The sequence below is a fragment of the Hippichthys cyanospilos genome, chromosome 5 (genome assembly GCF_059441005.1).
Source record: "Hippichthys cyanospilos isolate Australia breed blue-spotted pipefish chromosome 5, RoL_Hcya_1.0, whole genome shotgun sequence".
Classification (NCBI taxonomy): domain Eukaryota; kingdom Metazoa; phylum Chordata; class Actinopteri; order Syngnathiformes; family Syngnathidae; genus Hippichthys; species Hippichthys cyanospilos.
Window position 1 is genome coordinate 799,841 of NC_142373.1, and position 60,948 is coordinate 860,788.

At 38.8% G+C, this 60,948-nt stretch overlaps 4 protein-coding genes across 8 annotated transcripts in view; 3 read left to right on the forward strand and 1 right to left on the reverse strand.

Annotated features, from left to right (window-relative positions):
- LOC148423094 (fibroblast growth factor 14) overlaps window positions 1–4,415 on the reverse strand; it is a 126,285-nt gene extending 121,870 nt beyond the window's left edge. Inside the window, exon 1 of the mRNA XM_088415115.1 lies at window positions 3,767–4,415. Coding sequence (XP_088271241.1) covers window positions 3,767–3,857 — 91 coding nt within the window. The 5' untranslated portion in view covers window positions 3,858–4,415. The remainder of the gene's footprint in view (window positions 1–3,766) is intronic.
- A 10,419-nt stretch (window positions 4,416–14,834) lies between these two features.
- LOC148423096 (cell division cycle protein 16 homolog) lies at window positions 14,835–26,194 on the forward strand. Of its 2 annotated transcripts, none has more exons than XM_088416067.1 (18): window positions 14,835–15,030; window positions 15,191–15,245; window positions 16,188–16,285; window positions 17,156–17,194; window positions 18,521–18,658; window positions 19,256–19,415; window positions 20,759–20,853; window positions 21,338–21,471; window positions 21,541–21,620; window positions 21,726–21,775; window positions 21,849–21,922; window positions 22,004–22,129; window positions 22,849–23,001; window positions 23,125–23,188; window positions 24,895–24,956; window positions 25,037–25,172; window positions 25,369–25,459; window positions 25,527–26,194. In XM_088416067.1, exons 1-18 carry the CDS (start codon window positions 14,983–14,985, stop codon window positions 25,778–25,780), a joined length of 1,857 nt encoding a protein of 618 aa, XP_088272193.1. In that variant the 5' UTR covers window positions 14,835–14,982; the 3' UTR covers window positions 25,781–26,194. The 2 variants fall into 2 exon arrangements, with proteins under 2 accessions (XP_088272193.1, XP_088272194.1); XM_088416068.1 differs by having other exon boundaries at window positions 16,191–16,285.
- An 817-nt stretch (window positions 26,195–27,011) lies between these two features.
- LOC148423097 (regulator of nonsense transcripts 3A-like) lies at window positions 27,012–36,347 on the forward strand. 2 transcript variants are annotated; one of them, XM_088415359.1, is made up of 10 exons: window positions 27,012–27,195; window positions 27,993–28,099; window positions 28,175–28,281; window positions 28,799–28,897; window positions 29,057–29,167; window positions 30,474–30,529; window positions 30,600–30,758; window positions 30,838–30,971; window positions 33,666–33,960; window positions 35,326–36,347. In XM_088415359.1, the coding sequence occupies exons 1-10, from the start codon at window positions 27,064–27,066 to the stop codon at window positions 35,521–35,523; spliced, it is 1,398 nt and encodes a 465-aa protein (XP_088271485.1). In that variant the 5' UTR covers window positions 27,012–27,063; the 3' UTR covers window positions 35,524–36,347. The 2 variants fall into 2 exon arrangements, with proteins under 2 accessions (XP_088271485.1, XP_088271486.1); XM_088415360.1 differs by having other exon boundaries at window positions 33,666–33,948.
- Window positions 36,348–36,461: 114 nt separating this feature from the next.
- On the forward strand, window positions 36,462–47,542 carry LOC148423098 (putative bifunctional dTTP/UTP pyrophosphatase/methyltransferase protein). Of its 3 annotated transcripts, none has more exons than XR_015865655.1 (16): window positions 36,462–36,708; window positions 37,309–37,422; window positions 37,497–37,628; window positions 37,752–37,799; window positions 38,834–38,898; window positions 38,975–39,039; window positions 39,993–40,098; window positions 40,288–40,510; window positions 40,600–40,746; window positions 42,463–42,619; window positions 42,732–42,931; window positions 43,005–43,137; window positions 43,429–43,569; window positions 43,918–44,088; window positions 44,197–44,319; window positions 45,248–45,270. XR_015865655.1 is itself a non-coding variant. In XM_088415357.1 (16 exons), exons 2-15 carry the CDS (start codon window positions 37,330–37,332, stop codon window positions 45,451–45,453), a joined length of 1,839 nt encoding a protein of 612 aa, XP_088271483.1. In that variant the 5' UTR covers window positions 36,473–36,708; window positions 37,309–37,329; the 3' UTR covers window positions 45,454–45,474; window positions 45,861–46,080. The 3 variants fall into 3 exon arrangements, 2 of the variants coding, with proteins under 2 accessions (XP_088271484.1, XP_088271483.1); XM_088415357.1 differs by lacking the exon at window positions 43,918–44,088 and adding an exon at window positions 45,861–46,080 and having other exon boundaries at window positions 36,473–36,708; window positions 45,248–45,474; XM_088415358.1 differs by lacking the exons at window positions 43,918–44,088; window positions 45,248–45,270 and adding an exon at window positions 45,861–47,542 and having other exon boundaries at window positions 36,467–36,708.
- Window positions 47,543–60,948: the final 13,406 nt, after the last annotated feature.

A 60,948-nucleotide genomic window follows, 5' to 3' on the forward strand; every position in this document is an offset into this window, starting at 1 on the left:
CCTCTGAAAAGTTAAAAATATAGATTATTATATTTGTGGGGGTGGCACGGTGGAAGACTGGTTAGCATGACTGCTTCACAGCTCTGAGGTCCCGGGTTCATCTCCGGCCCTCCTGTTTGGAGTTTGCACACGCCACAGAGGAGGATGGACGGATGGATGGATGGATGGATTTGGGTAGATATATTTGTGGGTGTTTTTTTTTTTTTTTTCATTTTTGTATGATGTATTTCAACTTTGAGTTGCATCGAAAAGCAAAAAACAAAACAACAACAACAAAAAAGACCAAGCAACTCTTCAATAATTCAACAATATTGAAAATTGGGGCACTCATAAGTCAAGACACTAGTGTACTCCACCCAATCAAACTTGAAATGATCTCCCTGGCTCGAAAGTGAATCACCCGACTTGAAATTGGGCTTGAACGAGGGCCTAATTCTCATCACGTATGCCCAGCTTGACAGCCTTGTCAGCTTTGTCTCTGTCTGTTCTTGCAGTTTAGGTGGAGTTGCTATAAATACAGCCATGGAGCTGGAGTACCATATCTAGGCCTTTGCAGATGAGGCCTCAAGAGCAGCTGCCTCATCCCTGTGACAAGAAAAACACACGCCTGGTTTGAACTGCTGTGTGATTTGTTTGACAGGTAACATGCTCAACTAGTTATCTTATAGCCATGAAGAGACGTTCTGACACTGCCTTGCTACTTCATTAAAGGCCAGGTTGCTGATTCTGCAGGAATCGCAGCCCTCTTTTTCGCAATAATGAGCTACCGTGGCTTGTGTGGTCAGCACATGGCTTAAATGGGGGTCCTCTCATGAGCTTGTGTCTGAGCTATCACAATCAGTCGCTTTTCATTGCCACTGTGCCTTTCACATCAGTGACGTTTAGATTGTTTTAACTGTTATTATTAATTTAATCATGACATGATCTTAAATCAGGCAGTCACCGAACTTCATTGGACCAAATCGCATGGCAAATGTCAACAAATGTCACCTAAGTATTAGTTTTTACCAAATGACTTCAAATGCCACCTAGCTAAATTCACAAAGAGGAATTGAGGTGTACAAGTAAAATATTGTCAGTTGTAGGGTACAAATAATGTCTAAACTAAGACATATTGTAAATCCCAAAATTGATGAATTTGCGTTTTTGAGACATACGCTTCAATTGTTTTGTGCACATGTTTCCGATGCTTGATCCTAAGGCTAACTTTTTCATCTCAATCTTTTAGAACTATAGTATACATCTCAATAGGCACATAGGCTATTTGAAACAACATTTTCAAATGATCTTTTCTCCAGGGCACGTTCAAGTGAAAGTGGTGCGCTTGTAGAGACAGCCTCACAATAAGGAAAAGATGTGACTTATAGGGCAACAACCAAAGTATTCTATGCATATCTAAATCCTGCATTAGACTTAATTACCCAAATGACATCACGTGTGTTCCTTTTTTCTGTTGAATGAAATTAATTTCTACTGTAAAACGTAGCTAAACCATTGTAAAGTAATTGAAGGTAAACAATGTAGACCCAGCCTTTTTTATCCAGGCACATTTTAAGAAACATGTAAAAACTTAAGTAGAGGCAGCGTCACATAAGAATAACCTAAAGAAAAAAAGAAAGAAAAAGAATTCATTAAAGAATTCCTTACTTCAAAAGCTTGCTAAGTGAGGATGTGGAGCTAAATTAAGGCACACATTATTACACAAAGGGCGGTGGAAGAGCGGTTAGCATGTCCGCATCATAGTTCAGAGTCCGAGTTCGAATCCTGCTTGCTCTGACCCCCTTGTGTGTGGGGTTCGCATGTTCTCCCTGTGCCCGCGTGGCTTCTCTCCGGGCACTCTAGATTCCTCCCACATTACAAAGACATGCAGGGTAGATGGGTGCGTGAATGGTTGTTCTTCCCTGTGTGCCCTGCAATTGGCTGTCAAACGATTCAGGGTGTCCCCCACATACTGCCCATACACAGCTGGGAGAGGCACCAACAAGTCATTCACCCAAGTGTGGATAAGCGTCTATAGAAAATGGATGGATGGATATTATTACACAGTTCGGAGACACAATAAAAGCATAAACATGGGTAAAGTGATGCCAAACCCTTACATTTCTGACATTGTTTCAAATGGCAAGTCGTGCTAATATTGCTAGTAGTTACAGTATCACGACAGACGAAAGTGTGTCTTAACCGTCCAAGTTTAAAAATACACATATGCACATATAGAAACAGAAACAAAGATAATTCACTTATTTTTCATATTGTTGATTTAATTTGTTAATGGCAAGTTCAAAACTAGCGAAAAAATGCTATTTCGTGTTTTGGAATCGTAGTTTGTTGTAACTAGAATTACTTCTATGCACGTGGCAATTATTCATAGAAATCTGCAATCCAAGGTTGGGCTTTGTCCCATATCCCCTGTGAATCGTCGACATCAAGTGTATATTGTACGCACGAGACTACACTCACACACATTCCTTAGTTTTGTTTCATTAAATATGTTGTAGATTTAAAAGCCAGCTATATAATGTTATTGTTCGGGGACACACAAAGAAACATGTAATTGGATGGAAAATTCTTAAAATTATGTGCCTGTGTTGCTAATAGTTTACTTAATCCTGAAACAAACCTTTTTTGTGTTCACCTGAGTAATAAATTGTTTAGGCTGTATTATTACGAAATGGTACAAAAATACATTATCGTCAATGACTATAGGTGCAACTGCACTGTCTGGTGACATCCACTCAATTTAAAGTGCCTTGGTCAGATAATGCTGAGTTTAGAGTGATACTGTCAAAGAAACATTCATTTAATAATATATTTTGGGTTTGCGGCACACTGCACTGCATCATACTGAGAGATGTTTGTCATGTTTGTTTGTACTTGCAACGCATTAGACTATGTCAGAGTGTACCTAATGTCATCTTTGCCAGTATTCAACTGTTTCTCCTGCAGTGTCAAAGTGTCTCTACATGCAGTCAGATGTTGATGTGTGGTGCAGTTGCACTGTACTGCTGAGCTCATCATCTTCCATTCGCCAGGCTGCATGGAGTAACAAGTAGCCCCACACAACACATACACACACCACAAACACCACCAGATGCACAATTATTAAGAACATCTACACATTCAGCCTGTTGAAATAAGCATTGCATTGTTGCATTAAGACATAACCCCCCCACCCCCTTTCAAAAAAAGCACTGCATTGCTTTGCCAGTGCAGTGCTGCCGGTGGGGGCCCGTTTAATCGAGAAGTGATGTTGCAGTGGAGGGCTACTGCTGCTGCTGCAGTACGAACCAGAATGGCATCATGAAGTGCAGTGGTGGGCAACGTGTGGCACATGGACCATGTAGGGGGCTTATGAGAGCAGTTAACCTGACCAGCTAGAAAAAGACATCCATGGAAGGAAAAAGCATTCAACTTGTAAATGATCAAACATTACATTTGTTTGCCTCATTAATTTAGTTAAGCATTTAGAGCACTTCATACAAACTGAAACAAGGCCACTCAACCACTCAGTGCGTAACAACTATGTATTAACTGTGTAATAAATGCTAGTTGGGAAAAGTTGCAGGTGATGTGGTGCAGCTTGTTACTTGCCCCCAAAAAAACTGATAGCAGAAGTTGTTCCTCTTCCCTTGTGCCTGAGTGTGTGTGCCTCTGCATTACTGCATAAATAGCATTGCAGGGTCTATCACAAATTACACAGCGGAGGAGCAATAAAGTGAAAAAGCACACTTAGTGTTATGATAGGGATAACAAAGATGCAGCTTACCACTTGGATTCTTGTTTTTCTTGAGACTCTTGCCACAAAGACACTGCAGCATATGCGTTCCTTTGCTGAAAATGTTCCAAAGAAACCACATTGATTGATTTGGGCGAATCCAGTGGTTCAAACACCCGTAAAGAGATGAGATCCTTGCGGTTGCATAATAATAGCAATAGTAAGAATGACAACACAGTTCTCCACGCAAAGCCTGCCAATTGTATCATATAGGAAGAAGGGTAAAAAACATATATCCTGTCTCTGCGTGGTTTCTTGTGTTTCTCTCACGTGGCTTTATTCGTAACAATGCTACGGTTTCTTCTTCTCGTTTTTCTTCTTGTGGCGTCCTCAAGTAGAAAAGGTACTCTTTTAATTGCATGTGTCGCACCGGGGAGGAGACGCCAGCACGCACACACACAAGCGCGCGCACACGCACGCACACACGACACACACTCACACACACACACTACACGACACACACACAACTAAAACAATAAAAGACGGCGGACTTCTTCGTGGAGGAGACAACCATCGCCGCGTTTACTTCATCACTCTGACGCGAAGCCGAAGAGGAGAAGGTGGAGGGGGAGGAGGCGGAGGGTGGATCGACACCGCGTCACACGCCAGGGGAGGATGCATCCTATGAAGACCCCCTGCACAAGTCCAAATTCGCCCCCCCCGGTCACACGGTACCCCTAGCAGTTTGCATGTCTTCGCAAGTCCCGCACCGCTGCGCCTCGATGCGTGTGGATCCCCGCGTGTCTGTATCAATGACACCATATATCCCCCTCCCCTTAAAAAAAAGTGCACCCATATCAAACCCCCAGCCTGTGTTTCAAACAGAGGAGGAGGGGTCACACTGGAAAGTCTGGCTTTCCATTACGTAAACACGTGGTTTGTGCCCATTCACGTCAGTGAAGCTGCTAAGAATTGGGATCCGATACGCAACACTGTCATACGTGTCCCATTCCGAAATCTAGTGCACAGTTAAAACTGATATTTGCTCCAGCGTGAGCCATTTAGGTTTTTAAGACTTTGTTGTATTGGCTATGCAGTTTTCTCTCCCCCATAAAGCCTTTATAACAATTTTTTTGCTATTGGATAATGGAAATTAGTTGTGTTCCCAGCGCCAAAACAAAACCGAAAAAAAGCAAAGGGAGTAACTATGTTCTTCAGTTAAAAGGTAACGACGATTTTTTTTTTGTCAAACAAAAGGAACTCTGGCATTAAACCACTTTTTCAATAAACGTCAACAAAATTTTAAAAAAATCATCTATTATAAAAATGTACTTATGTTGAAAAGTAAATAAATGAATTACAGTACAAAATAAGTCTGTGTTTGACACAGTTGCGATCATGTTTTGTCCGCCTTATAGCCCTCCAAGATTTCAATCAAGGTCGGCAATTTCTGTAAAAACTGAAGATTAAAACCCCTATTTTGACAAACTCAGGAGAGCATCTTATAGATAGGAATGTACATTGTCAGAAAAATACTCTTTAAAAGTACAATCAGATTTGTGAACAACCTACTTAAGTAGGCCTGGAGTATCAAAGTACTTGTATTTATACATTGTTTCCTTCCCACCTCTGTAGCCAGTATAAAACCTTGATAAAACCACCATTTTAATATTCCTATACATGCAAATGAAGCCGGTTGTTACGCATCATCTTTACAGTTTTAATTGAGAAGACAGTAAAGTAATACACAATTATTAAAAAAAAAAGACTATATGATTGTAAATGTGTTATTGCAGTGGACTAATGAAAGTTTAAGTTCTGAGCACAAAGTGGCAAATGTGTAAATAAATACACATATGTTTTGACTGAGTATAATTTCATGACTTATCATGCTGAACCCAAGTAATGACTTTAGTGGACTTACTTGGAATTTGGCCCCACTAACTTTAAACTATAAGATTAAGACTCAGGTCTTATTTATAACTAGCACATATACTGTACGTGACCTACGCCCACCTTTAATTACTTTGAATGTTATTCCCCTGAAGCTGAACCTTCCTTTGAAATACATGTTGCAAAAAAGCAGAAGAAAAAGTAAAACCCTTGCAGAGTTAATCTGGTGTACGACCTAAGGGAGATGAGCAGGGGGGTATAGACATCTACAGAGTAATTAATATGTTGTATTCTGCAACGTGTCAGTTTCTTTGAAGATGTTTTTAATGATAGCACCCTTAAGGATCAACGGCATGCTGTTTGTGTACTGTCATATCACCAATAGAGTTGGGAATATTTATGATCCGACAGGGGCAGTGAGAGTCTGATGGCAGCGAGGCGAGGCAAAGTGTGCGGCACATGCTAAGTAGTAAAATCCATATACATTAGTCATCTTTACACAGCAATGTGTCATTTCTGTAGGGTAGCCAAGCGTCATGATACATTTTAGTAAGATGTATGGACTCTCCACACAGATAGATGGATAGATGCTGTTGTTCGATTGTTGTGTTCATCCATCTCTGAGGACTAAAGGGCTATTGTGGTTCGCTCGTGGCTGTTTGTGCTGCCTGATGACATTCCTCAAAGGGATTCAAGGTTTTTCCATTGCAGCTGAAGACGAAGATGCAGTTCCCTTGTGTTAACTTTTCTTGGAACGTTAATTTGGAAAGATAATCGGCGCAAGGCTGTGGTAAGGGCTAGCAACTGACACCAAAGGACGTCATACAACCAGTTTTTTTTTTTTTTTTTTTGGGGGGGGGGGGGGGGGGTAGTAGTAGTGGGGCATTCTTTCACGTACTACCAGGTAGAACCGTGTTACATGTGACAGTGAGGCTCTCCCTCTACATTGGCGGCAGAAGACAGTTTGACTACCAGGGATTGAAGGAGGACCTATTGATGGTTTAAGTAAGATGGTTACTGCTTGCTATCAGTCGATTTTTACGTGTAAGACCCCGGGAGCAGTTTTTCGGTTAGATCCCTTGGTGTTGTTTTTGATGTGACTTCCCATGTACATTACTCTCAAGAAAAACACGGGACAATGTAGCCAAGCGTTGATTGCCTTTTCCCTAAGGAAATACATTGATCCCTTTAGGTCAGGCAAGTCCAAACTCGGTCCTCGAGGGCGAGTATCCTGCATATTCTTTCCCCAACATACCTGATTTAAATGATGTACTCATCAGCAACCTCAGCAGAAGTACGATGACGATCCTGATCATTTAAATCAGGTGTGTTGGGGAAACAAACACGGAGCATATGCTTGATACAGACCCTTGAGGACTGAATTTTGACACCTCAGCTATAGGTGAAACAAAAAGCACTTTTTAAAAATATTTGACGTGTCGTAGTGTGCCTTGCATCAAAATAATTCAATTCTCTTTGCTTCCCACTAGATTTTGCTAAATCTTACACAATGCACCTTTAAAGAGACAATACGTACGATTTAGACTATTTTCATTAAAAAAGAATTAAGAGTATAAATTTCAAAAACGTTCAAATAAATGTGTTCTTAATGATCAACAATATGTTTTAAATATAATCGTATGTCTAGTTAGCATGAAATTATATTACATGGGGGGTGGCACCCCTCCAGAGGCTCCCATGTCTGTTATAGCTATAGACAACGGTAAATGCAGCACCTCCCGCTGTTTGTAATGAAACACTGTCAGACAGTATTTCCTGTTGCCTCCATTACTCCACGAGAAAGAAATTTTGCAGGCCACAAGCTCCACGGCTTTCAGTTTTGGTTGTTGTGTAATAAATTTCCTTCCAAAAATTCACTTAAACTCTGGAGCGACTAAAATAGAGTTGGCATCATGTGGAATCCTCATATCTCCAACACTCATCTTTTTGCATGGTCTGAATTTGTTCAACCATTAGCATTGCATGCTGAAGGAGATTAAACCATTTTCAAATCTTTAGATCAATAACAATAGACAATAAACAATAAAAGTGTAGTTTTTTTTTAATCCAAAATTGTGACTTTCGAGAACCAATGCAAGTTAATGTGGGTTTTTTTCTTCTTCTTCTTCTTGCATTTTTGTTTGTCTTGTACTACAGAGCTAATCCAAAAAGTATGATGAAGGTAATCTGATCAACATTGTTATTTCAAAAGATATTGTCACACTTTACTCAATCTTATTCAAGAGTCGCCTAGGTAAATCCTCCTCGTCTGCTCTAACTTTTAGCTTTCTACCACATCCTTGACCACATCCATGAATCTCTTCTTTGGCCTTCCTTTTGCGCTTCCTATTTGATGGCCCCATTTCAAGAATCCTACCACAGATCCAGATTATCTGGATTCTCGAGCTTTGTTTCCAAACCTTCCAGTCTATTTAATCCCATTTCAATCATCTAATTCTTCATCCTATCGTCCTTCAATTCTGCCACCTCTAGCTCTGATGCCTGTCCTCTGGTCACAGGTCACACTGTCTCATAACCATACGAAATGGCTTGGCCATGAATCGTTCGATGAAACTTTCCTTTCACATTTATTGCATTTTGTAAAACAGCTACTAGAAGGGTGTCAGAATTGTGCCTTTTGAAGTTTAGGTCTGCCATATTAAAGTGACAGAAAATGCTTAACAAATCCAGATGATAGAAAGGCCACCCTGATCATAGAGCCAAAGTGAGCCACTGTGAACATCACCCTTCTGCAAAGATGCGTAATTCTACATGTTCTAGAGCAACCATTCAAAAATATGAAGAAACAGAAGTAAAGAAACATCACAACTGATAGTAAGAGAAACACTGTTTACATTTTTCATGTTGTTTATCCAAAATGATTAAATGGTTAAAAACGTCCCTTCATTAAATCCTTCAATAACAACGGCCTGTTTTTTCTTGCATGCGTATTATTATATAGTTAAAAAGGAGTCGCTGTGGAATCAGAACAAACAGACATACTTTTGACCTCGGCCTCTATGCATCCTTCTCATCGATCCACCAACGGCAATGCAAGTATCATTGCACCCTTGGGAATATTGTCTGACCATCTTGTCAGGGATCATTACAAAACATGTTTTTGATTGCCCCAGGCCGCAGCCAGCAGGAAGTGGCCCTTTGTGTGCCATAACGGCCTTTACTTCAGACAGGAAAACTAGAGATAAATGGACGGGTTCAAGTTTTTACGATGGCTTCGCTTTGTTCTTTGTTTTTTTCTTTTGAATTAAAGGTTTGTTAATTTTTCACACACTTGCTTTCAATACTATTTCAAGCGCTATTAGATAAGCTTGGATCTGCATTCATCTTAGTCAAAACTTTTCAATCCCAGTTATCCAGCAAACCTGCAACCAGGCTATTTTGTTTCAGTGACAAAATTACCAACACGAAGGATCGTAAAACTATCTCTAAAATGGAAACTACAAGGCAATTATCGTCCATTTGTTGAATAAGACTCAAAACTAGGTTTTCTGACTTTCATCCATCCATCTATCCATCCAGTGTTGTCACAAGGGTTGTGGGCATAGTGGAGTCTATTCCAGCTGTTTTCGGGCAGCAGGTGGGATACACCCTGAACTGGTTGCCAGCCAATTGCAGGGCACACAAAGATGAACAAACAGTCACACGAGATCAAGCAAGCTACACGGTGCAGCTTGGCTGTGTAGCCTACACCAGAGTCAGACCAGGGAACCTTTAGCAGAAAATCAAATATATCTACTCACTTTTTTAACAAACAAAAGCTGAAGGAGAGGAAAACGTCAACCAAATCATTGAAGTCTTCATAAGGAGGGGAGGAATGTATTTTGTATTCAAATTAGTCTTTTGGGGGACAGTTGTTTTGGTGAGTGCAAGTATTTTATTTATTTATTAATTCGATCACACTGGCTGGGTCCCCTGGGCGATGGTGTCTGTTGTGAGACCTGAAACAGCCAATGAACCCAGGTGCCAATAATGATGTGTCTTAAGCGGTACCAAAAGTGTATTGTAGAACAATATTTTTTTTCATGTTTTAATATTTTTTATTTTATTCCGTTCATATTCAATTAATGACTATCACATATAGTGGTGTGTTTCAATTGCTGATGCAGGCTTATTGATGTTTAAATGCTCTGAAAAACAGCCTGTGTTGTACACGATTAAAGTGATGCAAGGCCCAGTACGCATGCGTTTGTATATGATTTCTTCATCCATGGTGTCATAAATGATGGTATTATGAGAGGTATTCATTTGAGTAGAAAATCACTGAAGGCCTAAGTGTGAATGCCGGACCACCAAATATAATAAAGTCTTATTGTTTATAATACAACAGACCAAAGCCGAATGTCTGGTAATGGTAATGACCCAGAGGGCGACCCCCGCTCATTGTGAATCTCTCCTGGGCAGTCAAAAGATTTTATCGTGTTGAGCAGCGGCATGACAAAACTAACTAATGATACGAATGTAAATTCTAGTCAAGTGTTCCACTTTCTGTCACTGAAAAAATCGCAGGCTATTTCGCACAAGCTTGGCAAATGGTCACGTCTGCTTGTAAGTTGCAGTGCTTATCGGGGCATTGGTTGTAAAAATAAGAATGTTTGTCTGTTGATTATGGACGCTGGACTATTCGATTCAGTCTTCATGTTTTTAATGCTTCAAGAAACCTCCTTGCGGGCCGGATCAGGCCTGTGGGCCACATGTTTGACAACTCTGATTTAGCGAGTTCAGTTAAAAAGCACATTTTTTGGAATATGAAAGGAAACCGGAGTGCCCGAAGAAACCCACGCAAGCATGGGGAGAACACCCAAACTCCAAACAGGAAGGCTCGAGACAGAAGCAAACACACGGCCTTCACACTGTAAGGCGGACATGCTAACCGGCCTTCCACCATGCTAGCTATCAATTTATTATTATTATTATTATTATTATTATTATTATTATTATTATTATTATTATTATTGTTATTATTATTATTAATATTATTATACATGTTAATATATATTGTCTATTTCATTTAAACGACAAAGCAAAGATCTAGTTTTGTCATCAAGTGATGTCCCTGCCTCCATACATCCATTCATCCAATGTATGTGCTGCTCATCCAATCACGGGTCATGGGGAGCTGGAACCAACCCACTTGACAGACAGAAGGCAGAGTAAACCCTGACCTGGTTGCCAGTCAGTTTCAGGGCACATAACAAGGTGGACAGCCTTTCACACTCACATTCACACTAATACCAATTTAGATCTGAAGTTGCTGAACCCTTGCTCTTTGCATACCATTGTCAGGTCCCAGTGGACAAAATGTATTTTAAGGGATGACAAAAAATATATATATATACATTAGTACAATTAAGAATTCAATGCATTTAAGAAGTCATTTTTTCATCACTCCTAGTTATTTTACCTTTTATTGGTTTATTCTGTCTTGCTTTGACACCGACATGCTCTCTGCTCTTTACATATAGTAGTCATTTGATTACTTGGACATGTTTACAAGGGCTGCAACCCGGAAGTACAGCCATGGGCAGCCATGCGATTGATTGGGCTCTGCAGTGCCAACAAGATAATCAATATTTAAGCTACTTGCTACAGCCTCATTCACCCATGATTTGCCTGAGTAGCAAACCTCCATATTGTGCACATTATCTTCATCCCAAAGCTGAGACTCAGCATTTTATATTGGAATTGAAAGCAACAAGTTGGGGTACTACTGTAAAAAATTCCTTCTGAAAAATTATTTCAAATTATAACATAGCACCCAAACCCTCATACATGAAGTAAATGTAGTGCAATTCATCCATCCATTTTCTTAACTGCTTGTCCTCATCAGAGTCTTGGGTTCGCTGGTGCTTATCCCAGCTGTCTTTTAGGCTTTCCTTTCATGAAACCTAAAGTGAAGGTTGAAACTTGTAAGCATCGCTGTAGCGGTACTTTGGTACTGTGCTAATTTGTTACCCTTGTAAGTCATTCCGCCATTATATAACAGCAGCGCCAGTCTGTTTTGTTTCATTATTTATAGACTTTTATAGAAGCAACCTATCGGAGTATTAAGAAAATATGGGCCAAACTTCCTGCATTCAGTGAAAAGTGCTTCGTGTATGTGCCAAACTCCCGTTGAAACAGTCACTTTTGGGGGTTGCAGGGGTGGGCACATAAAGCTTATTTCCGAGTCAAAGAATCCATCCCGGTGGAGTACGGCAGTATTAATGGAGAGTGCATTGCCTCAGAGTCTTTTTCTATTCTGCCATCCATTAGTTGACTTTAAAAACTACATTTGATGAATCAGGTAGGAAGGCTTTTCAGATTGTGTTAAAGTCAGCCTGGCCTTTGCAGTTAGTTAAAAAGACATGTTTTTGGGGGGAGGGGTGGGGTCTATGACTATACTTTGGTTTCTGACAAAATATACAAAAATGGAATCATGTGATTACAGATGTTTTGCCAATTATGAAAGAAAATCGTGTTCATTAAGATGGCTCCAATATATGATTCAATTCTGAAAAGGTCAATGTTGCCCTTGTAATGATTGCACTCTTCTGACAGTAACAATGGAAACAGAGGTATGAGCTTTGAACTGTACCAAGGAACATACATTTCCTCATGGATGTACCTAACCCTATTCACAAGTTTTAGGGGAAGATTTTCAGAAATCTTGCTGATGCCTGCCTCTTCTTTGCTGGTTCTTCTCCACAAAGGCGACCTATTCAGAAATGTAAGCCATTTAAATGATTTATGTGATGAAATGACTTAAATCGGCGCATGCAACAAGCGCTTTGCCTTCAGTATCATACTCATCTGCAAATGTCGTTGTGAAGTAATAAAGTTGACAACCTGTCTAATATTTACCTTATGCACAGTGTTTGGAAATAACTGATTTAATGGCTGGTATTGCTGTTCGTACTTTTCCCCCTGAAAAAAAGGTCACTTTTTGAATACTGCTTATTTTAATAGAAGATAAAGAATTTGAGAACCAGCAAGATGTTATAAAACACACACACACATACACAAACAAATATGAGGTGTAGATTGCAGCAAGCAGCATGGTAAGCAGTGTGTGATGCTGCTCCCTCTAAACAGGATGCTCTCATGGGACATGTTGCCTTAGTCACTTTCCATCACATGGACAAAAAAAAAAAAAAAAACACCCTTATGGCGACCTTGGGGAAATGCACTGACTCCTCCTGCTAGTGATGATCTCACTTGCATTTTCCCCCTGAGGGACCATTGAAGAAAGTATGAGCACTAGCACTGCTATTTGTCTCAACCTGAGCAGACCACTGACGTTTGATACGCAGTTCAAACAGTAAAAATAAGAATAGCAATGAGTGAAGAATATAGTAAAAATATTGTTGGCCTACTGTCGATTCAACTCTTTACTGTGATGGAGTGAATCAGGTCTTCGATCCAGCGGAGGCTTTCGTGGAAGAGCGTAGTCCCAGGGGAGGATGAAATAAGGATGCGCCTTAGAGGCCCATCGCATCACCCTGCCTTTCTGAATAGGACACCATAACAGGCTTCATTAACGTAATGCTATTAGAATAGTGCTGGCTTTGAAATTGAACATATTTAGGGAACGCACAATAACAGTGGAAAACTACTAAACACGCTATTTAAAATTTTCTACGGTTAAAAACCTCAGAAAGCTGCATTTCAAAACATCCATTAAGAAAAAAAAAAAAAACGTTTTTTTTTTTTTTTTTTTTAAATTGCCGGACAGATTTTTGCAGGACATGACTCTCATAGTGCTGTGCAGATGAAAGAGCCAATATTGTCAGTTTTTCAATCCCAATCCGAAGCTGCCAAACTGGGGGCAATCAGTATGCATTGAGGAAGCACTAAGAACAGCAGATTGGCAATAGAAATATTTGAGACAAGGAAGCATATCTTTAATCTTTCCTACTAGAACAGTTAATATAATGGTTTGACATTTTTCCTGGCTAGTGTTTGGTCATTTCATTTGAGAATGTCATCCTTAATGTAGCAGTTTTCATTGTGCTTTGCTTGCCATATGTTTGTAATTGTCTGGACATTGCATTTATAACCGTTATTTTAAACAAGCAGTGGTCAAAAATTATGATGTTTTCGTTTCAGAACATATATTACGTAATTTTTCAGTTATTACGTGATGGGCCTGTTACATTTTTAAAGAAAAAAGGACTCATTTATTACTTGTTGATATGGGCTGTTAGTCTGTTTTGCTCTTCTGCTTCAAAAGATGACTACTTTGAATAACCTGATTGGAAACGATTGTATTTGTTTTTTTTGTTTTTTGTTTTTTTTCCATGGTAACTATATTAATATTTCTTCGCTATGAGAATGACTCAGGTATTGATGTTTTGGAAGAACACTAAATTAGATGAACGTATGTACTGTACGTGTAATGTAAATGCAATAATGTTAGAGCTGCCCATGACAAGGCAGTATTGCGGATGTTACCACTAGAAGGCGGTGTTGTGACAGTGTACATGTTCATTCATACGTGAATTCAATGGGATTCATTCAACAAATACTGAATGCTGACTTTTTCATAACAACAATACCAAATACTATATATATATATATATATATATATATATATATATATATATATATATATATATATATATATATATATACATATACACACACACACACATAGTTATTTGGATAAACGTATCTTATCAATTCGAATAGAATAGAATAGAATAGAATAGAATAGAATAGAATAGAATAGAATAGAATAGAATAGAGTATATGGGTGTAAGACTGGTTAGCAAGTCTGCCTCACAGTTCAAAGGTCCTGGGTTCAATTCCAACCCTCAGACTTTCTGAGTGAAGGTGACCGTCGTGAGGATAAGTGGCTACAGAAAATGAATGGATGGATAATATACAGTACAATATAATATAATATAATATAATATAATATAATATAATATAATATAATATAATATAATATAATATAATATAATATAATATAATATAATATAATATAATATAATATAATATAATATGTGTGGAAGACTGGTTAGCAGGTCTGCTTCACAGTTAAAAAGTAAAATACAAGCATACAAACTTTATTCTACAACACATCTGGAAAATTCAGACACATATTATTGAGTAATACAACTATAAGTGAAAAACGTGAAAACTTGTTCAATCCTGGAGGAACCTTTGTTACAAACTTTTTTTTTGTTTCCTTCCGGCGCAGTTTAACGATGCACCAAAAGCGCAAATTGCAAGGAAGCCGCGGATTTAATTTCAAGCAGCGAGCAGGCTAGTGTGTACGTCGCAACGTAGCTGCATGCGCAACCATTACAGCTTCTTTTTTAACGACGACATGTGTTAGTTATTTAGAGCACCTGCGTAGAAAACAGATTAAAATGAATCTTGACAGGCTTCGAAAGCGAGTGCGGCAGTACATCGACCAGGTAACGATGTGCTATGTGGCGTTTGTGTCCGTCCATTCAAGCTAGTCTTAGCCTGCATTCAAATCTAGTAAACAGCAACGACATTGAAGAGAAGGTACTTATTTAAACATGATGATATCATGCATTAAGTAACTTGGATGTTGTGTGTGTGTCATTTCAGCAACAGTATCAAAGTGCGCTGTTTTGGGCCGACAAGATAGCGTCTCTTTCTTATGGTAAGATCTGGATTTAGCAATCATTTTATATGCTGTCATTCAAAATGAATGTTTCGTGATATCATTTGTATAGGTTTGAGTTAAATTTATGTTAATACTAAGAGCTGAATATTGTTTTAACTGTGCGTTTTGTTACATCATTTCAATACCCACAGCAAAAAAAAAGAAAAGAAAAGAAAAGAAAAGAAAAGAAAAGAAAAAAAACCGTTAATATAATATATAAAAAATAGTTGATATAGGCCCAGGGCGCACGTAGCTGATGCGCTGGTGCACATTTCAGCTGAAAATGTTCAGTGGAAGATAAGTCAAAATTCATATTTATAGTAATACGTACTTTGCAACCCCACCTTCTTAACGTGTTCTACTTATTAATATTGCATTTGTGGTATATGGGCTTTATACATAATATTAAAAAAAAAACATTCCTCTTCTGCTGATTATGAAAAACATACACATTTCTTATTAAGGTTTTGGAAAAAAATTCAGAGGATTGAATCTCCCCCAATGACATTCAATGGATGACATTTACTGTATATGCAGATTTTTGCTGTTGACAGGCAGACCTGGCCCACTCCTCCTTCCAAAGAGTTGGAAGTAGACTGTACACTGTTATCAATTATGCTACTTTGGTTCCAATGTCCAACGTACTTCCATTTATCTGAAGTCGGAAATTTCCCAGTTTCCTGTTTTTTATTTTTTTAAAACATTTGGTCCATCTCAGAAATCAGGGCACGCCACAAAAGCGGTGGAGCCCAAAGAAATGTGAGTGGATGCTAATGTAACAATGTAATGTAATGCAGTTTTATGACGGCGACAATATTTGTCCAATAGAAGAACATTTTGTTCTATTGCACAAAAGTTGACTTCCAGTGTTTTTCTGTACAGTCAGACAATTTAAAACACTAACTTACTTTACTCTTTTTCTTGTTTTGTGGCGTAAAGAAGATCCTCAGGACATCTACTGGCTTGCTCAATGCCTTTACTTAACATCGCAGTATCACAGAGCCTCGCATGCACTCCGCTCAAGGAAACTTGATAAGGTATTCCCAGAATTTTAACTGTACCAAATGTTTGGCTTGACCAAGTGAGTAGAAACGCTTATCCCTGGATTTCACATACTACGTTGCAGCTCCTCTTCGCTGCCCTGTGTCGTGCACAGCACTACGAAATATGTTAATGAATGAGAACAGTTACGCAGCCTACATATCTGCCATGCCGCGCTGTTGTGGCTGTGCCGTCGGCCAACGTACAGTAAGCCAGGACTTGAAAAATCTGGTCCGCCACTGTCCATCGTGGTCAATTCCATAGTTCAGAAAGCACCAAAAAGGAAAAAGAATGTGATCTACAAACTTATTTACAAAGAAAAAGCACTTCATACTGACAAGATTGTCTATTCTTTTGTTGATTGATTGGATGAAGCCAAAATCAACTGCTTTTCCTTCTCTGTGCCATTGTCATCAAGACAAAAAGTGAAAATGCTTTCCTCCTGTTAATTGGCGCTATAATGTGTGTACAAATATATATTGCTATTTAAGTCACAATTCTATCAATTCACTTATCCATGCAAACCTTCCACAAATGGAGCTTGGTTTGTTTCCAGAAGTTTAGAAAACGTATTTACTTATTTAAATCGAGTTGGTAGCCTCTGTGCAGAATATAACCTTCCAGGGACTATGTGATGGGGTACGACGGAGCAGAGACGCATGCATTTGGCAGGGATGTGCGACATCATTGCAGTGGCGCTGCGCAATACAGCAGTCGTAGATGCAAAGTAGTATGTTGAATACCTGTATTAGTTTATGTTTTGAATGAGGTCAGTGTTTAAAGATCGTATTGAGTGACATTCTATGTTTCAAATGAAGTGTAACATTATTCACTTCCATTGTGACATTTTCCCTTTTCTTGCACAGATGTATGAAGCTTGTCAATATCTTGCTGCACGGTGTCATGTAAGTTACTGCAATGTGTAGTGGAAATTCTAGAGTTAAAAACAATACTTGGGGTTGGTCTGATTTGGAGTATTTTTTTTCCCCTGGAAACGTAGCCAATTATTACTCAAACCTCATCATTATAAAGTGCATACTTGTGCAGGCACTGTGATGAGTGAAGGTCATAATGATTATTCAAATCCTCAAATTAAATTAAATAAAAATCGTCTAATGCAAAAACAATAAAATGCACAATGTTTTCTTTTCCTTAACAAGTCACAGTGTCATGCAAGTATGAAAAAAGTTAAAAACAATATATTTATCGATTTTTAAACACTCTTTCACGGTGAAAAACCCAAATCCTTATACAACTGTTGTCAAACAATATACTTTGAGGTCTTGCTGATTGAAACCCTGACGACTTTGTGACTATAGATGAGTATTTTTTTCCCACAATTATCGAGTCAAATTCTGAATTGTATTAGATGTTGGACTGTGGATTGTCCACCGTATGAAATAAATTACAGTGGGCCCCTGGTTTACGAGATTAATCCGTTCCGCGGTTGGGATCGTAATGCGAATTCGCCTTATGGTGGGAAATTCAAACCTATGTTAAATAGCAAATGTGTGTAAAACCTCAGGTAAAGACAAAAATTATATATACATGTTAAAAATTTGTATCAAAATAGTATGAGTGCTACATATATATAAAATATACATGTATACAATTAAACAACATAAGTAAAAAAAATATAGAAAGGATTTATTTACGTTTGAGGTGATGTGAGAGCTTGTTATGGCCATATTTCACAAAGAGGGTTACCTTGCCTAGCTTAGCCTTCTTCGTATTTATTTGTTTAGCTCCAGCTTCGTTTCCATATAAATCATGTTCTTACTTCCCTCTTTAACATCACTAGCAATCTCGGAACCCATGGCTAAACAATTTGTTTGAATTAAGCACTAAAATGCACTCTAAATACATTTTTGTAAGCACTCACAGGCGAACAAAGCTTTAACATTCCGCCATTTTGTAAACCGTGACGCCGACCAATGGCAGGTAGGGGGGAGTCGTGACACTGACCAATAGCAGACCAGCATTCTTGTGACTTAAGCGGTTACGTGTGTATAGACGTACAAGAGCGGAGCGACTCTCCGAGTCATGCATGCACACTAACCATCATGTTTGAGGAGGAGTTTTTGTCGTCACAGGAAAAAAAATGGCCGCGGTCGACATCGTATGGTGAAAAACGCAAGCCAGGGACATCTTAAACCGGGGGTCCACTGTATAATGAGATTGATTTAAAGTAAAATTGAAAACGCAGGTGAATGGCTTTACGTTTGTTCTAGTATGCCGCCAAGGAGTTCCAGCTGGCCTTGGATATTTTATCAGAGGAGGCAGTTTGTAAGAAGCTGCTAGACAGGAGAATAAAGGAGGAGGTCGGGGCACCAGAGCCAAACAACGATTGGGACATGTCGCCTGCCTCAGTAAGTTGTAAGCTGTATGGCACTTGATCAAAAATGAAATATTCACACTGTTGTCTCTATATTTAATGCCTTGCATTTTCTTAATGGGAAGAAAAACATTGTATTTCCTGTGTTTAGCAATCACACTCACTTAAGTACTTGCTTTACAAAATAGAGACACTGTATTATATTCCCCTACCCTGATTTACACAAAAATATTTCATGAAACGAAAATCAAGCCACTTCGTTTGACCTATGCGCCCCTTGACCAAGTTTTGTAATATGTGTTTTGTATTATTAGCATCGACCTTCTAACTGTACATACTGAATCTGTTAATGTTAACTTTTTCTTGAATCTTCTTCTGGTTCCTGACAAACAGACGACCCTATTTTGTCATCATTGAGTCTAGGGGTACCCACCTTTTAAAAATCAACAACAACAATGTGACACCAATAAAAATTATGAATGAAAAGTCTTGTAGCCTAATATTGATAAATAGTAAAAACATGTAGACAGTGTTGTCAAAAATCCACCTGTGCACATTCTACACCCAAGAGGCGGTAGGAGGAAGCGAGGGTTGTATTGACAGTCGACTGAGGTTGGTATTCATATTTCAGATCAGCAGCTCTATCTGCCTCCTGCGTGGCAAGATCTATGATGCCATGGACAACCGGCCTTTGGCCACTTCCAGCTACAAAGAAGCCTTGAAATTAGACGTGTACTGCTTCGAAGCCTTTGAGCTTCTCACGTCTCATCACATGCTGACAGCCCAAGAAGGTAAGAGAGACCTTTGGTACTTGACATTAGATTTTTCCCCAAAATAGAGAAGCGACCCTCTAACAGGATCTGACATTAGATTTTTCCCCAAAATATAGACGCTACCCTCTAACAGGATCCGCCTCCCCTTCACTAGGAAAACAAAGTTATGTGTAATTATTTCAGTTCCTAGATTGATCACAAACTGACATTAAGACATTGACCACTGAAGTTAATTTTAGCTCAGTTACGAATAGGGCTGGATATTGATTCACATTTTCAAAATCTATGGCATAAAATACAGCTTTTACATCATAATGTTGCAAACAAGCAAAATATGTGAAATTTAATCTTGAACAGAACACTTCTAAGAACAACCATAATTTGAAAATAGAGCGTTTCCTAATTTTTCGCGGTTAGTGGGGAGCACTAGTAGGCTCTTGCTGATCACCAATTATTAAGCATTGTCTTCTTCGTTTACCACAGTAAAAATGATAACACATCAAAAGGCAGTTAAACACTTGAACTCAAATTTGGTTTTAACAGGTATCTTCAACAAGGTTTAAATGTAATAAAAAAAAAAAAACAAAGACGTTAAAGCTTTTTATCATTAAGGCCTTGCCTCAGAACAAAAGGAGTCCTGGCTTACCAGAATGTAACATGAGGCCCCATTTGATAAAATATAACTCCTCACGTGAGTATACGGCGTAGACATTGGTCGGGAGACATTGGTCTTTTCGCAAACATTTTTTCGAACATGTTCAAAATTTGGTCGTGGTTAGCAATGTCTGGTGACCTCTTGTGACCTTGTGGCGACCTTGAACAAACCCTAGAGGAGATCAAGATAGCCACTACCTTCACGGACACTTGCTAAAGTTCGCCCCTCAGAAGGATACCTGCTTAAAGGCCAGTTGCGCTCCATAAAGTAGACAATTTGTCAATCATTTTGTCACACCACGTTGTTGTGTGTTTACATCCTGGGGAGTTTCATGATGTATGTGTTCTGCTAAAGTCTGTTATTAGTATTTTATGCCATTTTTTTACAAATAGGTCTTTTTATTCAAGATTCAAGAGTTTTATTGTCATAAATAGTAAGACCACACAATGAAATTCTTATTCCGTTCACTTCCCTGAGCAGACTACATTCCATAATCAAGCAAATAATAAGGTAGGCAATAAAACAAAAACAAAAAATAGAGCAATAAGGGCATTAATAATGAACCACTAATAAATGAATAGACTTACATTCTGAGCATATGATTCTGCAGTTTCTCTTGTGATCATTTATAATATGATTAAATAAACATTGCTATGACGTGCAAAAATGCATTTGAAAATGTTTCCAATCTCTCCTTGTTCAACAGAGAAAGACTTTTTACAATCACTGCCGCTGAGTCAGCAATGCACAAAGGAAGAGGAGGAGCTACTTCATTTCTTATTTGAGAATAAGTTAAAGAAGGTACACTTAACCTCTGCTTTTCACAGGGGAGCGGGACTGGGCTGTCCCACAAATAGTGAAAATCATGTATAATTAATTGTCAGTTAAACGAATGCCGCCACCCAACCTCCACCCAAAACGTATTCAAAAACACTGGTAAACATTCAATATGCGTCTTCAAAGCAAATTGGTGGGGAGGGACGCAAAAACAACATTTTTTAATACTATGAGAGAAAAAGAATCCTTGAATATGTGAATCAGTGTTTGGAGAAAAAAAAATCTGTGTATAAAGTGAATCATTGTGGTCAACTGCAAATGTGTGAGTTTCCACTGCACATATGAAACATTGCACACACAAAAATCTAATGGAAGTAAAGTAAGCTGAAGCACGTTGGCACTACTCCACCACGTTTCAGTCAGTGCTAAAATATGAGCCCAGCACCTAACCTAAATAACGTTATATTTTGCCTAACACACGTGTCTCCACTTGATTTTGCCACAACAGTACAATAAACCCAGTGACCTGGTGGTACCTGCCATGGTCAACAATCTGCAGGAGAACTTGGACGTGGTAGTGTCCCTTGCTGAAAGGCATTATTACAACTGTGACTTCAAGATGTGCTACAAGCTCACTTCAACGTAAGTTGTCTTGCTCCCAGATTTATTGAGAGTGCCTTTAGCTCACTTGCTTTTTTTTGCATCTTGTAGAGTGATGGTCAAAGACCCCTTCCATGCTAACTGCTTACCAGTGCACATTGGAACTTTAGTTGAGCTTGGAAAAGCAAATGGTAACATATACTTCCGCTTTTCAGACCTGCTTGTCCCAAATCCATCCACAGGCCCTACTCAGATGATGTATTCATGATATATGTCTGTTTGTTTTTGTCCTACAGAATTATTTTATCTATCACACAAACTTGTGGACCTGTATCCCAACAACCCAGTAAGTGTTGGCTCTTCATACAACTTTAATTTGCCATAATGAGCTACAAAAAAACACACACACACATTCCCAGGTCTCCTGGTTCGCTGTTGGCTGCTACTATCTCATGGTCGGCCATAAAAATGAAAATGCCCGTCGCTACCTCAGGTATTTGTGTTACCCAGTACGCAAGCACGGTCACGTTTAGGGCAAGGTATTTGTCAAGCTAATGTTTTACTTGCCCTTTAGCAAAGCCACCACCCTGGAGAGGACGTATGGTCCGGCGTGGATCGCCTATGGTCATTCCTTCGCCATGGAGAGTGAGCATGACCAGGCCATGGCTGCCTACTTCACAGCTGCGCAGCTTATGAAAGGGTATGGCGTTAACTCAAAACAATATGATTTTGCATGTTGTTCCTAAACTAGTGCCCCAAATAACACTTTGTGGCATGAGGTAGTTGCAATTACCCAGTGTCGTTGACCATTAGTGCTGGATAGAAGATACTATTGTAAAGAAGATTTAGGGGTTGATTTCCCCTTAAGCTTCCAGAAGTCATGTTGTCATTATTGGGTTATGTGTGTACAGTGTCTTTATGTGTTTCACGATGGAACAAGCAGGTAACGTAACAAAATACTGCATGAAAAAAGTGCTTGCTTGTGTGACCTGTTTTTATCTGTGATTAATTATACTAAAGTTTAGTTTCAACGTTGCATATTGTGGAAAATATATGAACAGAAATTCTCCCTTCCACCAAATTAATGCCATACCCTTTCGAGTCCCTGGTACTCTCCACTTGCTTAAATAGATGCTCCTGACAACTATAACCCTAACCCATTTAATCAAATCAGGAGTTATGTACTGGTAGTTGTGATTACATATTTATGTAATGGTTAATTTTTTTGTAATTTGGCTGCGATCGAATCCTCTTTTTTTTTTTTCCCAAAGATTCAACACAGTTAGTATATTAGTGCCACCTATTGCTTTTGTTGTAAGCTCCATCTTATAAATGTGTGTGAGTCAAAATTTGGCATTTTGTTTGGCAATACAGTCCTCTTTGCAATCCTCGTTCTATTGTTTTTTTTTTCTTTTCTAGGTGTCATTTGCCAATGCTGTACATAGGTCTGGAGTACGGCCTGACTAACAACTCAAAGCTGGCAGAGCGCTTCTTCAGCCAAGCGCTGAGCATCGCACCAGAGGACCCCTTTGTCATTCATGAGGTGGCTGTGGTTGCTTTTCAGAATGGAGAGTAAGTCACAGACAGTGTTAAGAAATTCTTTTTATTTGATGGGCATTCATTTGATGGGTCATTGCTTCTTGTGGACAGGTTGTGTAAAAGTGTTTTTTTTTTTTCTTCACATCTATCTTTCAGTTGGAAGATGGCTGAGAAGTATTTTCTGGATGCCATGGAGAAGATTAAAGCCATTGGGAATGAGGTAGAAGCTTAACAATAGAAAATGATTAACATGCGTTCTGCTTGTTTTCCAATCCTCATGTAGTTTGTATTAATTCCTTGCAATTCATATAAAATGTATCGTATTTATCCGTGTACAGGTTGAGTTTATTGTTTCATTTTCAACCCCCCTATTCTGGGGTCGACTACTACACACATAACTCAAAACCAGACCAATTTTTAATAACATTAATTCGAATGTAAAAAAGGTAGTATCGTGTCGTTTACAAGGTTTAAAATTATTATATATGCCTGGATAATTTTTCTGGGGGACTAATGAAAAGAAAAGGACGGCTTGATTTGTCTGTTCAACACACAAATGCGAGAGTGCGTGGATTTCAGCAGTTGGGGGGGCACAGCAAAGCACAACCGATCCACGCTCTGATCTTGCCACAAACGGGTAAAGAAGGCTTCAGCAAAGCATTTCCGGAGGACCTCCATTTCAAAGAAATTAGACGCATCCAAATATGACTACCCGTGGAAGAGTAACAGACATAATTGAAGAGATGACAAGGTGGAAAAAAAGAGCACGTCCTAGATAGCCATGCATTGAAATGGTAGGAGCTTTTTGGCGTATAAGATAGTAATGATGACTTTGAGGACTTTTCGACAAATTCATTTAGCTGTCTCTAAAAAAAAAAAAGCTGAAACTTCAAATCGTTTTATTGTTGCAATTGTCTACACGCGTGTACATTGCCTCACACTTGTCTTGTTTCTGCACCACGCCCTCCCCCCTTATAACCACAACAGTATGTTACTCGATATACGATAATTTGTCTCAAAGTACTGTAATTTGGTCATTTTAGTAACACAAACCATGTGTTTTAAATTGGACAGCCATCATATGTGTAATAATTAAAGTTGTGGGACTTATTGCATTTTTTGTAAAATTCACCCAAATTGAAGTAAAAAAAAAAAAAAATGTCGGCGGTCGACTTATATACGAGTTCGACTTGTACACTGAGAAATACTGTATATTGTAAGTTTTAAAACCAATTTTAGAATTCATATTTATTTGTATATACATTCAAACTACTTTTTAACTTTTATTTATTATCTAATGTTATTTAACATTTTTATAATTGTGTAACATTCTTGAATTGTTTTTTTACAATGTCTTTATTTTTATCAAGATGTAATGTTTTATTTACTGGTATTTGTACTGTTTTTATTTATCACTATATTCACTTACATAATTTGGTATGGAGGCTTGGTGGAACAGTGGTTAGCATGTCCGCCTCAAGTTAAAAGGACCCAAGTTTGAATCCTGCTGGCTCCGCCCTTCCTGTGTGGAGTTTGCATGTTCTGTCTGAGCCCATGTGGTTTCTCCCCGGGCACTCCGGCTCTTTCCACACTCCAAAAACGTGTGTGGAAGGTGTATCGGGCATACTAAATTGTCCTTAGGTGTGATTGGGTGTGTGAATGGTTGTTCGTCTCTGTGTGCCCTGCAATTGGCTGACAATCAGTTCAGGGTGTCCCCCGCCTACTGCCCGAAGTCAGCTCTGGGAGAAACCAGCCAGCCTGTGACCCTTGTGAGGATAAGCAGCTATAGATAATAGATGGATGAAAGATAGGGTATTCTTTTATGCATTCAAAGTTATTTTGATTATCTTATTTAAATGTATTTTATTATTGTTGTTGAATTTATTGATGTCTTAATATTTCACATTGGGACACATTCCATTCAAGGTGACTGTAGACAAGTGGGAGCCTTTATTAAACAACCTGGGTCACGTGTGTCGCAAACTCAAGTAGGTAACATGACACTGTTCAGTTGTTGAAAAGTTCCTTGAATTTTGGTATAATAAAGATCTGATATGCATTTGTGCAGGAAATACGACCAGGCTCTGGAGTACCACCGTCAGGCGCTGGTGCTGATCCCCCAGCATGCCTCCACTTACGCCGCCATAGGTTACGTGCACAGTCTCATGGGTGACTTTGAGAGTGCTATCGACTACTTTCATACGGTAATGCCTTTTTTAAAAATCAAATGAGTTAGTATTCTTAGAGTTAGTATTTTATAGATCCATTCAACTTTGTCAATAGAATGTTTTTACGTATATATCAAAAATTTTATTTCATACATATGCAAGTATATAACTTAGCATATCGTTTTGCGGACTTGAATTTTATCCACCGTAAGATTATTTTTCCCCCTTTTAGGCTCTTGGACTGAAGCGTGATGACACATTTTCTGTGACAATGCTTGGACACTGCATTGACATGTACATTGGTGAAACGGATGCTTACGAAGGTATGCCGCTCCACACTGTTCATCTTTCCAGTCATTGACATGCTTTTCCAAACTTGTGCTGGTGAAGGCACCGACATTGACGACAAGGTGCGAGGAAGTGCAAACACGCAGACGCTGATGAAGGCGCTCAACTCAACGGAGCTCACCGAACCGCTGGCCTCACCACGGGTAGAGGATGCCAGCGCCATGACAGTGGAGACGCCGTTGTCCCACCAGGACAAGATGGTGCTTGGCGTGCCTCTGCGGCTGTCCCTGACATTGGAGTGCGACATGTATGAAAGTGACGTCATGTTGGACACTCTATCTGACACCAGCACGTGATTTCAAAGTCATGGGTTGTCATGGAGACACAACCCGTGGTGGGAGACAAGTAAGCGTCTGCCTTTGTTTGAGAGTCGATCATAAATGTGAAGACTCTGGGCAAATGCCTGCTTGTTTGGAGTGAACACAAACTCAACCTCAGAACTTTAAAGACTCGTCTAGTTTTTTTTTTTTTTTTTTTTTCCTGCAGTACCTGTGGATTTTTAACCATGATGTCAGAGTCTCAAACATAAACACAAGTGCAAGCGAGTCCATTCAATACATTTGATGCTCATTTAACATCATTTGCATTACAATTGATTTTTACGTGTAATATGGTCTTTAAGTCAAAATCTTCACATGTTTATTTCCCTGTTGAATTAAACGATTTACCACTTAGTTAAATAAACGTGCACCTTGGCCTCTGCTCCTAAACTGTGCCTCAATATTCAATCATCCATTTGTGGAATAACCGTCATATTTCCTCACAGAAAATAATATACTTCTAAGGACTGTAAGTTACTACAAGCTCTTGGACACCATGTTTCGAAAAATGATTAATTTCTTGGAACAAAAAGTTGTATGTGTGTTTTGTTTTTGTTTTGTTTTTAAATCTGCGCTCCTCAGGTAAATGACAGCCAATACTGTATCTCATTGCTTGATACAAAAATGTCATCTCAAAGCAGTATATTCAAAAGGTGCAGTCAATTATTCTTATGTCTGAAAAAAATAAACCAAGTCGTCCAATCAGGACATTTATTATGTGCTGCAGACCAATCCCTAAATTGAAAGGATGCTGGGCTATTGCTATAGCACTTACTCTTTGCTCCTCAAAATTAGGCTTCAACTTAACCAGTGGACTCTATATGATTAAAGAGGTACTAAAATGGATCTATGGATCATGGATGTAATTGTATTAGTAAAGTGTAACAGTAGAAATTTTATCTGAGGCAGGTCTTAATGCAGCAAGTTTTGTTCCATGCTGGTCTCTTAATGTTTATTTTTTTTTTGTACTTTATTAGATTGCGCACTACGCACAAAATGTATACGATCTTTTACCATTGTCATTGTTGATTTGGGTAATACAAGCCATATATTTTTCTTATTAATGTGATTATTTTACCATTTTAAATGTTTTTTATGTACGAAACGTTCACCACGGATTGGACACGTCATTTCTTCATGACGAATTGCTTCATACGCTTTTTTAAAAGGTTCGCGTTCTGTCTTCTCGCGATAATTGCACGCCTCTCGCGAGACACCTGCTAGCGCTGCAGAATATCAGCACGGAGAAATGGACCGAAATGAGGTCTGAAAAGGAGCAAATGACGGCAAGCAAGGACAAGGGCGTGGTGGAAATAAAATTGAGGGACAACTCGGGGGATCAGGATAACATTCCTAAGCAGAAAGAAGAGAAAAAAGAGGTTTTTACGAAGGTACGAGTAAGTCTACCAAGCGTCTTTATTATTGTTTACGTTGCGTGGGAAAACATGGCGACGGTCTTTCAGCACCGAGGACAGAGACACAAAAATGTTTGTTTCTGCCCAAAAAAATGCATGCAACGCATTATTTTACGTTATTTCTCCCAAATAATTCATGCAGCGCATTATTTTACGTTTTCAATGATTTGGGTCATCTTAGCATGTATACGTAATATAACGTTATATAACGTGCATTTGGTATTCGGCCCAATTACAGTGTGTGCGTATTCATGTTTATTTTTACAAATAAACTACAATGTTTATGCAGTATGAGAATTAGTTACACGTGCTCCACACAATTACCGGATTTGCGACGACTGCTTCAAAACTATTATTTCCGTGTGGAGAGAATTATTTGGAGTGTATTTATATTTGTGAAACCTTTTCTGAAATATAAATAAATGACCAAAAATGTAGATAGGAAAAGGACAAATACGGCATTGTAACATTTTGTTACAGCGTTTGATTTTTTTGGTTTGTTATTGGACTTCTCCAATTGGTATTCTATTTTTGGGTATTTATTTAAGAGGCAGTAATTACAGCAGCGGTCCCATTTTCGTTGTATACCTGCAAGAAACATTTTCTTTTCTATCTATAAAATTAATTTGTTTTCTAATCTAGAGTATTGTGTGTTTACCTGATGTAGTCATTCGAAGGCTCCCACCTCACCTGACCAAGCAATAAACATGTTTCTTTCTATCTATAAAATGAGTCTTCTAATCGTGAGTACCGTGTGTTTACCTGATGTACAGGTGGTCATCCGAAGGCTCCCACCTCACCTGACCAAGGAGCAGTTAGAGGAACACCTCAGCCCGCTTCCTCCCTTTGACTACTTTGAGTTTTTCCCTGCAGATCCAAGGTACCTTACATATAGCATACATAGCCATAGTACATTATTCGTCTCTCTTCGTGACGTCTTTCTTTGTGTCCATAGTTTGTACCCACATTTGTTCTCCAGAGCTTACATCAACTTTAAAAACCAGGAAGATATCCTTTTGTTCAGAGATCGATTTGATGGCTATGTCTTCATTGACAACAAAGGTGATTGCCGTTTGTCTTTTTTTTCCCCAGTACATTTCTGTGTCATATTAAAGCACAGGGGAAATGGTGGAAGGGATAGAAGAAAATATGTCAGGGTAGCCTTTGCATGCAAATTCTCTCTTTACATACCGTACATTGCTATGGCTAGCATGGAAATCAAGAGAAGCGTGCCTCTACCCTGTTGGTTATACTCCAGCCATTTTGAAATCATGTGCAGATTTGTTCTTTGGCTTTGGTTTTATAATGCAGGGGTTTACTGCTTTTACACTTGTACATCAGTTAGGAGTGTGAAAATTAACTTATAACAGTGGCAAATTATCATAGCAATCATATTTAAGGAAATTACAGCATTATTAATTTGTATATCCTTCCTGACGTGTTGCATTTATTTATTTAGGTAAATGGACAATTAAGTGAATTATAATATCCATTGGAGTGCAAGCCAGCCACAATTTGTGATTTTATGTTATTCTAAACACTGTCGATAATTCTGACTAAGGCTTTGACATGCACACAGGTCAGGAATTTCCTGCCGTGGTAGAGTTTGCCCCCTTCCAGAAAGTCTCCAAAAAAAAGATCAAAAAGAAAGATGCCAAAGCTGGAAGTATTGAGGAAGGTAACATAAACACTAATGGCCACATCAGAGCTGTTACAAAGGAACCATTACACCTCTGCTACAGTTCTAAATTTAGTTTAAAAGCCAACAAAATGGCTTGAATCACAAACTTAAAGCATAGTGTCAATGCTTTTACTTGAATGTCACTTTCCCCCTCAGACCCCGAGTATAAACGCTTCTTGGATAACTACTCCTGTGATGAGGAAAAGTCGATGGCCAACCCTGAGATCTTGCTGGGGGAAATTGAGGCCAAAACCAGAGAACTTATAGGTAAGATTTCGAGTCACTCTCATCACTTAGTGCCATCATGCAAGTAAGATTTCTCCAAAATGTACTATTTCCATTTTCATTTTCTACAGCCGCTTATCCCCACAGGGGTCGCAGGCCAAACTGTACAATGTACGATACAATTATCGGTAGTCAAAGAGTCAAAGTCTCTCTCTGTCTCTTTTTCAAAAGCTGAAAACTTGCCACACAGCTGACTTGATTTTGTCTTCCTCTCTTTCTCTCTCTGTCTCTCTCGCGCACTCTCTCTCACACACACACAGCTGACCCGGTTTGGACTTAGATGGGGGAAAAAGTTTGAATTGTTGTCCTTGTTGACCCATCCTCTAATTTGCAAATTTGCTCGTGTCCTACCTCAAGCGATATCACATAAAACAATCATGAAAGTAGAATATGACAACATGTTAGCCACATTACACGGGGTAGTTAGTGGCAGGAGCAAACATTTAATGATATTGAAGCCGGCAAAGCAGGAAGTGGACAACAGCAGCGCTGATGTGATCGCTACGGCCAAGGAGGACTTGTATGACACACAATGAGAGGAGGCTCCTGCAGCACGCTGCAGTTGCCCTTTAAGGCAGACGATGAGGGAGGGAAAACAACTTACTGGTTTTGTCAGATTTGGACGGTTTAAAATAACTTTTAAAATCCCTGTGCATTGCCAGTCCGGTTATCGGCCCATGCCTAATCCCTAGGGTTTGTTGTTCGGTTAGCCTGGAAAGCTCGGAGGGATTCAAAACAGGTCAATGCATACAGTATATGGCTTTCACTACTGATTGGCTCTGGCTCTTGCACAGCTAATCAATCAGATGCTGCAATGGGTGGGACGATTCTGGCGCAAGACTCCACAGTCAGAGAAGTGCAAGGATGCATTAGGCATAATGACAGAGTAAAGATTAAAAAAAAATAGGGCTATACAAATACACTTGACTTGGTATTAAAAGTAAGATCCTTCATGGGTCCTTTTCTCCAAACCTATTGCAATTTGCTAATAGAAGTGGGAGTCATGCGATTTTTAAGTGATTTGTCCTACAAAGTTGCCAACACAATTTGGAGTCAGTGATACCCCAGTGAGATTCTGCATGTAATATGCTTTTGAAAAAGTGCTCTCAATTTGGTGTTGTAAATGCGAATCATGCAAGTGGTTGTTCTACAACCTTGATCACAATTTGGATCCCGCAAATGATTTGCCCTCCGCCGAAATTCACAACGTATTGCACAATGAATGCTGATATGGCAGTTCTTTAAGATGCCTGATGAAAGTACATATAACTCCTTTGTACAATTTTAGCCAAGAGGACAACACCCCTGTTGGATTACATCAGAAACAAGAAGATGGAGAAACAGGTATAACGGATTAAAAAAAAAAAAATCTCCTGAAGGGGATAAACATGAAAAAGTCATCATGTCCTTGCAGAGAATACGCGAGGAAAAGCGAGAGGAGCGGCGCCGGCGAGAGTTTGAGAAGAAGCGGCAGCGTGAAGAGGAGAAACGGAAGCGGCGCGAGGAGGAGCGGCGCAAACGTAAAGAAGCTGAGAAGCAGAAGAAACTATCTGAGAAGGACATCAAAATTAAGGTCATAATTCACCTGCCGTGTACGTGCATCTTCTGACCTGAAGCGACCCGTCGCCTCATACATTGTGTTCATTCATCAGCTGCTGAAGAAGAGTGACAGAGACGATGATGCAGACTCAGACCGCATCAAGGACAAAAGTGAAGTCGGGGAAATCGAGAGGGGAAAATGGGAGAAATCAGGCGGACAGCTGAAGTTAAAGGATTCCAAAGAAAAGTAAGGATCATTAAATCAGATTTGCTCTTTCTACCTTTTATCCTCATTAGAGGTGCAAGTGAGCTGGAGTTTATCACATCTGACTTTGAGTGACATTACACAGGCCACAAATAGTTGTTCACAATAACATTGACACCTGTTGAAGCTAACATGAGTTCTTGTGGAAGGACAGGAAGAAGATGCAAACCTCTAAATTGCTGTTGAACAGTGGAACCTCACACTTAAACATCCTCAAGCTTTTTAATACAAGAACGCATCAAAACAATTACACTAAAATCCCATAGTTCCTGATGATATGCAAAATCCCTGGCCTAGTTTGTGAAAACCCTCCTGTAAAAAGATAATATAGATTCCGCAAGATGTTGGCAAAGTCCTTCAGTTGACTTCAACATCTATGTTGGCTACGTTAACTTTCCCTTTGGACTAAAAGTACACTGCCTTGCGCAAACACTTTTTGTGACATTTTGGCAGCAAGATGGCACTGTAGTAATACTTGTTGTTTTTGGCCTGAACACAAAAGCAGGAAATAGAGGGTTTTTTCAGCACTAACAAAAACTAGGAACCCCCCCCCCCCCCCCCCCCCCCCCCCCAACCAACAAAAAGATCAATTTGTGGTTGTTAAACTTTGACGATGCAGCTTTGCACTGTATCTCACATTTTTTATGGCTTTTTTGTGTGTGACACCACCGCAGAGCACCAGTAATTGCAATGAGGATTTGAAATACTATATAAGCTATAAAAAAAGGAAATAATAAGACTTTATTGATCCCACAACGGGTAAATTCATTGATTACTGCAACAAAAGACATGAGTACAAAAGATTTAGGAGGTGTAAAATGTAATAAAAAAAGAACACTGTCAAATAAATCAGATGAGAGAAAATATGTTATTTAGAAATCGGTTCAGAGCATAAATAAGTTACAACGGCAACATTGCATTACACAACATATTGCGTCCTGTGTTTTACTGCGTCGTGTGCCTGTGCTTGTGTGTTGTTTGGCTATTGAGTGAAAATACCCAGTCTTATTAAAGTTGGCAGGAATGACCTGCAGTAGCACTAATTTCTGCCGAGAGAATAAAGTTAGGGCACTTAAGGAACTGTTCAGGAACTGTAGAGGATGAATCCTTTTGAATCCTGGGAAAGTTTTTCCCAGGTCCTTGCTCCTACAATTCCTTATCATCCAAGCTTGGTTCATTGAAGTTTCTAAATTGTCCACAGATGAATCTTAATGTGAATAGTTGTTTGTCTATGTTGCTGATGTCAGGTGGAATCTTATTATCTCTAAAATCATCAGATATCAGGAGACCCCAAAAACGTCACATTTATTCAATCGTTATTGTAACATACAGTGGCATTGTCAAAGTGAGGAGAGCAAGCCATTTTCAACATATTAGATAATAAAAAGTGTTGCAAAATCGCCCCCTTTGAAGAATGATCACGTGTGGAACAAGATGATTATACATAATGAAAATTTGCAAAAATCTAAAAGTGAAAATAAAAACAGAAATGCCTTTCTGAAACAAAATAATTGAAACCCAGCCACATGTTTTTCATTTTTGTCAATTAATATCATAACTGAGCTTTCAGGGTTCATTTCAAAAATGTTTATTTCAATATTGCGTTTCTTCCGTTCAGAAGAAGGTAAGTCATTTGAGACCTTCAAGTCATTGGAGGACTTGTCTATGTTCACACTGCAGCTCAATTCTGATTTTATACCCCCCATATGGAGCACATATCTGATTGGTCATTGCAGTGTGACCAATACAATTGCCCAGGCCTTTTTTGTATGTGGATACATGAATCATAAAGTAGACATTTTTGGTGATAGTAGGATAACATTCATGCTGATGGTTCTTTTTTTTTTTTTTTTTTTTTTTGACAAATAGGGCGCCCCCTATCTCCCAAATATCTCTTCTTCCTTCCAGCATCAGATAACCAGAACCCCTAAATACAGGACTTTATTTATTTTCGTAAACACTATTTTGCCTGGCCATGTTTTGTTTTTTTTCGTCATTGTGCTTTGTGGTCATGTATGTCACAATGCAGACGCATTGCACTCACATGAGAAGTTGTATTTGTTTCTTTATATGAAAGAGTATATAAAAAGATCGGATTTGACAAGAAATCCAAATTGTGCATCACGCACTGAAGTGTGAAGTTGTTAACATAGCCTAACCTTACCTTACCCTAGCTTACCTATCCTCCATCTCTACGCTGCCCTGGCATTTGCAACACCATAGGCTGGTTTCAGGTTTGCCATCTAGTCTCGTCCCTCTCATTTTCAACAGTTTTTCTTCAGGTGGTCGTCGGTCTCCCCTGCTTCCTTTTGCCTTCTGGTGTCCACGTCAATGCTGTCGTGCAGTTGGTCCCCTCTTCTTTCCTCAAGATGTGCCCAATTAATTTCCATCTTCTTCATCTAACATTATCACCCAGGCTCTCTTTTTCAGTATGTTATAATACTATAGTTTTAGTTGTCTTAATCTTGCCACTTTGTTTTAATATCCTCTTTAGCAATTTATTTAGAAACACATCAATTTTTTCACAACCATATGTCAATAACCCTTGTGTGTATCAACAAAAGTCAGCTGGGATAGACTGCACCTTCACCATGACCCTAATGAGGAAAAAGTGGTTTAGAAAATGCACAGTACAATGTATGGTACAATGTAGAGGATGTGCAATTTCTTGACTAGAGGTCAGCCTGAGAGTGACAAGGAACAGCAGCAGTGCCGCAGACAGCGAGACAAGGAGCACCGCGGGAAAGACGATGACAGGAAACGTCAGAGGAACCACTACGAATTCGACAAGTTTGCGCGTCGCAAAGACGAGACCAAGTGGGGCAAGGGCTACTGCCAGGACCGTGTCAAGAAGGATGGCCATCACCACACCTACGCCTTCTGCCCTGACAGCGGCGATAAGCAGATGAAGGAGGACAGAGACGAGCTGGCAAACAGAAAGGAGCGGCTTCGAAACAAGGTGAGCGAGAAGGTGAGCATGCAAGGGGTTTATATGATTTTTTTTTTTTTTTTGCTATAAAAGTAGACAACAAATGCATATGCCTATTGTAATTCCTTGACTCTTAACAATATAGGCCTTTGTTAACTAATTCAATACAACTAACGTTTATAGTCGTCAAAGAATGGCACTGAATGAGTAATTATTTGACCTGACACTTTTTAATGCTGGCATTCAGGATAAAAATACATTACTTGCAGTAATGGACATCATGGCACATTGCTTAGCACGTTTGGAATTTGCATGTTCTTGTGCCTGTGTAGGCTGTCCCCAGGTATTCCGTTTTTCTCCCACCTTTCTAAAACATGCAGGGTATGTATTTTGAACACTCTAAATTGTTAATGAAAATTAATGATTTTTCATCTTTGTGTGACCTGGATTGGCTAAGATAAAATGGTGAAGAGGTGAAGGGGATGGATGGATGGATGGATGGATGGATGGATGGATGGATGGATGGATGGATGGATGGATGGATGGATGGATGGATGGATGGATGGATGGATGGATGGATGGATGGATGGATGGATGGATGGATGGATGGATGGATGGATGGATGGATGGATGGATGGATGGATGGATGGATGATACTGCCATGACTTAATGTACCATCATGGAAGAACCTTTAAACCATTCACAGCTATTCAGGATAAAAGTCTATTTTTATTGGCCTGGCAGTGAATGTTCCAATATTTAGTTGTTTTTTTCATTATTGTCATTTCATTATAGGATCCAATTTTATTATTGAACCTCTTAGAGGTGCTTTAGTTTTGTTATTTTCTTTATGTAGTTATTCTCGTTTTATTTTTTAAATGCATTGCCATTCTTTAAAACCCTATTAAACTGAAACCATACAATGTTGCTGTTTGGCTAATAGGTTATGAGGTAAAATATTTACCAAACAGAATTTTAGTACTGGGCCAAAGTTAGTCGGTTACTAAGAGAGCATTTAGCAACAACAAATACACCAAAGAGCACCTGATTGATGAGTGATGTTCAACTTTTTTTAATGTCAAAAGAGCATGAGCTCAGTCCTCTGCAAAAAGCAACCCTAATAAAGGTACTTTGAGGAACAAAAACACATGAGATATCCTGGTCAATGCAATTTTTTTGTGTTTGGTCTGAACCTAGCATTGGTTAGCCAGCTAAGTCATTAAAATATATGCATTATTGAATTGAAACACTTGGACACAACCGGGCTACACTTTGTTAACTGGTTAGGAATGCTGCATATCTGGATGGAAATGTAAGTCAAGGAAAGTCCTTGTGTATGAAGTAGCCACCCTCTTGCATGTTTTGATGCTATACAACCCTCTTTTTGATCCCTTTGCAACTCTGCAGGACCGCCCAGCCATGCAACTATACCAACCCGGCGCAAGAATTCGCAAGGGCATCAACTCGGCTGGTAAAGCCTTCGACTGCATGCCAGCGGGCCACTCGCCCGATGGCGAGACAGGGAGTTGCTTCGAGGTGGTTACCATGGCGACAGTAGAGGACAAAGCATATGACAACAGTAATGAAGAGCATGGCCACTTATAAGATAGTGTTCATGAGTCATTATGGAGGATTTGAAACTGATCACTATCATATTTATTTTTTGACTGTATAGCACATTAAATTATTTGAGATACATTCCACTATGATTGAATTGAATAAATTAGTGGAACAAGGAGGTTTCATTGTGGAATGGAATTAATGAGACTAAATGGTAAACTGTATTCCTTAATCCTTTACAGGGCACAGCGGCTGCTTTCGGTATAAACAGGCAAACCGTCCATAACAGCCATTGCTTAAATTCTAACGTACCCCTAAATTTCTCTAAAATCTTCAAAATTCTTGCCTGTTTAGGGCTTAAAAATAGAAGAAAAAAACGTGTGCCTAATAAGGGCTCTTTTTGGGAAAATAACGCACTTGTTAAATCATTTATACTAGGGTGTTTTAATTCCAAGGTGTACAGCTGGTGTATTGTAACTATGATACTAATAAAAGCGGAAAATGTGCAGGTGTTGACAAAGTCATACTGCCCACAGGGGTACCATGCAGGTGTGTGGGTAGTCTTGTGTTTTTAACTTTGCTGTCTTTTGTAGGAGCACTTGTGACATCATCCTGTTAAGACTATTGTCATCCAGGTCAAAGCGATACTATCGCCATCCAATGGACATTTCAATATGAAACATCCTACAAAATGAAGTCTTTTTTTTTTTTATTCAGATGAAGATAACTATTGACAACTAATTAAATGTTCCTTTTAAGCAATCTTGTCCATGTAATAACATGATTTTGTTTTTTCCTCCGAGCCTTATCTATACGTACTTTGCACATGAGAAAATAAATGTCTTCTGAGAGACTAATGTTCCAATCTATTTTGATCTCTCGCCCCCTTTCTCTCTCATGCTCGTACGCTAGCTAAATGGTATTCAACTCGCTAAATGGTATTCAACTTCATTGTTTACTGTAATAACGAATGCCTTTTTTTATTGGGCTTTTGTTATTTTATTGCTCGGTTTTAGAGTATTTACAGTACTGCACACAGGTCTGATTCACATTTGTTTTGGCAGTATTTTTATGTTGGATACCCTCTATATTTATCCGGGTCCTACCGGCCCAAGTCAGTACTGTATACAAGACAGCCTATTGACCAATGAGATGGTTGATGAGGCGGTGCGTGTTACGTCATCGAGTAGCCCTACGTTGCTAGCTGTTAAGTTCCGGTGTTTTGCAGAGGTAAGGAATAAAAATGATAAATTGTCGTGTTTTTCAAGCGTGTGAGCGTAATTTCAAACAGTTAAATGTGCCGTTTTGGTGCTGCTGACATAAAACTCAAGTTTTGTATTTACGTGTGCAGGATATTTTCGTGACGGTAGAAATGAGTCATTACCAGTTAGCGAATTTGATGTCTAAAGTTGCTGCATATTGTAAATTTAGGCCAGCAGCGAAACTCGTTCTTTGCTGTCCGTACAATGCACGTAAAGCTGTTAGTTTCATACATCATCGTATGGCTTATGATTTTCTTCGTCAGTTTATATTGTATAACACATAAAATTATGTAATTCTAAATGTTTGAATAACGTCTTCATTGTGGTTGAAAAATAGCTTAAGTGTTTAAAAAGAATGATTTAAACCTTGACAGAGGAATTTAGCACCCACGTCGTTTCAGCCTAATATCAAACAAAACAGCGTTTAAACTGAAGACAGAATTGTCATGAGTGCAAACTGGTAAATGTTCTGCGCAATTTGCTGTCATATTGTAGCTTCATACATAGGGTTTTTTTTAGTAAAAATGTTTTTGACGTGATTTTTTCTTCGCCACCTCATGTTGTTAAGGCAGCTAGGTGAGGGCCCACCATGGTGCTAAATCCCGTCATCTCTAAATTGGCTGGAAAACTGGTTGTGTTGGCCAGCGCGTCTCCGCGACGACTGGAGATCCTTCGCAATGCTGTAAGAGACTGGATGAATATCGTGACAACTTGCATAATTTTCTTCTCATGTCGCATATGTCTGTCTTATGTTAGGGGCTGCGATTTGAGGTGGTCCCATCCTGGTTCAAAGAAACTCTTGACAAGCGACTATTTAAAGCTCCACAGCATTATGCTGTGGAGACGGCCAAACAGAAGGCACTGGAGGTGGCAAGGAGGATGCCCTGTGTGAGTCGATTCTATATTATTTGGTCTCATTTACTCGTATAAACCTGTTGTGAATAGAATAGAATAAAATATAATGCCTTTATTTACATTGCATGGACAATAATATGATTTTGTGTCATTTAGAATCACCTTAAATCTCCAGACATAGTGATCGGAGCAGATACTATTGTGGTAAGTACATTCTTTCAGAATCAAGTCTATTTCCTCTATTTTAGTTATATAAAAACAAAAGTGAGCACTATCAATGTCCGCCCCAAAACAGCAGCTCAATTAATGTTTTTAAAATAGTTTTTTGGGTTTTTTTCATGATCTTGTTGTGGGGTTTAATTGAGTCCTGGAGTAATTTTGATTACTGTACTTTGGTTCAAAAAATGTGCAAGACATTTATTCTTGCCCTCGATATCGGTTTATGAGCGTACGGGTCAGAAAAACATGTTAAGCTGATCAGAGCGACAAGTGTTGAAACCAGAAATGGCCAACTTTAAAATAAACGTTAGACTTTTATTTTGAACTTGTTCACAGCTGTATGTCGTGGCGTAACAGCTTGACAAGACTTTTTACTGCAACTGTTTGTCCTAACTCCTTCCTGATAGAAACAACACTTCATTGTTCTTAAATCACATTCAATCTGCAATTCATATCAGCAACAAACGACTTAATTATGCTGACATTGACATAGAGCACCTGTTGCCAGTGTTTACCAGTGGCTGGGGTACATCTTGCATTAATTGGCAAGCAGTAAGTGACTGCACATTTTGATGCTTACAGCTTGACACAGTACCAACTGATCACATTCATACAAACAATGCTTAATCAAATATGCATTTTCACTTGGCACATTAATCTAATTGACCCAACATTTAAGGGGAATGATTTGGGGAAGGAGAAAGAAAGTGGTGTGCTGTTCAGCACAATTAAATTTAAATTTAAGTGGGAAAAAATAGAATTGGAAATTAATTATTTTGCTTTCTGTATTCATCATAATTTTGCATCAAGTTATTTAATTTTTTTTTATCTAAATACTTACTTATTATTCAATTTAATTTTTCAGTAAAATACCTGAATATCGAAAATACTCAATAGCCATTGTATTTCTAGTTACCGGTATGCGATGTATATTGAATTACCTCCTGTATAAAATGCTTTGTTCATATGCTACACTATACTGTATATGTTGTACTTTTATTTAAAATATACTTCCACAGAGTGTAGATGGCATGATTCTAGAGAAGCCACGTGACAAGCAGGATGCATATAAGATGCTCTCGAGGTAAAGTTTGTCATATATTTGAAATAAATAGTTGAATAGATTTAATATATAATTCTCTGCTGTTATCTTGCTTTAGTTTGAATGGTAAAGAGCACAGTGTCTTCACAGGCGTCGCCGTTCTTCTTTGTCAAGAAAAAACAAGTAAGTGATGTTCTGGCATCAGGGAACATGATTTTTGCACATGACCCATTCACAGGGTTTCCATGGGCCGGGCAGTGAAAATCAATAGATTCATTTAGCAAAAAATAAGGCATCAAATGGCATTACAAAGCATGAAATACAATATTCTGAAGCATTATTTAAAACGCCATTGGTGGGCTGATGTTAAGTAGTTTCCACCAAGCTGGTTTGCTTCTAAGTGTTCTGCATGGATTGGTCGCTCCCAAACCAACTTTGGAGCCAAGAGCCAAATGTGTGCTTGACTTGTCCCTCAGAGCGACTACAAATGACTTTGTCTTCACAATAGACTTGCATATTTTATTCAACAACTTCTGAAGATAGTTTGCGAAACATCATCAGTGTTATTTCTGGCTCGGTTGTGGGAAAGCTTTATCAATAATGACAATGCAAATCAATGTAAAACTTGTTTAAAACTAAATTAGTGGCATACAACAAGAGACAGTATTTTATTGTTTAACGTGTCAATGCAAATGTTAGATATTCTTGTAAATTGAAAGACAGTTTCTCTTAAAAAAGAATGTAAGTATTAGTTTTTTTCTAAAATCACCATATCATCCGAATCAAAAGGAAAAAAATCAAACAATATCGTCGTTCATCATTATAGTTTCTAGGAAAATAGCTCGTCCTGAAAAATGTTGTGACAGGCCTCGTAGTAAGTTACTTTTTGTCATAAGAATTGCCAACATTATCAACGCAAACATTTAGTACATATTCTAAAAAAAATAATTGGATTGCAACCTTAGTAGATAAAGGGCTAACCCAGACCGATCAAGAGTTTCGTTTTACCTCACCTCACATCCCTATTTCTATTTTAAAAGGACAATAGTGCAGGATAGCATGCTGGCATTGTGTACAGGTTTTCATAATGCTAATATCAGTGATACTAAATTTACTACAACTTTTTCTGATCCGAGATGATGAAGATTACCAGATTGTTGAGTTTTATGAAGAAACCAGGGTGAAGTTCGCCGACCTCTCCGAGGACTTGCTTTGGGAGTACATTGACAGCGGTGAACCCATGTGAGTCTGAGCATGTAAACATATGAGTGACTTTGGACTTGGATGTCACTGTTTTTAGCTGCTTTAACCTTTCTTATCTTTCCTTGTGTGTTTTGTTAAGCACTGTCGATTTTGTGACGTATCATTGATTAAGTTCTTTCATTGTGTTGACAGCAAATTGTATGTTTCATGTGCATGCATATGTGTTAGGGACAAAGCAGGTGGCTATGGCATCCAGGCGCTTGGTGGGATGCTGGTGGAATACGTGCACGGAGACTTTCTCAACGTGGTGGGGTTTCCCCTAAACCACTTCTGCAAACAGCTGGACCAGATTTACAATCAAAAAGGCAGTTGCCATGTAAAAAAGGCAGTTGCCGCTCCAATACCGCCAGCCGCAAATCATTTGCTACCTACCGCTTCATCCACTTACACGGTACTCTCTGGATGCCAACTTAGCGTTTATAATACAAATCATCACAATTTGTCTTTTAGAATAATTTATAAGAGGTGGTCCTCTTGAAGGTTGTCAACAGCTCATCCGGACCTTCTGAAAAACTACTACCGGTAACTGTCAACAGGGGCTGCTCCAGCGAATCTGAGGACAGTGAAGAAGCCAAAGAGGATCTACAGAAAATCATTCAACTTATGGATGGATTCAAAGCTTCCAAGGTGAGAGGGGATCACTGATACTTTTAAAGTATTTTGTACTCGCCATAGCCTGGTAATTTGGTTGACTGGTTACTTTGACGTTTAAAAATTCATGGTTTCAATAACGCCTAATACCATGCAGAGAACTAGATGTTGAGCGAGGGAGGGAGGGCTATGGTGAGCCAGCAGTAAGTTTGCGCAAACAAAATGCTGTTCCGTACTCAAAATCCATTGTTGCTTGCTCACTATATTTTAATGTGCTCAAAATCTATCCTTGCTTGCTCAATATATTTTTATGTGCTCAAAAGCTATTCTTGCTCGTTCAAAATCTTTCATTGCTCACTCACGATTGTGACACAAATGTAATTCCATATCAAACTAGCAAAAGCCAGCAAGCCTCTCTCCGGAGGGGAGTTTCTTAAAGAATGCTTGGTAGAGACCATAACTATTCTATGTCTCCAGAGCAAGTACAAATTTGAAAAAAATAGCATATCACGCAGGTGCATCGAAGTAAAGTAAAAAAAAAAAAAAGTGGTTCCATTTCCACTGTACTCTTTGGCACTGGATGAAAGCAATAATATAAAGGACACCGCTCAGCTTTTTATTCTTATCAGCGGGATTAATAAGAATTTCAAGGTAATGGAGGAGTTTTCGGATATGACATTCCTGAAAGAAAAACCATGGGGAGAGGACTTATTTTAAAGCGTTATCAGCTGCCACACAGAAGCACAATTAATTGCCACAGCAAGATTACCACCAAACTTCCACGGTGGCTGACATGGGTGATCAACAACAGTGTTCTCATGATTAGGATATTAATATGTTCATGCTCTATTTATGTTTTATATTTACTAATAACAAATGCAGTTTTTTACATGTATCTTGTTGCTGACCCGGCCTGGATGTCTAATTTTAAAAGTCAATGTGGCCCCCAAGGCAAAAAGTTTGCCCACCCCTATTAAAGATCCTTTAAGCATTTACAGGTGATAACATTAGATGTTATTAGATTTTATTTTGAGATATATCACATTTCTTTTCTTAAAATCTTATGATTAAAAAAAAAAAATCAAATGTGCCCCACAATAGACATTCAAAATTAGCTGTGATAATATTTAATATTGTGATACAGTGATATTTCTACTCAAGGTTATCATAATGTCAGAATCTGATATCGGCTCATGGCTTTTTTGTACACAGTTGACGCTTGTCAAGAGCGGTAACTAAGTCAAACTACCGTAACAAATTTATGAATACAATACTCGAGGGATACAAAAGGACAACGCTCACATATATTCTATTATTATTATTTCAAACATGAAATGGCGGCTCGGTGGCGCAGTGAATAGCACTTCCGCCTCACAGTTCAAAGGACCCGGTTCAAATCCACCTGGAGTTTGCAGTGTGGAATTTGCATGCTCTCCCCGAGCCCGTGTGGGTTCTCTCCGGACACTCCAGCTTCCTCCCGCGTTCCAAAAAAATGCATGGCAGGTGAATTGGACATACCAAATTGTCCTTAGGTGTGAGTGGGCACGTGAAAGGTATTTCGTCTCTGTGTGCCCTGCAATTGGCTGGCAACCAGTTCAGGGTGTCCCCCGCCTACTGCCTGAAGCCAGCCGAGATAGGCGTCAGCAAGCCTGTGACCCTTGTGTGGATAAGCGGTTATAGAAAATGGATGGATGGATATTAAATGGAAAATGGTCTTATTAGTTTTTCTTTGTCCAAAAACAACACTTCTAGGCACTTTTTACCGCCTCCAAGTTGGGCATATTTGACTTGCTCCAGCGCAGACCAGCGATAGATGCAGCACAGGTGGCCCTTGAGCTAAAAACCTCTCTCAAGGGAACGGAGCGTCTGCTGGAGGCATGCCTCTCATTAAAATTGTTAAAGAGCACAAGTGAGTCAACCATTTCCTATTCCGATCACCTCTGTGATGATATTCGACCAGCTGTAGGTTATTGTACTACACAATATGATAACATCAACTTTGATCTCTTTTAAACTTTCAGACTGTAAGACACCGACATACGAGAATACGGAGCTGTCCAAACGCTTCCTGCTGTCCGACGCACCATCTTCCCTTCTGGGCTATTTGATGCACTGCAATGACACGGTGTGGCCACTCTTCAGACACCTGGAGAGCGCCGTGCAGGAAGGCGTCCACCAGCACCACAGATCCCTCAGCAACACGTCCGGCGACTTATTCCAGGTGAATATTCTAATCAAGTCCTCAAATACTTGAATTAGAAACTTTTAATTCTAATGATGAATTTCTCACAAAGGACACAGTCTACAAGAGTCAGGAGGTGACGTTGAAGTTCATGAAGGCCATGCACAGTATCGCTCAAGTAACTGGTAAAGCAGTGGCGACAGCTTTTGACTTGTCGGCCTTCAAGAGTGCCTGTGACTTAGGAGGTGAGAAATTCAGAAATGGAACCTGACAATGTTGCTAGATAATATTCTAATCCTGCGAATGCCGGTCGTGACCTTATATATTTTTTAATTAATCACAACTTCAACAGTCCCCTTTCTGATGATTTTTGCTCTGTCTTGAAATAAACAAAGACCCATTTGCAAAATTTAAAATTTGTACTGTTATTGATTCAATTACATTACATTGAATAAATAACAGTTTCAGATAAGGTCCTGAAAAGTTTACGACCAGTATATATGTTTTATTTATTTATTTATTTATTTTCTTGGAAGGTTGTACAGGTGCAATGGCACTGGAATTTGCCAGAGCTCACCCGGGGATGTCTGTGACAGTGTTCGACTTACCAACCGTGGTGGAAATGAGTCCGTGTTTCAATCCTCCCTCCCCTCAAGACAGAGTCACTTTTGTTGCAGGTATTGATATTATTTAATTAATCTTAAAAGGGCCGTAACATGATACTGTATTCTTTCTACAGTGTAATGTGGGAATATAAATTACGTTTGGCACATTGGCGATTTAAATGATTAAATTAGAGTTTTATGGCACTGCTCTTTCTAACCAGGAAGTAAAATTTCTCGTTTGCTCTTACCGTGTCGCAACACAACATGCACCCATCCATCATCTTGACCTATCGTCCTCATGAGGCTTGCGGCTGATTGAGACTACTCCAACATTACGGGGCCAAAAACAGGCGTTTTACTGACATTAAAGTGCACATTAAAAGACTTGGATAAGGTCAGCGTCTATTTTCTCTTGCACAGGCGGTGCAGGGAGTTGCGAATCGCTCCTGTCTCTCTCCTGTCGTCATAAGCGAACTTCAAGCCATTTTCATCTGCACGGGTGGGGCCAGTGGGAGATCGCAGAATAAGCAAGGAATGCTTAGCAATGGCATCAATGAAGGAAAATAATACAGTACTTTGACAGTGTTTAGGGTGAGAAATCTGCATTGGAAAGCTCCAAAAAGTGGACTTTTCATGTTACGGCCCATTTAACAAATCACTTTAAATGCTAATGAGACTCTGTACCTGTGACACAAACAGGAGACTTCTTCAAAGATGCCTTACCCAAAGCAGACTTGTACATCCTCTCGAGAATTCTCCATGATTGGTCCGATGAGAAAGTGCACCTCTTGCTCAGCAGAATCGCAGATGCTTGCACGCCAGGTAGAGTTCTCTCCAAATACTGTAAATGGACTCTTAAGTCAGGCTAACTTTATTCCTCGAATTTGTCAAGAAACATGACTGCAATTGTTGTCCTGCATGCGAAGGAGGGTTATCAAAAATAGCTTTTTCTGTTGGTCGAGCTTGATTTAAAAAATGTCCTTTCATGCTTTCATTCAGAAAGGATGTGCAAACCAACATACTGTAACTGCAGCTAGGCCTTTCACTATCACACATTTTTAGAATCATTGATCCTATTGAATAATTGGATAAAAAAATTCTTATGATGTATGACAATCATTATTTTACAATTACTGTTTATTAGGTGATTATTTTTGTATATTTGATGTGGCTGGAAGATTAAAAAAAAGATCTTAATTAAACAAAAACAATCTGTCTTTCACAAAGGACTCTAGGAATCCAAATATTTACTCTACTCTAGAGAGGGTGAAACAAGACAATTTGGACAATTTAAAGCTAAAGTCAATTGCTTTAAATAATTAATCATCAAAATATTTGTTGGTTATAATTGATTAATTTTGGCACCTCTAAATGCAACTTTAGTACCATTAAAGCATTCTAATCATTAGTAAAGCACGGAAATGTTTTTCTCCTGAAATTGGCCTGAAAAAGATGAACCTTTGCCACCAGAACAATGCTGCAGAAACAGGATGAAAAGATAGATCATTTCCCCGCCATGGCAGCCGCCCATTGGCCCGGGGCGAAAATTCAAGCAGTATTTACGGAAGTACATGTACAGTACATAACAGTGGTGACGCAATTTCAAGGATTTTGTGCTTGAACTAGTTGGCTTGTAGATGCATCTACATTTTTTTTCAACACTGATGATTAGAGTTAAGTCCCAAGAATGACCTTTCGGGATGTAAGAACTGAAAATACACCTGCACTCGTGCTGTCACCGCGCTGTCAGGTTGCGGCCTGCTGCTATGTGAGATCTTCCTGGACGAGGGTAGAACAGGGCCAAGTCGAGGGCTGCTGCAGGCCCTCAGCATGAGCGAAGGGAGACAGAGGAGCGCCAACGAATACGCTCTGCTTTTGAAGAGCCACGCCTTTGTTGCCTCCGGTATCGAACGGACGGAAAACCTGCTGGATGCAATGCTCTGCATCAAAGTCTGAGCTCACTTCAACACCTCACAGGTCCGCTAAACTATGATCGCAAACTACGCTAAACTGGATTTACATTGCAGGGTCCAAAAATTAGAGTTCCAAGATTATGTTCTGTGTGGCCCCACTGGTCTAAACATGGCACTCATTAATATTACATTTGTAAAATATAAATTAAGCAGCAAAACCCACCGATTTTTACATCTCTGACATTTTACCACTTGCTAACTGCTAACAATGACATCACAGTTGCTCAGAGCTCTGATTTGTTGTGCATTGAGCATATATTGTTTCTTGAATCATGTAGTGCAAATCCAGCTTTTCAAAGACACAATTGTTACAGCATTGGGCACCTTTTGGACTATGCATCAAGCAAATATTCAACTGATGTTTTGTTTTAATTTGAACACCTAATGCAGGCTGTGCTGTTGTCATTGCTGAAACCATGTTGGACGGGCGGTCCGCCTACTCAACCTTGCAGTCTCTGAACATGCTGGTCCAAACTGAGGGCCTGGAGAGGACACAGCAGCAGTATGAGGACTTACTGAGTCAACACGGCTTTGGAAACACGCACGTGGTTCACACGGGGAGTTTTCTTGATGCTTTTATTGCCATTAAAATGTGACAAAATTTGAACAATGTGAGTAAATCTCTTTTCATTTGATCGATCTGATCATTTGATCATTTGATCGAACTTGCGGTTCTTTCATTTCATACTTTATGAGAGGCAATGTGATTGTAAGCCACTGGACATCATTTTCTCATGCATTGAAATATGATGAAATCACAGATCAGTCTTTTCAAAACATTTTAATTCAGATTCGCATTTTACTATCCCGACAGAGGTGACACACCCTTGTGCAGAGAGGTGTGCACCCTCTGCACACATGCTCAGCTAGACCAGATTTGCAAACCACCAAAATCCCCTACGCACACCCTTGGCAATATCAATTGCTTCCATAACGTTTTTTGTTTTTTAAATACACTGACAGATTAGGCGTCCTCTTGCAAAAAAATCAGTTGCAAGCTCATCAAGGACAGGTGAAGGTGTCACACCTAACCGATTATTATTTATGTTTGCATTATGATTCAGTAAAGACACAAGAAATTTATTTTTACATTTTAGGAGAGCATTTTGTACTGTCATTTAAAACATGTTCCTTTTAATATGTTCTATACGCTTCTGTCTTACTGCGGCTGTTTTGTCACCTGAAAATGACATCACAGTTGCTCAGGGCTTAGGTAACAACTTATCTTGGCACACACGTTTTCTGATTTTGGTCATGTGAAGCTGAACCATGATTGCTTGTTGCCTGAGAAACTGTAATGTCATTTTCACTGGTCGCGGTCAGTGAAGCAGCGAAAATGGGTCAAAACCAGATACATACTCAAATTCCATACGCTTCTGTGTAACTACTTCCAGTGAGTCGTCAAACAAAGTCAAGTTTCTCATAATATTATGTCCAACAATGCACAGGCAATTTTGAATGCACGCTCGTGGTCACAAGTCATGACCTTACTGGGCAAACAGTCATACATAGCAAATGATGTGAAACTGCATCGCACTGGATGATATAAGCGCACAAGCCTCATTGAAGGGCAAATATGGTAAATAACATGTTAAGTCATTTGTTTTCATTTTGATCTTGAAAATATCTTCATGTGAAAATGGTTATTATGAGCACCAAAGTATTTGGGGCCCTGGCTTTATTTTAAAATGTGTGTGGGAATGCATTACGTGGACAGTTTTGTTGATGTGTCACTGTGAAGTTAATAATTTTGCGAGTGGTTTATTCTTTGAATGATTCACATGAAATATAAGTTAAAACGCTAGTATTTTGGATAGTAATACAAAACAAAATAGTAAAACGTTTTTTGTTAAAAATTTTGATGTAACTAAAGTCCCATGCCACTGAAAATCATCCCTGACAAAGAAAACAAGGTACTGTATTCTTTTTATGTAAAAACATTTTGAATGGAGAATTAAGCTTGAAAACCTTTTATCTAGGGTGGTTCTAAAAGTTCTGAATGGCACTATGTTGAACAAACCGTTACTTGTGCTAATGTCTGCTAAAAAAAATAAATGAGAGGAAACCAAGAATTATGCTTTCTGGACTTTTTATTGCCTTTCATGTTGTACCCGACCCGAAGTGTCTTGACAGATCTAAACAAAGGGTATTTTCTTAAAATGATCTGATGGTTTAATAGAAATGTTTCTCTTTTAGTAACGGTACAGATTACTTTGCATTGGATGTGGTGAGTAGCCTAACTTAGTATTTGTACTGGTATAGGTCAGATAATGGTAAAGAAAATGCACGGATCTGAGAAAATCTATTCAGAGGACAACTCCTAAGTCATTCACTCCATAATTAGCCCTCCTGATTTTCTGACAGTTCAAGTGCCATAAATAATCTGCCTGGACACTGTACATATGCTTTACGATGGTCATGGTTTGACCATGTACTTTATTTTTTTTTCCATTTGCCTCTTTTCTTCTGTCAATGACTACACCCTGGACTAGTGACTGTCAATCAGGAAAAATTACTGAACAGCGCGTCGGCATCGATCTAATGCTTGCTGCACAAAGGTTAGTTGTGTTTGTTTTCATAACATTATACAATGAAACCGCTAATGGAATTCCATGACAGGAAAAAAGGCCCGTTGTTACCCTAGCTCTCAACCTTGAGGGGCTCCGTATTTATGTACAAGCATGTCGTGTAGACTAGAGTCCATCCAAGGCTCCCAAATAAAAACATTCAAGTCAATTAGATTTAGCACAGACCAAAAGCATGGTGTTATTTCGAAAAATAGCTAAAACCTCCCACAGTAATCTTGTGTAAAGTGATCTGGCGACGTTCAATGAGGGCCGTACTGTACTTGTCGGTCTGTCGGATAAGCCCTCAGTTGTTTTGTCCAAGTCTAGTCTTGACAAGCGGCACCTGCAAGTCATCACCATTCCTCCGTTTAGTGCTTTTGATATCACAGCCAGTCATTTGTGGACGTTTGCCGTTGGTTCATTGCAATTGTGCCAAAAATGCTCCCAGATGTTGCTTGACTTGACATTTTGGAGTGTTTGCGTTTGCCCCTTGTGTGACAGCCAGTAAAAACATCCACAGCGTGGTTAAGTGACACATTACAAAAGCTCTTTGAATAGTTGTGGTTGCAAAAGTTTTGCAAGAGTGAGACAAACTTTGGTGTGCTTCAGTGAATGTGACTTCAAGTGTATGAACCCTACGATGGAACGCTGGCAAATAAAGTGTCGTTTCAGTTGCTCCATAAGAAATTATAGTGTTTCACAAGAGACCAACAGGGGGCACTGTTGGCTAACATTTACTGTATATAGTTTATTGTTCATACAGCATCTCAGTCACGTTTGCATTGTGGTTAGGGATTTTGAGTTTGGGCTCCGGTCTTGTGTGCTCACATGTGTTTTCCCTTCATTCCTCGTGTTACACAAAGTTAATAAATATTGTTGCCGACAAAAATGTCCTTATGCGTCCAAAAGCTGCTTGAATACTTTGTTTACCTGCCACGTGATGACATCTGTAAAACTGCCGTTTTTGTCACGGGCCAAAAAGAAGAACAAAAGGTGAAGAGGCAAAAGATATTTGAAAATTTACAGTCAATAGAGCAGTTTCATGATGTTATGTTGCATCTTAGTATTGACTGAAGCTGCAATGACCGCTAATGAATTATAATGAATAAATTATAATAAATTATAATATGATTACCAAACAATTGGTAATCATTTTTGACCATCGATTTATAATTTCTAAACTGCGTTCAAATTAGGAACCAAATGCTCAGAATTTCAGCTTCTCACCAGTAAACATTCACCTAGTCTTGCAGTCCTCGATGCAAGCCAATGTATTAGTTTTGCGTGGAATGAAAACATAATAATGTGAAAACATGTGTTTTTTAATTTTTACCCATTTTTCTGACATCGCACAGACCAAAGACAATTGATGTTATCTTACCGTCAATTTCAAATTGCATCCTGTGTTTGAACAAACAAATGGAATTTAAACCATTTGAGAGTATATATTTTTCAAAATCAGATTTGCCGGTTAATCAACAATCAACAGATTAATTGAAAATAATCGTTAGTTGCCGTCCTGGTATTGATAGTTGCAGTGGTGGTCCGTGCGTTTCACACTTTGGCCTTCAGTGATTCGGCCCCCTCAGAAGCACAGGTATGCATAACTGGGCTACACAGTCTATTTTCCGGAGCATTGAAACATCAATAAACACGCATCAGCAATTGAAATTTATCATTATACAAGATACTGCCAGAACTTGAAATAATTAATAATTATTTTAAGTTATTGGTCCACAAAGTTTTATGAAATCCACCAAGTGTCATGCCGGTGCGGCATGTTGGATGTGGGAAGGTGGATCCAAAATGCAGGGAGGCAGGATGAGATGGGCTCAATAAAACCATTTATTACTCTGGGCCAAACACAAAACACTAGAGCTACACTAGAGCTGAAACACGCTCATGACAGGTGACACAAATTACATTAACGACAGACGCCAGGGAAAAACAACATGAACCCAAAAACAAAATAAGTAAAACTCCACAAAATGAAGCCACAACAGGAAAAACATGACACCAAAAGCAGGCATGCTTTCACAAGATTGTACGCTAAATTACAAGTCACACTTTAATATGAGAACACCATTTTATTTCTTTACGACTAATTGAGTATGAATGAAATAAAATGATAAAAACATATTAAAAATGAAAAAAAATCAAATGCTCGACTCACCTAAACGTGTCTCCCACTTCTTTCAGTACAAAATCCATTCTTCTTTCTTTCCTCAGAAAGACTTCAATGAGTTTCAGTTCCAATAATAAAACATTTTGTATTGACGGATGCCAATGCTGAGTCTCGTCGGTCCAATTTTGGTTTTGTTCTTCTTTGGCCATTGTGGGTTAAAAAAAAGTGAGTAGATTTGAATTTTCTGCTAAATGTCCACAGGTCTGGCTTCGATGTACACTATGCCTCATGGTTGCCGTTAGTTTACAGTTTAGCAACATGTTTTTTTTTTCCTTTTTTTTTCACTAAGTTTATTTAACTACTTCCAACGTTAAACATGGTGGCTCAATATAGCACCGCCTTAGTGCAGTGAGCATCCAGTCACGTCACGTTCAACGTGAGGCCTCTAGATGGAGAATTTATGGATCAATTGACTATTATAGCTGTCTATTACGCATTAGGGCCACTGACATATCGATCTGCGCTTGCACAGAAGCCCGCGCCATGTTGATGCGAATGCCCTGGCTTCTGGTGAAGGCAGATTTCACACAACATAGTGACACAATTGATCTGAATTCTAATTAGCTAAAAACTCTAACATAAAACTACAGCATTGCAAGGAGCGTAACCAAATGCATATAAAATGACACGAAAAGAACAGAATATGGAGAATAATTTTATTTAAAAAAAAAAAAAAAAATATATATATATATATATATATATATATATATATATATATATATATATATATATATATATATATATATATATATATATATATATATATATATATATATATATTTAGTAAAAATAAATATAAAATAAATTTGAATTTTATTTTAGTTATTTTAATTATTATAGTTTATTATAGTTATGAGAATATAATATCATACATTATTTTGGTTCTAGCGGAGAAGGCCTTGCTGGGCCTGACGGACCACCACTGGATAGTTGTTATTCTAGTTGTAATGAGATAGGGATGCGATTTGGATGTGGATTGATCTCCTATTTGAAGGCCAGCAAATACACAGTTTACCGTTGAGTTTTTTGAAGGACTGCTGCGTTATTGATGCACTTAAAAATGCAACTAAATTATGTGTCCACTAGGAGGCAACATTGGTTAACAAACATCGTTCTTTAAGGTTACTGCAAAAGCGGTAAGAGATCATAACACATTCAGGGAAGATTTTGCATATATTTCAGTAATGATAAAAACAAAGCACCCCAAATGTGGCCTTGGCTCTGGTCACACATTTCAAAAACAATGTGTACAATATAACCATGAACATTTTTTTTCGAAGAGTTGTGGGTACTTTCAAACACCTGTTTCAAAATAGTTGTTTCTTAAAGTGTTTGACCCATGTACCATATCAGCAAATGTGTAAATTGTTCAAAGGGAGTTGTGCTACATTGATTTGTTTCAAGACAAAGAAGAGAAAATAACCTCAAGGCATGTAGCGCTTCGAAATAACAACGCAGACCTTCTCTGCTCTGTGCTGTTTGTTTGGCTTGACATCAGCCAGAGAACATGGTGGGGCTTTAATGAGAATGAGGGGGATGCTTTATTTCTTCTTTTCCTCTATTGTTTTAGGATGAGTGAGGATAGCTCGTTCCTTTGTTTCAAGTATACGTCAAGCTAAGAGCTAAACAATGCATTGGATATTAGGCCCGGCAATAGAGTGCTGTGGTCATAAACAGGAAAAAGATGCTCCTGCAGTTGTACGACGTAGAAGGCGTCAAGTGGTTGCAGACGGGACTTTGATCCGACCCACCAATGACTCTTTGTTGTTATTTTTGGGATTTCTCTTGGGTGCGGCATTAACAAAGAAGTCGACATTTCAGCACACATCACGCATGCACATGCTAACATGCTCCTTTACATGTATATTAACATGCTTGTTGTTATGTCAACTAGATTTATGAATACATAATCTTTTATTGTCTGGAATTAGGACACAAAGCATTGTGAGGGGCGTTCGTTTGTCCATATATATTTATATTATGCTGTATTCACAAATATTGACTTGCTAAATTGTGTGTCTGTGTCAACATATATACTATAAATCTATAAATGTAAATATACATTGACAACTAAATGTCTGTGCAGGGAATGTAAGGACAACTTCTGTAAGCATACATCGCTTTTTGAACATGCTACATTAACAAAGATCAATCTTGCCTGCACAGGTAAATGTGTGCAAAGATATTGTAATGTGGTGAACATTTTAAGTTTGCAACAAGATTCGTAAAAGCATGATCTAAATGAGCGCAACAATTTCCAATTACAATTGAATATTAATAATTACCCATTAAAATGGTTTGCAACTTTTTGCCAGGCATTTTGTGGGAAATTATTCCATTCGAAGTACAGTAATTGGCCTAAAAAACAATTTACAACAAATAACATGTTTATCAATGGCAGGAATTTTTGTTGTTGTGTAGCCCCTTTTTGAAAAAAATTGTGTTCGGTGGTATTCCATAACAGTTTCAGGAAGCAATGGTAGGCTGTAAAGATTCATAAACACACACAAAATAATGTCAAAACAAAACTGTAAATGTGTACAATACAAAAAAAAAAACATTATAAATGTGCATACATATGCATAAACATGTCTAAAACAAAATGCATGCATTATTTTATAAATGTGTGTATTTCAATGTAAGATGAGCATGTCAGATTTATGAATGCGCAAATAGCTATTTATTGTGTGTGCGTGTGTGTGTGTGTGTGTGTCAATATCCTCCATGCTGATGCTGTATGAAATGGAAATAAAATGTTAACTGTTTGATGTCATACTCCAAAAGTAATTATGACCTTTTACCTTTTGTGAAATGCAAAAAAACAAATACTTAGCCCGGCGACAGTTTGCGTGGCTGTGATATTTAAGGGGTTGACACACGTGTAGCGTCTCGTCGCGTGTTCGTCTCGACTCCGAGACGTCACATCAGACGCGGCATGTTGCAAACATGGCGGCGTCGCGCCTCTCGCAGCGCGACGCTGACCTTTCCTCTTAACCCGCGCCTGGCTGCGGCTCGTGACAACAATCAAACTAGCGCTGCTAGCTAGCATCTGACGTATAAATGATATGCATCTCCTGCTGCTCCCATGGCAACTGCCTTGACTTTATTGTAGGCTGCCTTTGATCCCGCTACACTTTGATTCATTTCTCCTTTCAGCCTTTTAGCTAAACATATCATGTGAATTTGGAGCTTTGTTCCTGACAGGCCCCCGTCTTCTTTTCGCCTCGCTCCGGATGCCTCCCCAGAGGAGTTAGCAGAGAGGAGAGGAATTCCGCCGGATTCAAAGACTCGTTTTGACTTGTCCTCTCTCCCTGGGCCTCGCCCTCCCTTGCTGACCTGAGACCCGTCGTCCTTGGCACATTTACATACATGTTAGTTTGGCTAAGGCATGATTTCTTCTGTAGGTCTAATTGCACATTATTTTATACTGCAATGAGCCACAATCCAGCCTGTTTTTTATGAGCTGATCAGGCGGGTTGGTTGAGGGAAAACAAGAAGACAGGATAGATTGTGGCTCTTGTGGAATGAAGTTGGCCACCCCTGAATTGTCTTCAGCTGCATATTCACTTAATAGTCTCCTGCAAAAATGTCAAGTCCTAAATGTCAAGAATTTAGAGGGACCTTTGTGATTCTGATTTCTCTTTGGTTTCTGATCAAAAGATGAATTTGAGAAAAGTTCTGAATTCCTGCTTTTATTTCAGGTAGGTCGGTGGTGTCAAATGTATGGCCCACTGGCCTAATATGGCCCGCAAAGGCGTTTGATCCGGCCCTCGAGATGATTTTGTGAAGGATTAAAATAAGAACGAATAGGACTGAAGTCATTAGCTGTTCATAATCAATAGACAAAAAATCATACTTTTACAAGCAATGCCCAGGTGAGCACTGCAACTTACAATCATAAGTGACCAGTTGTCACAGTTGTGAGAATAAATAGCTAGTTGATCGCTTCATTGACAGAAAATGCAACACTACACTAGTATTCACATTAGCATCGAGGATTGTCGTGCTACTGCTCAGCATGGGTAAAATCATTTGATCACCCCGCAGAGTTTCACAATGGGCGGGGTCACCTTCTGGGCCATTACTAGACATTTGGCTTTGTATTACAAACAACAAGTCTTGTATTTGTTTTTAACGTTAGTTATAGTTCAGCAGTTAACACAGCCCTTCCATATTTGAGGTGGCATTATGGCTTCTTCTTCATGAGTATTCAACTTCTTCTGTCAATTTTGTCATTTCGCGGGTGCCACCCAGTGTCCAAAATGAGACTCTACAACACCATTTTATTCTGTTTAAATTTCTTTGCACTTCACTGGACTCCTTAAAAACAAGTTGTGCAACCACATATTTTTATTGGTGCATGTTCCTTCTACTGCATAGTTGTATTTCATTGAATTTATTTATTTTTAGCTACTTTAGTTATTTTTTTTATTATTTTTAGTTCATCATATGCTTTCAATACAAAATGTGCATTCTATGAACAAATGGGAAAAAGATCATAGAAAATTTCCACTCATCATATTAGGATTTATAGGCAACCAAAGAGTAACACACACACACACATATATATATATATATATATATATATATATATATATATATATATATATATATATATATATATATATATATATATATATATATATATATATATATATATATATATATATATATATATATATATATATATATATATATATATATATATATATATATATATATATATATATGTGTGTGTGTGTGTTTCCATGGCTTGGAGTTGCATGGCTGCTTTTGAAACAGGCTTACTAGTCTTTATTGATGATGCAACTCATGATGGTAGCAGCGTAATGAATGATGAAGTCTATAAAACCATTTCGTCTGGCAATTTACTGTAAAATTCAAACTGAAAAGCTTCATCATACAATGAGACAATGACACACCATCACACTGTCAACATGACAAATAACTGGCAGGGTGGAAAAGTGGAAAGACTCACACAGGCCATATCAGTCACCAGAGCTTAATCCAGTAGCACTTGCATTTTACTGACTAAATATAGAAAGGAACAGAAAATAAAAGAGGCTGCATCATATCCACCAAACAGAGCAGTGCACCCATTTTCATTGTACACCCACTAAAAAATGAAAACAATGGCATTCTGTTCTACAGGATGTTATTATTATAAATACTGTATTCATACAGGGGTATGCGCTACTTTAGTAATTTATTAAGTCTACATTAACTCCTGTATGACTTTTCTGTATATTCCACAGGTTTATTTATGAGATCTCCCACGTGTGTATATGTGGAGCTCCAACATTTTAGTTGTGGTTTCTTGTCCTGTGGGTGAGTGTAAGTTAGCATGTGTGCCTTATATTGCGGCCACATTAATCTTTTTATGTCGTCGCATTGTGGCGAGTGGTGACCAACCGCTTCATTTGAAGTTCAGGCCTATAGGTTAGGTGAAGGTATTGTGTGTAAACTAGTCGTTATGGTTGTACTGAGGGCAAGCAAGTGTGCAGGAAATGAACGTTAAAGGCAGTCATGACTGAAACAAGACCACATTTCCCCATAAACGTCAGAATTAAAGCTGTGGCTATGTGTTTGGAAGCGGCTGATTAAAGTACAGGCCTCATTCTATTGCCTCTGGCCTGACTTTTATTGTTTGCCACTGATTTTACTGCAGGTGTAAGCTTCTCTACCACCATAACTTTAACAGTTGGCTGCAGAAGCCAATGCATTTTTTTTTTTGCCTTACCTTTCAAACTTGTCTTTTAAAGGAATCTAGATGAATTTCCTGCGTCAAACTAGTTCCTAGCGTGTTGGTTTATCTTGAAAGATCACACATACCACAACATGAAACAATTGATTTAATCCAGACAAGAGAAGTGGGAAGAGGTACACAAGATCTCGAATCACTGTAACTACCTGTAGTCGCAGTAACAGGGACCATATTTCACCTTTTACATCCAGTTCTTATAGACTTTTGGGGGATGTGGTCTCACTGAGGAATGCAGGTATGTGTGTGTGTGTGTGTATGTTTGCGTAAGTGTGTGCATGCATAGTCTAAGGCCCTTTGTTTGCGGACCATTCTTTGTTGAAGGGGACAAAGTCAAAGAGCCATTAATCCCGATTGAGCACTTCTTCTGATAGCGACGGCTGGTCTTTTGTTCACAGTCAGGTGCCGATTCTCTGTTGGAGGAAGTCTTTTGTTTCTTCTGCAGGAGACACCCAGTCTCAACGTCTCCAGGATTCCTGTTCTATACTCACCTCACATCGTGTCCACTTTTATTAGAATGGCACAATTTCATGAACACACTATTTTACTGATACGTTGCATTCATAAAACCACATATTTCCATTACTGTCCACATCAAAATACTACTGCGGGAAATGCAAAAAGCACCCTGAATTGAGCACATTGGTAACTGACATCAAAATGGCTGGCAGCACGCTGTGATTGGTAACCTAATTGCAAAAAACAAAATATAGCCCTTAAAGCCTCATTTAGTAGAATTAAGAGTTGCTGTTTACTTGTGTTACTTGGATGCAGCACATGCACTACGGTGTCTCAGAGAGACCATACTTTGGAAGCCCACTCCAGTGAGCAAGAGAGCGAGCGAATACAAATGCAAGTTACATTGGTTTCAGTACCTAATAGCGCGGAATCTACAAAACGTGGACACCTCATACAATTCTTAGAAGTCAAATTGAATATAGGACAGTGATCCAGGCACAAGAGGACTAAAAACACAGCACATGCGGCAGCCATACGCAATACAAGGAAGCCACAAATGTACTTTTTGGCCGTGCTTTCCAAGGTAAATTCTTGTTGTGTCTTTGCTGGCGTTTTGTTTTGTGTTTGGTGGATGAAAAGAGAGGTGTAGAATAACTAGTCATTCTAACTCCCAAACCGATCGTTGTGCACACTCTGAAACTTGTGCTGCATGGAGCGACCCGCCCTTTTATTTATGATTGGCATACAAACCTTTCATTTCCTCTATTTTTCCATTTATATTTACTATTGGCATATAAACCAGAAAACCTCTCGGTTGCATATGAGACACATACTGACATCCAAAACATGATTTGAATTATTTTGGCGAAGGTTTTCCACCTTCGCTTTCCGTTGCTAAAAGAAACATGACAGCCTCCATTTTAGCAGCACTCACCATGTAATGTAATAGCAATTACTAGACCTATATAAAAAAAAGTGTTGATTTGAAAGAACACATGTATTTACACCTTATTGATATTTATAGTGGGTTTTTAAAACGAATAAGTGTCTAAATCTTATACATTGTCTGTTTAATACCCAGTCACAGAAGCTAACCTCACTGTCACTCAACTAAAAATGAAGACTTTTAACTTCTGTGAAAATTCATGATGGTAGTGAAGGTAACATCATGGTGAACAATAGATTGTTCAAGTATAATCAAAAACTGGTTCTAACACCAATAGAGTTTGTTTTGTTTATTCATTTGATGCAACACATCAACTTACTTCATCTGTCAGTCTGTTTTGATGATGGAATATTTTAATTCATCTTGATAATTTGTGTTGAGTGATTTGATTTTGATGAGCCAGTTTTACACAACCACAAACTTATACACTTACACAATCCTAATGACTTCCATTACGAATACCAACTCCAGTATATTTACTTCTGATTGACACTGTCAAATTATGATTACCATTTCTTTTTAATCGTGGTTAATTAGTCAAAGATGATCTATTACCCACAGCTGCTCCTCCGGTAGCGCAACGATTTTGTTGTTATGTGATACTTGACCAGTGGAGGGCAGTATGACTACTACTACAAAAAAAACCTCTCAAAGCAGAACACATGGAGATTTTAAGCATGTCATGTGCTGTGATGATACCCTTTGAATTAATAGAAATAATGTATGGAAATATTAATCAAACCACTGCTCTGCATATTTTTCAATTTGTAGTAACTGTTCCACTATTCTATGATGAATGCTTTAATATTTTATACTCAATGTCGGATAAAAATCCTGTAATTTTTTTTCATTGTCATTATTTTTTAATCCATATCAAAATGCAAAGACTTTTGGGGTGGGTATTTCACCCGTTTAAAAGAAAAAAAACTACAATACAAAATAAAACAACATATCACCAAGCAAATGCAAAAGGCACAATTAGCACATCCGCCTCACAGTTAAAGGACCCGAGTTCAAATCAAGCTGGCGCCGCCCTTCCTGTGTGGAGTTTGCATATTCTCGCCGAGCACTCCTAAAAACATGCATGGCAGGTGTATTGGACACACTAAATTGTCCTTAGGTGTGATTGGGTAAGTGAATGGTTGTTCGTCTCTGTGTGCCCTGCAGTTGGTTGGCTAACAGTTCAGAGTGTCATCTGCCTACTGCCCAAAATCAGCTAAGATAGGCGCCAGCAAGCCTGTGACCTTTGTGAAGATAATGACTCCTGACTTTTTAGTGTTTTTTAAAACTTGTTTTTGCACAATTTTTTTGCCAAAGTATTTCTTTTGAGACATTTTTCTTTATATTCCCAATAAATCACACGAGAGACAATTCATACACGCACAGTTCATGAGTATGTGATGGAGATGCAGATCCCTATGACTCGATGCAGTCTACACTCTATTTTTCATTTGAAGAGAATGTATTACTTTGTTTCCAGTAAAATAACATAGTTGCCCCCCTCCCCCTGACGGTACAGCACAATTCAACTACCCTCCATTTGTGAGCTGAGCAAACAGCTGCCTGATGAATAAGTTAGGTCGTCTAAATATGGCTGCAAGTCATGTATCTTTAAAAACTATTTAATAATGGTAATCAAGATAATCAACAGCGTAGCGATTACATCTTTACACTTTCCCTTGTTAATTATAGATCATGAGGAAAGGCTGCGGTGGCGGTCTCAGGTGAATTGTTCATCTTAAGTGTTTACGAACTCGAAAGCGGAGCGACTACTCACGAAATAGCAACGTTGGCGGAGTTGCTATGATTTATTTATTGATGTGTGTTAGTAGGGGAAGACCCGCTGTAGTGTTCATTATCATAAAAGCCTCCGGTCACACGTGCGAAGCCGCCATCTCAAGTACTCAACTAGATAACGTTCCATGCTTGCAAGCCGAAGCAACGGCGCTCCCCCCGCAGCTCCTGTCGTTAAATGTAAGATGTAAGTTGTTTTCCTTCCTGCGCTCCGGGTTTATTTTAAATATGTCAAATCTTTGCCGGTGTGCTGCAGGAGGAAAAGGCGTAACCTGTGCTCAATGCACCTGCTCTCACATCATCTCCAAAGCTTGCCAGAGTTTCCAACACGGATGTTGTGTTGTCGCGAGCTCACCAGCGGGTGAAAACTCAAAATGAACCCTGGCGAGGCCTTTCCTCACTCTGTTCAATTATTTAGAGTCAAAGAAGATGAGGAGGAGGAAAGAGCGGCGGTTTTCCCGACACGAGCATGAGCGAATCACATATTTATCCAGTTTCATCTTTGCCAAATAGCCGCCAAATGGAAGCAAATACCTTCAATAGAACGCTCATGTTTGCTTTCAGCCACGCAGCTCATTTTGGGGAATCAGACGAAGAGTGCCATACCTCTGGTGGTTACTCCAGCTTCCTTCCGCATTCCAAAAACATGCTTGTGAGGTTCATTTAAGACTCAATTGTCCGCAGGAAGTGAGTGTGAATGACAACCAATCCAAAGTGTACCTTGCGACTCACCCAAAGTCAGCTCAGGCAGCTTCAAACTCATAGAGAATTAATAGATTCTCGTTGGCATACAGCAAATGGCGTATTCGATGTAACGGATCAACTTCTTACCATTGACACATGAGACTGACCAATCAAGAATAAGTCCGTTAGTTTTCTCAATGGTCTGTTCTCATTAGCATCATAGGTAAGCATGAGTCTATCCCAGATGACGCCTATGCTTCCTTCCCTTTAGTTTGTCATAATTGGCTGGCTACACGGATCCTGGGTGTAGTTTATGATTGGGAATTTTACTCACTCTTTTACTTGATGTGCATAGGAATGTAAAATATCTTGGTGACTTAAAGTCAGGGAAAACACTCTCATACAGACACACAGCAGCGCCGTTAAGCCAGGGAACATTAACTGAGGCACATTACTTACAACAGCATGAAATACAAGAATGAACTGTCTTATCCCTGTCTACAAACCATCAGCTTCGAGCTTTCAAATATTATTGTTTGGTCAGAAACTACAACTACTCATAATTATTCGCTAAGTTTGCTTCTTTTTTTTTTTTTTTAATGTGCTCATGCAGGAAAGTTCTATCAATTCCAAACTTACATCAAAGCTGCGTCCAGTGGTTTAGTTTCTTCTTCAGTCAGAACCCTGTGCAAGTGTGGGAAGTAATTGACATATAGATGGAACAACGAAAAATTACTGATGCAATAGACCAGACTCGTACGTTGTGTGTGATGGTTACTGACCGTTGAAGAGTGAGTTTACTGACCAAGACTGGCATTGTGTGTAGTGATAGACAAATAAAGAATGATTGTCTACTGCTGCATTTATCATTTCTTCATCTTTGTACCATTATGAACTGGCTTTCATTTGCCATTCTTATTTGCCATAGTGATTGGCCTTATATATTTATCTTCATTGTTGGGTCTACATGGCAAACGCTACACACATCCCTATTGTTTGATTGGCTGATTGATCTTTCGTTTGTCATCGCTCATTGTACATGTCAATTACCACTGTAGGGCAAGTTACTTCAAAATTGTAAT

What these genes read in the sequence shown, in the direction of transcription:
- LOC148423096 (XM_088416067.1), top strand. Translation starts at nt 14,983, where the DNA reads ATGAATCTTGACAGGCTTCGAAAGCGAGTGCGGCAGTACATCGACCAG. An exon ending in CATGCTGACAGCCCAAGAAG is followed by an intron (nt 19,416 to 20,758) that starts GTAAGAGAGACC and finishes CTTGTTCAACAG; the next exon opens with AGAAAGACTTTTTACAATCA. An exon ending in CACGTGTGTCGCAAACTCAA is followed by an intron (nt 24,957 to 25,036) that starts GTAGGTAACATG and finishes GCATTTGTGCAG; the next exon opens with GAAATACGACCAGGCTCTGG.
- LOC148423097 (XM_088415359.1), top strand. Translation starts at nt 27,064, where the DNA reads ATGAGGTCTGAAAAGGAGCAAATGACGGCAAGCAAGGACAAGGGCGTG. An exon ending in CAAAACCAGAGAACTTATAG is followed by an intron (nt 29,168 to 30,473) that starts GTAAGATTTCGA and finishes GTACAATTTTAG; the next exon opens with CCAAGAGGACAACACCCCTG. An exon ending in TTAAAGGATTCCAAAGAAAA is followed by an intron (nt 30,972 to 33,665) that starts GTAAGGATCATT and finishes TTTCTTGACTAG; the next exon opens with AGGTCAGCCTGAGAGTGACA.
- LOC148423098 (XM_088415358.1), top strand. Translation starts at nt 37,330, where the DNA reads ATGGTGCTAAATCCCGTCATCTCTAAATTGGCTGGAAAACTGGTTGTG. An exon ending in TCGGAGCAGATACTATTGTG is followed by an intron (nt 37,800 to 38,833) that starts GTAAGTACATTC and finishes ATACTTCCACAG; the next exon opens with AGTGTAGATGGCATGATTCT. An exon ending in GAGTGCCTGTGACTTAGGAG is followed by an intron (nt 43,138 to 43,428) that starts GTGAGAAATTCA and finishes TTTTCTTGGAAG; the next exon opens with GTTGTACAGGTGCAATGGCA.